The 72,089-nt window shown below is 38.4% G+C and overlaps 1 protein-coding gene across 1 annotated transcript; it reads left to right on the top strand.

The window, feature by feature from the left end:
* The first annotated feature begins 17,723 nt into the window (after positions 1–17,723).
* On the top strand, positions 17,724–60,845 carry AHR (aryl hydrocarbon receptor). Its single transcript, XM_066353765.1, has 11 exons — positions 17,724–18,395; positions 28,570–28,757; positions 45,213–45,316; positions 45,619–45,708; positions 47,728–47,851; positions 48,693–48,823; positions 50,483–50,685; positions 51,381–51,490; positions 52,094–52,235; positions 53,796–55,026; positions 58,328–60,845. The coding sequence occupies exons 1-11, from the start codon at positions 18,331–18,333 to the stop codon at positions 58,469–58,471; spliced, it is 2,532 nt and encodes an 843-aa protein (XP_066209862.1). The 5' UTR covers positions 17,724–18,330; the 3' UTR covers positions 58,472–60,845.
* Positions 60,846–72,089: the final 11,244 nt, after the last annotated feature.

Here is a 72,089-nt window from a genome sequence, read left to right as displayed (position 1 = left end):
GTGTTTTTCATCCACTAGAAGAAAGGCAGGGAGTAAGGCATTGGGTCCTCAAGCACATTTGAACTAGTCACAGAGATCTGCCTTCTAAGTCTTATTAAATATGTAGCCTTCCCATTCGATTGTACTGCTTCTTGATACAGATAAAAAGGACAGAATGTAGCCTTTGTGTTTTAACAGGTGTTTAAATAATAACAGCTTTAAGAGAGGAAAGTTGGAGGTGAGGCAAGAACCACTATTTTGGTTTTTAGTGCTAAGAGCAGTAGCATCACAGTAGGTATAGAATGAGGAGCGATGTTAAAATCAACGCCTACATTCTACCATTCTTGTTCATTTTCTCTTAATTTTTTTTCTTATTCTTTTATTTGGAATGTCTACATATTACCTAAATGTCTGCTCCTCTTGTGAATCTTGAACCTTTTATATTCAAGCAAATGTTAAGGTTCTCAACAACAACAAAAGTTGAACTGAATATTCATTAAGGCTGGAAAGATATTTTTACTATTCTATTTTTTACCTTTCAAATCAGTCCCTATTGCAAAATTACAGGTCTTTTTAAAGAGAATAGGAAAGTTCCAGGGTTAGCTGTCACACAGATGAATTTCCACGTTGGCGTTTATTTGATCTAACACCATGTCGGCACCCTTGAGAGATCGAGCTTTGCGACATGACATTGCCAGTTTCCTGAGAACACACTTCACTATGGACTCAGTGATTGCCAATTGTTGTCACGTTGATAAAGGCAGCTACTGTATTTAGCAACTGTTCCAGTAAATCATTCTCCAGCTGTCTGGGAGTCACAATCCATAGTCTTAAATAGATATATCTGTCATCAGTTTTATTAGCTGCAGGTTATATGTGTCATCTGTTGGTTTTGGGTGCAGTAAGTGGTACAGGCAAATGCTTTTCTCAAAATATATTTCCTAAGAGACACACAATTATTGATTTGTTCTTGTTCCACCAGTGCAGAATTTACAAATCATTCTGTATTTGAACTCTAAAATCCATCACGTTATTTTCGTTTTGGCTCCCAGAGTCCAGCCGAGACTATTAGAGGTGTGTAGAGTCTGTGAGCCAGGCGTCATTCCATAGTTGCCCCTGAGTATGTGCTCTGTGGAAGGCTGTTACAGAGGATGAAAAAGCTCTGTTGGGGAAACTGTAACGGAGAGTTTATTTCCATCAAAACTGAAAGAACACATGATTGATTGATTAATGTCTATACAATTAACTTCATGGATTTGAGACTATCTTCACTTCTAAGCACAGATATGCTCATTTGAAATAGTTACAGAAAACAAAGGGAAGAGAAGATATGCTATGTCGACATCCCAGGCCGGAAGCATAGAAGACACAAACCTTAGCTCTGAGCTTCCTAGTTCACAAGGGAAAAAGAGAAATACGCTGATTACTTCACTGACATTGTCTGAAAATTAGTACTCTCTAAGTAGCCAGGGTCTGAGCCTCTTTTATGTCTGAGTCAACCAGAGGAATTTCTATCTTTATCTGTTTTTCATATTGGAATAAGGCACAGACTTTAGATTGATCTTTCTGTATGACTTATTTTTTTAAATTTGATAAATGACTCATCTAATTTGAGGAATTATATAATTCAAAAGGAGAATTTTTTTCTTGGTTCAGGATTCTGTAGTATCGAGTGTGAGGTCACTGGCTTGAGTGTGGAATCATAGACATGACCCCAAGGTTGCTGGTTTGAGCCCAGTGGTTGCTGGCTTGAAGCCCAAGATCACTGGCTTGAGCCCAAGGTCACTCGCTCTGCTGTAGCCCCCCCCCCCCCCAAGTCAAGGCACATATGAGAAAGCAATCAATGAACAACTAAGGTGCCGCAACAAATAACTGATGCTTCTTATCTCTCTCTTTTCCTGCCTGTCTGTCCTTATCTGTCCCTCTCTCTTTCTCTCTCTCTGTCCCTCCCCCCCCAAAAAAAGAATTTTTCCCAGATCAAAAGCAGAATGAGCAAGACATCATTGTAATCTAACTGGTGGTTTTACTATGGAAAAAAATGAATCCAGAGAAAACAAATGTGGTCATTCAAGGACACAGAGTTGCAAATTTGCTAGTTTGTCTTATGTTTTTCAGAACTGAGGAGTGAGTGTATAGAGAGAGAGGTATTGGTAATAGTTAACAACTCTGGGGACACAGAGCTCTAAGGTGCATTGCTGGTTGATTTCAGACTATCTACATGACATAACTGAACACAGATTGGAGAGAGGTGCACATCAACGCTCACAGGTTCGTCCAAGCCAGTTCTGGTTCACCCTCAGGGAAGAAAACACCAAAGTGTGAAGACCTGAGCAGTTCAGCAATGAAAATGGTGTCCTCATTATGTGGGGGAGGGCGCGCCTCCAGGGAGGTCATTGTTTCCAAAACATGTTCTTCGCGACACCACGGTCTAAGAACACCACTTGGTAGCCACACTGGACAGCACTAGACTTAATTCAGCCAGAACAGTGCCATTTTTATCTCTTACACTTTGACCACAGCTTTATTTTTGGTCCATGTTTTAGGCACCTTCCTAGAATGTAGTGCTCACTGTGCAATTTTTAAAAAAACAATTCGCTTATACTGCTGACTTTTTAAATAGGAAAAATATTCCTTGAATAGAGGATGCAGTTATACAATTTGTATAGATGACTTATTCTTGAAGATCGGAAAAATGTGAAGCAATAACAAATGTTTTGTTACTCCAAAGTCAGAAACAAAACAGTGATCTGTTGTAGAGAATGCAGAGTAATGTAAGTCTTTTCTGGGTGGGATACAGAGATTAAGGTTGTAAAACCTGGAAAACATTTTTTAATTAGAAAGAAACATATGCATTTTAGGGAGATTTTTTTCTACATAAACTATTATCTCTAAATAGGACTTTATCACAAACTTGAGAAATAGAAAACATTAATTTCTGAACATTCTGTGAGCTACTCATATTAACAGTGATGGGAAACACGCATTTGAAAACAATATAGTTACAGTACACTTTGTTGAATATCTACTCTCACTATTTGACGATTGTACTCGGAGGAAATCTATGAAATATCGGATCATAACATTGTCAACAATGCAAGAGACTTTTTCTTGCCCAATTTAAGGATGCCAGATAATTCGTCTGAACTTGGTTCTATGGATAAATATATTCATCCTAATGCTAAACAATTATTGTTCTTGATTTCAAATTCTGCATCACCAACAAAGACCCTAAGTTCTTAATAGTCACCATAGACACAGTCTAAGCTTATATATATATATAATATATAACATTATTTATATATAATATATATTATTTATATATTATGTATATTATTTATATATATAACATATATATTATTTATATATAATATATATATATTCCAGTATGACTTTTTTTCCTTATCTTTTTCTCTAAGTTTCATATTTTTATTCTTTATTATTTCCCCACTTCTTAAATCAGGGGTTTTAGGGTAAGTTTATATTGTCCATGAACCCCTAAAACTGCATACAACACATTCTATACATGTGCACATTCTCCTTGGAAAGGGATGGCATTTTTATAATTTCACAAAGGTTGTGTGTTGCAAAACAATGAAAAACTCCAATAAAAGTTGCTTTTCCCCTAACCCTGGCCAGGTGGCTCAGTTGGACAAAGGAATGATTCACACCTTGGTAGGATAAAGTGAGGTTTCATCACGCTACTCAGAAAATTGTTTAATTTGAAACTTATGAATTGATTATATTCCATTTAATATTTCTGGACCTTGATCGACCATGGTAACAGAAACCACGGGGAATGAAGTTGTGGATAAGTGAGGCCAGGACTGTTGTCCTTAAAGTTCAGAGTTGGAAGCAGGTCTCCATATAAACTATGAAAGCACAGAATCATCCCCTACTTAAAAAACACCCTGTGATTTTCAATGACCTGTAGAATCAGGTCCAAATTTGTTAGCCTAGTTTAGCCTCAACCAAACTTTTCATCCTCAGTTGCTGGTACAGCTTCCATCTACACTCCAGTACTTAGTCATTCCCTGATAGCAGCCAGACTTCTTGCCTCAAGGAGGGACCCACTCGGTGATGCAATTCATGTCCCAGCGTCACCCACAGGACCAGGCTGAAGGCAGGCTCGGGCTGCAGCCACACTCCTGCTCACATCCCTTGAGACTGCTCACGGCCTCTGTCAAAGCTCTTAGGAATGTGACCTCAGACAGAAGGAGAAATAGTGTTCCCCATGCGAATATTTTAGGAATAATAATTATTTATGAAATATTATTTAAAAATATGTTGTTCCAGCCCTGGCCAGTTGGCTCAGTGGTAGAGCGTTGGCCTGGCGTGCAAGGGGTCCCGGGTTCGATTCCCAGCCAGGGCACACAGGAGAAGTGCCCATCTGCTTCTCCACCCCTCCCCTCTCCTTCCTCTCTGTCTCTCTCTTCCCCTCCCGCAGCCGAGGCTCCATTGGAGCAAGGATGGCCCGGGCGCTGGGGATGGCTCCTTGGCCTCTGCCCCAGGCGCTAGAGTGGCTCTGGTCGCAACAGAGCGACCCCCCCCCAGAGAGCATCGCCCCCTGGTGGGCAGAGCGTCGCCCCCTGGTGGGCGTGCCGGGTGGATCCTGGTGGGGCGCATGCGGGAGTCTGTCTGACTGTCTCTCCCCGTTTCCAGCTTCGAAAAAATACAAAAAAATAAAATAAAATAAATTAAAAATATATATATATATATATTGTTCCCAGCATATTCTTTTGGTTTGAAGTAATTTTGTTAGATTGTAAGATATGATCTAGAATCATAGGAAATCTGAATCAGAACTAGATCGGCAGTGGGAAATTTTAAGTATTGATAATTAAGTTAACTTCTCCTATACTGTATCTCTAAACTGACCTGCTCAAGCCATGTTGGCTGGGATGATGCCTCCCTTTCAGGGGTCAGCCTGTCACTTCAGAGGCCCTGAGATTTGATTAGGCATTCTTCTTATGTGCTTTCAGACTGCCTTGTACTTACGTCATGGACATTCCTGTTTAGGTCCCTCACCCTGCAGATCCTGTAAGTTTTCTTTATTTTAAATGTTTTTTAATTATATTTAAATTTTTTTAGAGAGAGGAAAGAGAGAGGGGGAAAGGGGGTAGGGAGGAATGGGAAGCATCAACTCATAGTAGTTGCTTCCTCTGTGTGCCTTGACCGGGCAAGCGCAGGGCTTTGAACCAGCACCCTCAGCATTCCAGGTCAATACTTTATCCATGTGCCACCACAGGTCAGGCTCCCTGTAAATTTTCTGAATGTGAGGCAGGGACCGTATCTCATTCTTTATGCTATCCTTACTACTCAGTATTTATTTGTTGCATGAATACATTCTGTATGCCTATCAAATGAATATTATACTGTGCCATTACTGGAATGATCTGGCTTCAGCATATAAACTAAATTACGTAGTTCACCTTGAATTACAAGGAATATACCAAACTTGTTATTGATGTCTGAAAAAGACACAATGGCTGTGAAAACTTGAATGACCGAACCAGCAATTAAACATAATATGAATGTAATTTATAGAATGTTTAATTTCAGCAATAAATGTTCAGGTTATTTTGAATTAAATATATTTTATATAAATTCAACTCAATTACACACATATTAATTAAGCACTTAATATTTCACCAGCACCTTCTTCAATTACATGGGAAATATGGCTTATTAATTTTAAAAAATCACAAATAAGACAAGATAATACATAAGTTCATGTGAAGCACATGGCAAAGCAAGAACTTTATGAGATTGCTGGGTGCAGTCTGAGTAAGTGGAGATTTGGGTTCTCAACTAAATGTGAAAACCCAGCTCCCCTCCTGATGAAGAGAGAAGCATGAATTAGACATATTCAAGAAATCATAAGAAAATTGGTCTCATTGGAGGGGAGAGCATGTGCTAAGGAACGGGGAAGATACAATTAGATAGGAAAGTAAATTAGCTAATGGGATGGCTATTTAATCTTTTTTTATTTTTAAGTAGGCAAGAAGCAATGACAGGTTCTTGAGAAGGGAAGTGGCAGGTGTATTCAGAACAAAATGCTTTTATAACAAAACTCGTGGTAGCATTTCATACGGAAAGGGGAAATTCCATGTAAATCTGAAAATTAGGAACTATTGCATTAAGGTTGGAATTGGACTATAAAGAAATGATAAATAAGCTTTTGGCCACAGGGCACTAGAAAATTTGATAAGAGTTTATTCTGTTCAATATTTAAAATTATATAAGTAATAGAAATTAAGTATAATTCTTTTGTCTGACTTCTCCTCCTGGAAAGTGTTTATCATAATTGAGGTTCAAATGAATTTTCAAGTCCTAAGGGACCAAAACTAAGGAAAAAAGCCAGTGGAACGAGTTCTTTTAGGAGAAGCAGAACCGGACTTATTACAAGTATAAAGGGCACAGAAGAGACACAAACAGGAATGGAGACAAGCAGGAATCAGGCTGAAACCAGTGTTACAGCTGCATCCGGAAATAACCGATCTTAGGAGCCCTGGTGCCCTCTCGGTGGTGGGGCGTGTGGGCTGCTTTACTGGCAACAAGTCTTGTAGCTCCACAGATCTAACAAAAAATGTTTGTGAAAAATACAAAAGATGATTTAAAAGGCTTACTTTATTTCTTTAGACAGTATCAAGTCAAAGAACACAGAGCAAAATTTGTCCAAACCTGCTCAAAATCTTGACAGACGTGGAGTTCTGTTTGTTTGTCCATTTCTACTTAATCAAATTAGCCATAGTGCTTCCAATGATTGCCATCATAAAAAATGTAACAATAACATGAGAATATAAAATTAAAGTGAAAGCTTTATTTTAATTGTAAGAAAGGCATCATTCTAACTCAGTAACATTCTTGGGAACTAGAGATGTGATGTCTAAATAACTATTGAATAAGCAGTCGCTTCTTCTGGGTTATCTGCTCAACAGAACCAATACATCCTTCACAAAATGTGTTTAGTTCAATATTATCTGAACAAAATGGACGACAGAAAAATACCACGGGGTAAATGTAACAGCTGCTTGTGGTATTAGGAATATGCATCTTTCAAAAAAAGAAAAAACAATCTTAGATGGCGCTGTTTGGTCCTTCTCAGTGACCCTGTGCGGTAGGAATAAAACTTGCACATGTGTGTGTCACCTAGGGTTGAGTACAGGAAACAGAAAAAGCACCAGGTACTTAAGTAGACAGAAACTTAATACAGGGAATTAAAAGCTTACAAAATAATTGGAAAGGCTAGAGATTGAGCCTCCAGGGTGGGCACCCAGGAATGTTTCCAGAACACTGCAGGCACGACCTACTGGGGAACTTCTGCTTCAGTCAGAAAAGTGAAGGATCCAAAAGTCACTACTACAGAATTAATTGAAGTAAAAAACACACCACCGTTGCTACAAGGGATCAGAAAACCACCACTGCTACCTTTGCAATAGCCTCTTGAAACCCTTGAACTTGGATGCTGGAACCTATCACACAAGAATCATATCTTCAGTCTCACTTATTAGCAGAAAACAATGCAAGCCCCAGGAAGATGACCTCCACTTGACTTCCAAATCTCAACAAGTGCCACCTAATTGGCTGAAGCTGATTTACATCTGCAACTTAACTAGCACAGAACTCTGGGAAATGCAGTTCTTAGCTTGCCAGCCTCTGCAGTGCAGAAATGCACACTCTACAGCAGTGGTCCCCAATCTTTTTCAGGTCACAGACGAGTTTAATGTCAGAAAATACTTTCACGGACCGGCCTTTAGGGTGGGACGGATAAATGTATCACGTGACCGAGACAAGCATCAAGAGTGAGTCTTAGACAGATGTGACAGAGGGAATCTGGTCATTTTTAAAAAATAAACCATTGTTCAGACTTAAATATAAATAAAATGAAAATAATGGAAGTTATTTATTCTTTCTCTGTGGACCAGTACCAAATGGCCCATGGACCGGTACCAGTCCGCGGTCCGGGGGTTGGGGACCACTGCTCTACAGAGAAGAATGGTTGCCCATTGGCCACATCCACCGTATTGCCATTCAGAGACTAGAAATTTCTTATTCAAAGTCACAGAACTAGCGAGTGCTAGAGCAATAAACCTGAATTCTAAGATTTTTGGCTCCTTGCCCAGTCCTCTTTCCACTACATCAGTCTACAGCACTGATTACTCTCTGAAGACATTTGCAAAGGAGACATATTTTCAAATCTTGTGCTAATTATATTTTTCACTGAGCCATTAATACAGGCATCTGTGAATATTGTTACCTTTTAGTCTTATGTCAAATCTAGTTCTTCTCCCAAACTCACACTTAATCTTATTTTACAGTACTTACAGTTAAACCAACACTGCAAGGGTTTAATACCTTTGAGTATTTTTCTCAGCAGGCTTGCTGCTTAATCCATTTAATGTCAGAACAACACAAAACTTCTTATTAAAATGGGGAAAAGGACATTATTAGAGACTGGATTAATGGCTTGCTTCTGCTGGATAAAACCTGCCAATATGGCAGTGATTGTACCTTATCTTTAATTTGTGCTTTCTGTTAACCATATACAGAAAAACATTAAAAAATGAAAGAGTGGGAATGTCAAATTCTCTTGAATTTTAATCATACGTAAAAGAAAAATAGAAGAATGAAAATTCTCTTATTAAATATCTAATATGTTTCAATATTAAAAATATAGACTATGCAAATAAAATATTTGGATAAATGGAAGTAAGTTAATGCATCAGTAATCTCATTAATATCAATTACATAAATCATAACTGATTCAAAATGCTTCTTAAAGATTCGTTTGTGAACACATTGTTATACGCTTATTCAATGATCTAAGTACAGAAATTCCTTATCTGTACATTAAGAAAATATATAACTTACTGAATATGTTTCTGTTTAGACTTATCAACAATACTATGTTACAATTAAAGAAGTTTTCCATATACAATCTAAAGCACTCCAGCATTAATCAGATTGACTTTTTTTTTTTTTTTTGGTGGTGATGGTGATGACTATCTCAAGATCACATAAAAAAGTTGGCATAAATCTGTGTGCTTATCAAATTTTAGTTTAAATAAGTATGGAAAATAAAGTACCTAACAAATGCTTAAAAACTCCGATTTCTGAACAGTTTAGGTAGAATTATTTACATTATAAAATAATTTGTTTTTTTAAATGCCAATGTATCCCCAAATAATTGTTTCATTTGTATGCTCTTTTCAGAAACATATTTACTTTATCAACTCTTTATTCGGAGATGCGGATAACCAGAATGGATTCAATCCAAAGGAGGGACTGAAAGAAGGTAAGAAGGTTTTCGAAAACTGGGAATAAACGGACTTCTAACCCGTTCGCCGCAGGACTCCTCGACTTTGTAAAGGCAGATGGGATGTCAATCTGTGTTCAGGCAGGAAGGCAGCTCAATGAAAGTTGAAAGTTTTACAGGGGAAATTCTTCTACCCTGCCTTGGGAGGGAAGGGTGGAGAACAGGACACTCCACCCTCGGCAACATCCCCTTGATTAATTATGTAACCAGATCTCTTTTATCATTATCACCTTACCAATCAGGTAATGGCAGATTTTCCCAGTGCTTGGAATGGAGTTTAATCAAGGAGTGTCATGAGACCCTTACCTATTACACTAGTTTTGCTGAGCATTAATGTGAACAGATTTAACGTGGGGTGCAGGCTGATGTGTTTTTTTTTTCCCCAAAGAGTTTTTAAAAGCTACTATTTTAGCATGTATGCCTTACACATATAAATCCTCATAAATGTTGCATTGTAAAGTCTTATACAAGTCAAGGCATAAAGGCAAAAAAGGGAATAAAGAAGATATTTCAAATTTATAGGAAAAGAATAAGGGAAAAATATTTGTAAGGTATTAGAAAATATTTGTAAGGCATTTTAGTATACGCACCTGACTGGTGAATACAACAAAATGAATAACTTGTTAGCATAAACCAGCTAAATTCTTGCAATGCACAACTATCTGCAGAACCCACAGATGCTGCAAAGTGGGAGTTCAGGCCTCTAAATTCTCAACCTGGAAGAGTGCAGAACTTTTATTTGAGTTCTTTTACTTATCTTCCATCTGTTTCCTGGAATCTCAAAAGTTAGAGCAAGTTCTAAAGCTTTATCTTATGTATGAGCTGGGGGATTGATTTATCAGTTCTAGCCTCACCTCTCACTGAAACAGTTATCGGGCTTCAGATAATCAGGTTGTCTTTAAATTTTAAACTTGAGGGCACATGGCTTTTTGTTCCCATTTACTTTTTCCATTTTGGAGGGGAGAATTTTTCAACATAAGAAAAAGTTGAAAGAATAATACAATAAATACCTAGAAACCCTTCATAATTGTGTATGTATATATAAATATACATGTGTGTATGAGCATGTGTGTGTGTGTGTGTGTGTGTGTGTGTGTATTATTTTTTATTTTTTTACTAGACCATTCTTAAGTAAGTTGTCAACACCAGGATATTTCACACATAAATGTAGCAGCATGCATTTCATGAGAGTAAAGATTTTTTCTCTTATATGAATACAATATAATTATCATACCTAAAAACCCTGACACCCAGTCCAAAAACTATATCAACTAGATCAAAATCTCTGAAGGCATCAGTAGTTTTTAAAGCTCCCAGGTGATTACAGTGCACAACAAAAGTTGATGACCACTGTCTACAGATTGATTAGTTTCAAGTGAAACATTTTCAAGAACATTGTTTTTATTTCTTAATATACATAAGAATATGCTAGCCTTTTAAAGTTGAACAGATCTAAACTACAGATTTTAAATCAGTGTCACAATAATTTACATTTTCTTAAGTTTTTCTTATGACATTAATATAATTTTATTTTTAAATATTTCTTTTATATTTGACCTTTGTCAGTTTCTTCTATATCATGACTTAAAATATGTATTGTTAAGTAGATGCCAAATATATATGTGTGTGTATATATATACATATATGTGTGTATATATATATGTGTGTGTGTGTGTGTATATATATATATATATATATATATATGTAGCTAAATGGCTTTTAACAAAAATTTTATACATGTTATTTGATAAAATGTTTAATAAATCATTTTATCTTACCATGTGAAACATAAAGGTTTTTCACAACATTTCCCATAATCAAATTTCACATTTATAAGGATAAAAGGTCCAGCAAGCAAAAATCAAAATCTAAGCCTAATATATTTTAATATTTGGATAGATTATGTTCTCTGTGTTAAACATTTTTTGTTTTTTATAACAAAGCATTATCTCTGAGTAAATAAAAATAATTTTGACTAATAATTGTTCCTACATTTTATCGTAGTTTCCTTCTCAGTGTTAAAATTAGCATTAGCCTAAAAAAGTATTTCCAAAATTCTATAACACCTATTAATTACCTTCAGACTATAAAACATAGTTATAGAATAGCCAAGCAAGGAAAGAAGTCATTAAGCATTTAGAAACAGCCTTTAGATATTTTTGTCTGTTTTTTAGGATTAGCATCAAAGCAAGTGATGTGTAAACTGATTATTTTAAAGAAATAAATCAAGCCAATCAGTGTGAGATATAGTCAATATTTCTGACTGAAATAGAAGGCACAAGAACTGAATTCTAGGCTATGATGAACAGGCACTTTATCTCTCTGGGGTCATCTTGTTAAATGAAGGATTATCTATGTCCAACATACCCAAACTTTCCAGTTCACAGTACTCTTAGTGTGTCAGTAATTTTTCATGGTGCCGCATGCTGAAAGGAACACCTAACAATTCCAGGTATTAACTAGTTATGTCCAAACTTATTATGTATGTCTGTTCTAACCACTTAGTAGCTGTTTATTAAAATAATACTCATACATTTTAAAAATAAATTTTTATTTCATTCTTATTAGGATGTGCACGTCTGGTGGCATTTTATAACTTTGCAGACCCGGGAATTGGATTGGAAACCACTACCCTCAACTCCTGTTCCATGGCCATTGTGTTATATATCAGCACCTTACAAAACCTCAGCCTCACAGAGGTATGATGTCATCAAAAGGAATGAGGAGGACTTGACGTTGAGGTTCTAAACTTCCTGGAGCTAATGATTTTCGTTAGGTCCAGCTGATGTCATTGGGTTGGCCTTGAGAATTTTAAATATCCCATGATGATGCCCCTTTGTTGTGCTGCTCTTGAGGTATCTCAGTACACAGTCTGGGAGGCAAAGGGTATGCTCTCTAAAACATTTGCTATAACTGTAAGGTGTGATCTAAGCTGTAAAAGGGAAATGTGAATGAAATAGATCATTTTGGGGTGTGGGGTAAGGAGTTGTGGGATTGAAGAGGAGAGAGAAAAACTGTGACAAATATTCTATCTGCACAGAATGCCTTTACCTCCTTGCTTCACCTACAAAATGCCTAATCATTCAGCTCAAGCTTGTTCGGGGCCACCTCCCCTCATAGAGTCAAATTCACCTGTTACACATTCTCAGAGGACTCGTGTTTTAGCACTTATCACAGTGGCAACTGTATATTTTTTTGTTCAGCAACTTGATTGTGTCTCCCATTGGAATGTAAGCTCTAAGAGGGCGGGGAGATGTCTGATACTACCACTGTTCCCACAGTGCTGGTATATTATAGGCACTAAAACACCTTCGGGAATGAAATGAAGGAATGCATAGACTGTGACAGAATAGGTTAGAATTCATTTTGATTTATTTTTCTTTATTCTGGAGCAGCTCCTGTTTATAATAGCATTTCTGAAATTTTTCTTTTTCTCATAATATTTTATTTTCTATCTATTGATTTTAGAGAGAGAGAACAACATCAATTTATTGTTCCACTTGTTTATGCATTCATTGGTTGTTTCTTGTATGTGCCCTGACCCAGGGATCGAACCTGCAACCTTAGTGTATTGCAAGGGTCAGGAACCTTCTTGGCTGAGAGAGCCATGAACGCCACATATTTTAAAATGTAATTCCATGAGAGCCATACAACGACCCATGTACGTTACGCATTATCCAATAAAAATTTGGTGTTGTCCCAGAGGACAGCTGTGATTGGCTCCAGCCACCCGCAACCATGAACATGAGCGGTAGGAAATGAATGGATTGTAATATATGAGAATGTTTATATTTTTAACATTATTATTATTATTTTTTTTTTTGCATTTTTCCAAAGCTGGAAACAGGGAGGTAGTCAGACAGACTTCCTCATGCGCCCAACCGGGATCCACCCAGCATGCCCACCAGGGGGTGATGCTCTGCCCCATCTGGGGCGTCGCTCTGTTGCAACCAGAGCCATTCTAGCGCCTGAGGCAGAGGCCACAGAGCCATCCTCAGCGCCCGGGCCATCTTTGCTCCAATGGAGCCTTGGCTGCGGGAGGGGAAGAGAGAGACAGAGAGGAAGGAGAGGGGGAGGGGTGGAGAAGCAGATGGGCGCTTCTCCTGTGTGCCCTGGCTGGGAATTGAACCCGGGACTCCTGCACGCCAGGCCGATGCTCTACCACTGAGCCAACGGACCAGGGCATATTATTATTTTTTTAATTAAAGATTTGTCTGTGAGCCAGATGCAGGCATCAAAAGAGCCCCATTTGGCTTGCGAGCCATAGGTCCCCGACCCCTGGTATCGGAACAGTGCTCTAACTGAACTACCTGGCCAGGGCCTTTTCCTCATAATATCTAGCAGAGGGAAAGAACGCACAGGCAGACAGCTGCATCTGAAGCTTCAAAAAGTAATCTCACCACAACAATAAAAAAGGATAACATTGCTTTGGATCATAAGGCAGTCAATATTCATTAACCCTTATAGGTGAATAAATAGTTATAAGAATGAACCATGTTACTACACAAAAATTGCTAACAGAAAATTTACAAAAAGCCTTAGCCGTGACCACAAATCACACTGTGAGAGCCATGCTCTGTAATGGTGATATTGGGAGTAGAAAGTGATACAAAGTGGCAACTCATTTCTTTTTAATGGCATTATCATACAAAGACTAATTTATTGATGTACTAAGCAAAAATATTAAGGGAAGTGCACAGCGTCCCTATTCAAATAAAATGAATTCTAAATAATTTATTGCTATTCTATTTTTATCTTTACAAAGATCCATTACTTATCTAAGACTGGACTATAACAAGGCGGGGTAAGCTTTCTGGGTAATGAAAATAACCCTAAAGTCAAACAGAAAATAAAGTATGGGAGTAAGACAGAATAAGATAGAAAGTGATTATATACATTTATATATCTCTTTTCTGAAAAGGAAATTTAAGCTACAAAATAAGTAATGTTTTGAAATGAACTTTTCACTTTTAATGTTCCTATGCCGGAAGGAAAATTTACACTTTGTACCTTTTAGGTAGAATGGATGTGATTACAGAGATGAAGAAATAAAAGAGAAGGTAAGATAGATTTCAATGGTTGACGCCGTGCCTCTGGATTTGCTCATCCATGAACAGTGAACTCCTCTGTACGCATGGCCTTCTTTGGGAAATTGCTCCATCTTTTCCTTAAACTAAAAGCTAGCTCTCTCTGAAGCTATCATTTCCCTAACATTTGGGAAGTCCTCCTAAATGGTGCCCAATTATTTTCGAATTATTTTCTCTCATCACACATCCAGGATATAGGGTTCTGTCCACCTAGTTCCTTGTTGTCCCTTCCCGGATCACTGTTACTTTACAGTCTTGTAAAGTTAATATAAAACAAAAGTGTCAGCCACAAAACACAACTGTTTCTTTGCAGCTCATGCTGCAGTATTCTCATCACATCTCCATCCTTCTGATCCTAAACCGCCAGCCTGCTGGGTTTCCCCCACTACCCTGCTTTTTCCGGCTTCTGTAGGTTGCTGCTCCTCACACATTATGAACATTTGAATTACCTAGGAGCTCTTGTTAAAAATTAGACTCTGACTCAGTAAGGAATCACAGAGATTCTTAGAACTCCCATAAGAAGCTGAGACCACTTCGAAGAGTAAAGCAGTAGTTGAGCTATGTCTGCTATTATGTAATCTACTATAATCCTAATCTCCTGTTTGTTCATTGGGCCCTACCCCTTCCTGTTTTTAATATCTACGGTTCCTTTACTGCTCTCTGTCTTTCTTACATATCTAATCTCAATCTTTCTTCTGTCTCAAACTGCTTGAGTATCACCCGTTAAAAATAATTTTTTTTTAATCCCAATTTAACTCTTTCTGCCCCCTATCTACCATCCTAGGTCTCTCTCTTTCATAGCCAAAGTTTAAAAAAAAAAAATCGCATTTGACAATGTCATTTCATCTTCACTTTAATCTGAATTGCAGGTCCATTCGCCCACCAACGCAGTGTTCGCAAAAGTCATCAATGACCCTCTGCTGAGAAGTCAATAAAGGCATTTTCAGTTTTCATCTTATTTGAACCTTTCAACACATTCAATACTGTTAACCATTCAAGAAATTTCTCTACCTCGTCCCCTATGACACAATAGTCCCCTTATTCTCCTCTTACCATTCTAGCAACTCTTTTTCAGTCTTTTTTTGGGGACCATCATCTCCTATCCAGCTATTAGATATTACAAATTAAAGTTCTTTGGGACTCAGTCCTCTTTTTCCAGTATACATATATATTTACTCCCTATAACCTCCATGCTCTAACTAATGCAAATGACTCCTTAATCTGACTCCAATTTATACATCTTCTTTGAGTTACAAACCTATATATCCTATAATCTATTTGACATCTTCTCTTAAAAATCTCAAAACTACCTCAAACCTAAGAGATTCAAAGTTAAGTTAATAATTTCCCACCAACACATGCCATGCTCACATACCCAGATACATAGTCCAGAAAACTATTGTTTTTGCTATATCCTCTTTCCTTACTCTCACATAGTCACTCCATCTTGCGAGACCTCCCAAATATCTTTGGAATATATTCAATATTCTTCATCTCCCCAATCACCTCCACTGTAGTATCCATAATTGCTACCTCTTGACCAGGCTACTGCAACTGGTTTCCTAAGTATTACTTTCTCCTCCTCCATTTTTCATCTGTTCTACACCCAGATATGGTGTTATTTTTGCAACAGATTTGATCATTTGTACCCTTCTCCCCTGATCATACTGACCTTGCTTTAGTTCTTCATATCTGCCAGGCTTCTTCCCCATAAAGGGACATCACTTGTACTGTTTCATTGGCTTGGAATGCTCTTCCCCTCCCTTCTTCTCGCTAGCCCTGCTTTATCATTCAGACCTCAGCTCAGCCTTCATTTTGGTGGGAAAGCTGCCCTTCACCTTAAAGAGTAAGTCAAATTTATCAACTAGAAAATCATATATATACAATCATGAACTTCTCCATTACAGTATTCACCAGGAACATGCTCAATTTTTGTTTTTGTTCACTATTGTCTCCCCAGTACTAGCACAACCTCTGGCACATTGGAGTTACTATCCAAAAACACCTCTAGATTTAATTAATGTGTAGAGGGGATGATATCAGTTGAGGAATCCTGAATGGTATGGCATTTAGCTGGGCATCTTCTCTCTGATGTTACTGAAGAATAAGGCAGATGGAAATGAATTATCAATATTGCAAAGAGCAAAATTTAACAGTATTTGCTGAAATATTTAGATATAAATTGAAGATAATTCACAGGTTGATATGGAGAATATCAGAACCAATAACAAAGTTTCAGTTAAAGAAAATGATGTTTAAATTTATGGATGCACTGAATTTGAGATAACAAACTTACCAGGTGGAAATGACCTAAAGACATTTTGAAATTTAAGAACGGATATGGTGTGAGATGTCATCCAGATATCTTAACCTGATGCCCTCCTGCTCCGGTCAGGCAAACATATTCCTGTGTTCACTGCCTTGGTTAAAAGCATAGAAAGAGTCAGAAATCTGAGATCTATTTAAGGTTGCCCCCCCCCTTCCTTATTCTTATTGCCTCATTCTTTTCAATCATCTGTATTTTTGTCTTCTCTTCATCTCACTGCCACTTCCGTGCACTGACACCCGAATTATTTCAACAGCTCCCTAACTGGGCTCCCTGCAGCCAGCCTTCATTTCCTGGAAGCCAGTTTGCACTTGGTTCCCAGAGCGCCTTTTCCAAGACACCAGAATGCTGCTTTCATACTAAATATCTTCAAAAGGCTTTCGTTGCCTACAGAATAAAATCTAGATTTTTTTTTTATCATGACTTAAGGATCCTAAAATTCCTAAACGTCACTTCCAGTTCCTCTGTCCAGCCAGGTGTCTCCCGTTTCCCCTTTCTTCCTTCTTTTCTTGTAACCTAATTGAAATCGGACCATAGAATAGCAATACTTATTACGGTTGACGAAAAGATATTATCTCATATAGAGACCAAAAAAAGAAAAGCTAAGGAAACTCCCAGTTTTTTAAATTCCAATTCAGATGTGTCCTGCGGAAGCCTTCCCCTCTAGGAAAATTTAGAGACCCACGGGTGATCCACCAGCTCACTGTAATTAATTTTCAGCCAAAAGTTGACAGTGAGTCACTGTCTCTTATATAGAAGAGACTATTTGGTGAAGTTAGACTATTTGGCACGTTTATCCTTTAGATAATCCAGCTAGAGTTTGGCTACATATAATTTGTCACACCTTTCAGGGCTGGAACTATGGCCACATAGCCAACCCTTGACCTCAAGAAGATGGCTACTGCGGAGCGTCATTACGTCTGTCGTCATCACACGCTGAGAAGGTGGGGCCCTCAAGGGAGCTGATAAAGGGCGGGGTCAAAAGGGCGGGGCGGGGCCATAGGGGAGGGGCGGGGCCGGAGAGGGCTGGGGGTGCTTCTGCAATTCAGCTGGTTCGAGCAGTGGTGCGAAGAGGTGCTGGGGGGTCCACTGGACGTTCGGTCCGGAAGCGCGTCCTGGACCACCAGCTCAGACCAGGGGCAGCTGCGGAGCCCAGCGGAAGTCGTGGCATCGGGAGTGGCGCCCAGAGCCCGAGCTCCAGGGGCGGGAAGCGCACGGGACTGGGGAAACCCCTGGAGCAGCGCGGCTCTGGCTCCCTGAACCCGGGGGCTGCAGCGACAGTCACGGGCGCGGCACCGCCTGAGCCACCCAGGTCGGGCTTCCCACTCGGCGGCTCAGACTCCTCCTCCGCCCGGGACGTCTCACCTGCGGACGGAGCGCGCGCCGGTGTGGACGGCACCTGCGCCGCCTCGCTCCGCGGGCTCCACCCGGTGCCGCCCCCCGCCCCGCCGTCCCCCTCCTGCGCCGGGCCCGGGCAGCGCACCTGGACGCCCGGGCCGAGGGCGCCGAAGCTCGGAGGACGCGCGTGGAGCGAGCGCCGTCCCAGCCGCCGCTGCCACCCGGAGACCGGGCGGTCGGTGTCGGCGCCCGCGCCCGGGGAGGAGTCGCCGGGGCTGGGCACCATGAACGGCAGCAGCGCCAACATCACCTACGCCAGCCGCAAGCGGCGGAAGCCCGTGCAGAAAACGTGAGTGTCCGAGCGCGTCTTCGGGCGGGGGTGGGGCGCTCGGGCACGCGGGCTCGGGAGGCGCCCCCACCGCACCCCCAAATCCCTGCGGGCTGGGGATTAGGGCCATTCCCGACACCGTGGAACGAGAGTTGGGGCAGGGGCGAGACACCCAGGCCTTGGATTTGTCCATTTTTAAGTATTGCATTTTAAAAACGCCCCCCAGCCCGCCGTCGCCAGCGCACACGCACCTTCTCACACTCCCACCCACTTGCACTGTTTTCTCTTCTGTGGCCCTAATTTGTTGACAGCTCTGGTGCCTGTGGGGCTGGTGGATTAGTTAACATAAACCCGTCTTGAAATCCCCATCCACTTATAATATCGTCTTAGGTTAGGTTCGAGGACGGTCATAATTCTCATTCCTGTTAGGGCGAGGTGTTTCAAAGAGCTAAACGCGCGCCACCTGCAAGAAAGGGGCTGTGTGCCTCTGAAGGCATTTCTTTGGTCTGGTGCAGCTGGCTTTCTGTCGCGCTCTTATTCACTTATTTGGAAGTATTAATATTGTAGTCTTCAACATGGCCATGTCGATACATTTGTATAGAGATGGTAGCGGGCATGAGTGAGTGTAGTGGGCTAGGTACAATGGAGGAATTGTTTTTGGAACTACGTTTTTGGGGAATATATCACTTTTGCAGTGATTTTTTTGGGTCTGTAAAGTAACAAATCTGAAATTGGAAATTAGTGAAACATGTTTTCATTCATGGTACCTTTCTCTAATTCCCTTCCCCCCACCCCCACGACAAAGTTTTGTCAATTCTAATAGAGTGATTAAAAACATATTTTTTTGTTTGTTTTGGTGGAATATTTTGTGTGAGATCACAATTTAAAAAAATTTTTTTTCAGAAAAACAAGCCCGTGCTTGAGACAGATTTACTTTTGTGAGTTGGCTGTAATGGTGTGTTTATTCTTGTTATCTCTGAGTTACTTTGTTTCACATTTTTCAAAGTTTCATAACGATTTTGAGAACACAATAAAGGTTTATTCAGAGCCAGTCAAAAGTATGCATTCTGTTTAAATCTTAATTTAGATCACAAACAATAAAAAATAAGTTTATGATTTATATTTAAAACCACTAACCGGTTTTAAAGTTTCATTCTTCTGGAGTTTTAATTTCCTTTTAGAATTTTAATCTGAAGGTTATACTTCTTCAGATCTAGACTTGGCATTAACAGAGAGGATATTCATCTATATATATAACTGACTGATTAAAATTTAGAAGTCTTATCCTGCAGTATGACTGACATTAGCAATACTGCCAAGTCAGCAGTTTTCTGTCTTGGCAGTTCTGCGACATTAATTTACAAGCTTGCATTTTGAGGAGTGATTTCTTATATAAAAATCTATCTGTCTAGTTATACTTTGTTTTTGATGGGTAAAATTGAGAGGCAACCCAAATGCCGATTTTCTATTTTTATTGTACCCTTAGGATACTTTATAATACAGGTATCATGGGTATTATAAGTTATAAAACAGGTATCATGGCTTTTATATGTAGAGTCATAAAAGTTGAAGATCTCTCTAATGTATTTTGAAGTTACTGAGTTTCTATCATGTGTTATATAAGAACCTAGATGACTTTTAAAAAGAATCAAATGCCTTATATTTGTATTCATTATAAGCTTAATGTTTTGGCCTTTTAGATAATATTTTATTAAAGATCTTCCTTTTAAATAGATTACATTTTCCTTTTTATTTATGTAAGATGTACCTTTTATTTTACCTTAATATACTTCCTAAGGCTTTAATATATTTGCATTTAATAATCTCTTCTAATACAGTTTTGCTAAAGCATTTCCACATTACACTTTTGTTTAGTTAGTATAAGTATATATTTCTCAGATCTTCATTGAGCTTCAAGTTAATATAAATGCCTTAAAATGTCACTTCATTGCTCATAAGAAAAGCCTAGTGCTGGCATTTACAGAATCATGGGAAATTGTCTATAAATTATTTTTACCGGAATGAAAAAAAAAATGGTTAGCTTTATTATGTAGTAAACAAAAATTCATTTAAAGAATGTGGCCATTAAACCTAATATTAATTTTTATATGGAATTTTTTAGTTAAATTAGTTTGCAGCTAATGAGTTCTAAAATATGCCAGCATTGTCAGAAAAACAAATCTTGTTTGAGCTGAAAATGCTATTGAGACTTAACTTTGATCTGTTACATGAAAGCCGTTTCACTTAAAAGGAAAATATATATGTTGCAGCACAAGTATAGGCCTATTGATAAGATGCCTGTTTAAATACAAAGTTCCATAAAATTTGAAATCAAGTACGTGACAATTTTAACCAGACGCTCTTCCAGTCAGCCTTCAGTTGAATTAAACAAGCTAAACTCCCTCTAGTGGCAAGTCTCACATTCTCACATTGCAAAGTATCTTTATTTGTAGGAAATACATCTTAAGTATGTTCATTTTAATCCCATTGAAGTATGTTGTACATAGTAGATGCTCAGTAAAAGTTCCCATTCTTTTCTGAGTGATGAAAGTTAGGAAGTGAAAGGCTCCCAAGCAGCCTTACATCTGATTCATGTCCCTTCCCACCTTCAGGAAGGCATTTTCATGATAAGTTTAGGCACAGATTCTACTATAATGCTGTCCTTAAAATGTTGTTCCCTACTTATCAACCCCACTCAAAACAAAACAAAACAATATGTTTTTGCTTAAATCTGGGTTTTGTTTTATTTTCTTTAGACATGATAGCGTTTTTGTGAGTTTGTTTAGTTATGTGGTCTCTTGGAAATAGTTGGAGTAGATCACTGAAGTAAGTAGAATAGAATCTGTTTTCCCCTAGTGATAATAGTTTGGGATATATTTTTGTATTTTTGAAGCTTTATCAATGAAGAAAACGTTTTAGTAGTATTTTACTGCTTGTATTTCTAGTACTCACTGTTGGCAGGTAATAGGTGCTGAGTGAGTAACTTCTAGTTTTCTTGTTTTTGTAGATCTGGGCAAATTCTTGACCAAGAGAGCAGGAGAGTCAACATCTACAACTAAAATGCCACTCTCATGGCTAAACTTAGCAGAACAAAAGCATTTTATAAACTGTAAAGACTGCTAAAGATATAAAAGAAACAGAAACATAAATTCTATTATTAAATAATTTTAGCTTACATGTCCCCACAATAGTCAGTTCTCCTGTGGAACAGTAAGAGGCAGTAGATGATTATGTTCTCAATTCTGGGTATGTCTGAAATGTGCTACTTCATTGGTGAATAAACTTACGTAGTACATGCTTGTTGATATAAATAATTAAGGCAATTACTTAGAAACAAATATCATGTAAATCTTTAACAACAGTACTTTTTACTGACACACTTCGGTGAAATTTTTTTCTATCTAGTGGTTTAATACAAGAAAAAACTATCAGTACTTACTATGGTAGAAATGTGTACTGTGCTTTGTAAACATCATTTTTCCCCAGCTGTATAGAAGTACTATGAAAAGGTAGCATTTCAGTTGAGTAGACAGGGGCCTAAGGTTCAGATGCAGAATTGTCTGGTAGGAAATGCAAAAGCTCAGTTTGAGTACTGGATCCCAAAACTAATGTTCTTACCAACTTGACAGTACTAACGGATAATAAGTTCAGTGCCTGTGGTACACCCATAGCCTGTTCTCAAATAGTTAACTTTCTGAAATGTTACTTACTATTTCCCATCTGTGATTTCCATACTTAAATCCATATTTGCATTGATACCCTGTCCTCTAAGAGGTTTTTCCTCCTGTCTTACTGATTTGTTTCCTCCTTTAAAACACTGCTTTTTCCACCTGCATAATACTCCATTCTCTTAGTGTTCCATAACTTACTATTTTTCTTTTTTGGGGAGGAGGTATTCTGTTTCTTCCAACCCTTAACTAGTTTTTCAGAGAATACCTTTGAAATGTGTGAATTTGTATATAAATTCTTAGTTATTTCCTTAGAAAACATCCCTATACCTTGAATTTTGGGGTACAAAGTTATGTACACTTTTAAGGTTGAGCCAAACATTATGCTCTAAGACATAGTGTTCAATTGCTGTGCAAAATGTTTTCATTCGCATTGGTAGTCCATGCCTTTTTGCTTAAAAATATTAATTTTGACGATTACTTTCACAGACGAAAAATGGTGAGGTGGGTAATTTAACTTATGGTTGAGATTGTGTGTGTATGTAGTAGTGTGGGATTTGAAGATTTTTCTACTTGAGATGATTGTACATGTTGATTTGTTCTGTCTTATATTTTTAATTATTTTCACTTTGCTCCTTTCTTGGTTTTGATGGATAGTTTTTTAAAAATCCTGTTAAATACATGGATATTAAAATTTTAACACTATGTCTTCAGTTGAACATAGTAGGTGTGATCTGTTCATGTTTATTTTGATAGTTATTAGTGCTATTTTATGTCTTTCACCTTTCTTCATCCTCCCAATATGTTATCACGATTTTAGATTAATTTCACTTTCTATGTTTCATAATTTTTTTAACTGTAAGCATCGTTACCCTTCAGCTAAATGTTATACTATGATTATACTTCCCTTCCTGTCTGTGTTGTCATTTTTTTCTACATATTTCCATATTTATATTTATTTGCATCTGGGTTTAGCTCTCAGCTTTAGTGGAAACAGATTTTGTGTTTCTATCTTATTTTCCTTGTTTGGCATGATTTTCGAGAAGAGGAGTTCCTAGTAGAAGCTATGTGCTCTGACATCATGACATCAGAAGTGACTTACCTGTTTTAAGACCTGATTTAGAGGCCACATCTCCATGAAACATTCCCTCATCATTCTATCTGAACTTTTCCTTTCCTGAACTCTTGAGCATTCTTTTATAGCACCTATATCATTGGGCAATACATTATGTTTGATTTTGTCTTGTTATAGAATGTCTCTCCTCCTAGTACAAAAGATAAGCTCCTTAAAGATAGGCCTATCTTTTGTGTTTGTAGCTAGCAGAACTTTCTAGTATCATGCATATAGTAAGTAGTGGAGAATTATTCACTCATTTAGTAATTGACCATTATGTAAGACTTTTCTGCTAATGTTTAGTGATTTGGGTATAGTAAGTACATTTTATGTGTGTTTAATGAGAAAAACAGAAAAGTATACTACTGGAAGAGGAAAGAGGGAAAAATTTGTAATTTTTTTTTTTCAGGATTATGAAAGAAACAGTGATTTCTAGGGCATAGTTCATGTTCCATATTTTCACTGTTGAAGTCTGTGCTACAGTCTCTATGCTGTGTGTGTGTCATTGCCTCTCCTTAGGTAAAAAGAGAGGAAAGGGCTTACCCATCACAAGTGTAGAGCCAGCAGCAGGACAGTGGCCATAGAATTCTAACTCATTATGAGTGACATCTAGCCAGGAGTCTCAGAAGTTATTGTAAAAAAAATACATATATATGTACATTTACAATATGTATATATATATATATATATTTGCTTCATATAAAGAGGCAAAATAGCCAGTTGTATTCAGCCTAACAATGAAATTTAATTTATTTGTGCCACAGATCACCATTGCAATATTGTATAAAGCATGTAATTTATGACTGTAAACATTCAGTATTGATCTTCAGAGATACATAATTCTGCACTGGAACCATGGGGAGGAAATGAAGAATGGATAGGGTTAAAAGTTGGGCTTACGGGGGTGTGGTTGGTATGGTGGAGAGATTTACTCAGAAGTACTTCAATTTTTCTAGCTTGGATGGGGAGTAACATCATAGTGGATCAGAGCAAGGGGCATCTAAGTTCTGGACATGACGAATGAGAGGGCATCCAGGTACAGGCCTGGAAATACAGATTAACAAGCTGTTGGGAAGTGGCCTGAGCAGAGGGAGTGGATGAAGTCACGCAGAGGAAGAAGCCGATAGAGCACAGTCGATGCTGTGACAGGTGGTCTCTTATTAGACGATGCCACTTTGTTCTCACAGGATAACTGAAACTAGATCTGTGCGTGTCATTTGTGATTTTATGATAAGTGTCAGAAAACAAATTACAGTAACTTAAACTGGGTTGCTAAAATTCTAAACTTTGTTTTTAACACTGGGCACAAGTGATGAGCCGAACAGTCAGTTTAGACTGGGATGTGAAAAATTAAGGCTTTGAAGATAACACTGGAACTGGCATCGGACGCGCCACTGGGCCTGTCACCACCAGCACTCACAGCACGCAGGGCTTCTAAAACAGAAGCGTGGCGTGCCGTCAGCTGGAGGCTCTGATTTCACAACAACTTTGGTTACAGGTTGGGACAAGAAGTTTGAACTTAAGGTTTAAAAAAATAATTTTTTTTCCTTTCCATGATCAACATCTGACAGTCTTTTTCAGCAGACTCTGAACTCCACATGTCCCCAATCCAGTTTTACTGGGACATTGACTTGTGTTTCAGATATAGCCTTCTATTTATATAGATCCTTGGCAGAATATTTTGGCATACATTTAAAGACAAAAGTAAAAAGTATTAGTATAACCAAGTCAGGTGTAACTGTTGTAAGGTTTCTATTTTGAGTTATTCTGTACATCTTCCATATGAATGGTTAAGTATGAAATACTTTCACAAAATAGTTTTCATATTTCTCATGAAATCAGTGAAAAAGTGAGTCAGAGCTGGTACTTTAACTTTAATAACATTGGATTTGAAATGCCAAGTCCAGTGGGTGCTTCAATCCTGAACTTAATTCCTCTGTGCATGTAACACTGTTGTGTAATCTCCAAAATAGACAGACCACCCTGTTTCTCTTCCTTTCCTGTCTTACAATTCCTCCTGTCATCTTTGCCTGCACCTCTTCCTCATCCTTACGCCTAAATGGTGGTGTTTCTGAGGTTGGAGCTCAAGTCTCTTTTCTCTTTGTTTGATCTACCTTGCATTGGAAAATACAGTTGTTATCCTAAGCTACAAACTTTAATCTCCTTTACTCAACGTTTTCCTCTCCCTTGCTTCCTTTACCTAGTCGGTCCGCAAGTGAGTTTAACTGAGTGAACAGCTGAGTTCTGCCTATGTACCCAGCTTTGTGATAGGCGCAGAGTATTGTGTTTAAACATCTCAAGCTAGTCTATACTTACTGTCCCTGCTATTACTGCCTTTGGTCAGGCTCTTTTCCAGACAGTTCTGATCAACAAACATTAATTAAAAGTCCACTCTGAGTCAAGTACTAGGCTGAGCAGTAGGGATACAGCAATGATTAAATTATCATAGTAATAAGAGCAACAAACAACTCGATGAAACACAGGTTACATAACGCTTGACTGAGGACATTTGAATTTACGGTGAATATTTTGTCATGTGCCTGATAACACGTTCGAGCTCTGGACATGTTAGCATTGGGTAAAGAAGCAGTCTGATCTCGTGCAGGGTTAACGCTGCAGAGAGCCGGCAGGGGAGGGGCCGCGGTGCCACCTGACGGAACACCTTGCAGCCTTCCTTGTACTGTTGCTGTTTCCCTCTGTGTCGTGTCAGCTTGTCTTGCTTCAGTGTTTATTTTACCCTCTTCTCCCCAGTGTTTTATAATCTTTACTGGAAAGCTACCAAGAGTGCAGGGCTAGATTTCATTTTTAATTCATGGGAAATGTTGTCTGCCCAGAATATTCCTTAATGGAATGGTTGTGGAGGACATTTGCATAACATGCATAAGCAATACGGAAGGAATCCACTGTGAGTAGGCCAGGGCGGACTTGACCAAAGTGATCCAATGGAGCCCGGCATTGAGGGCGCAAGCACGGGGAGCGGTGTGTGGGGAGGTGCTGAAGTGTGTGTTGGTCACTGCAAGTCATTTCTTAGCTCTGGAATAGAATGGACAAGGAAGGCTCTGGCTGGAAACAGTGAGGCCGGAGGGATAGTTAGGGACCATAGAAAGATCAAGAAGCGTTTTCTGTGTGAGGCTGAGGAACTACGGAAGGTCTGGCATCACAGCGGTAACCTGGCTTTATACATTAGAAAAAAACACCAGCCTCAGTGACATCTGTCTTCTCCACGACCACAGCTTAGTGAAAACACAGGGCTGGTCAAATCCCAGCTAAAAACTTAATATGACTCCCAAGACATCAAGGTCCAGTTTTGTGCCGTTTCTGAGAGGAAAGTCGCTGCTCCCTCTACCTTGAACATCTTGTCGTCAGACCCCCCGGCTAGCCCACTCCTTTGTTGTAGTCCTGTCTGTGCTGAAACGTCATGTCAGACGGAGGTTCTCTGGCTGTCAAAATCAGCACCCGTCACTCCTAGTTCCTGGCCTTGCTTTGTTTTTCTTAACACTAACCGGCCTGAAAAGGGGTGTGTGTGCCCATCCTCCCGCTGGAATGTAAGCTTCACGGGAACAGGAGCTTGAGTGTGTCTTGTTCTCTGATAGGCGTTCTGTGCTTGGCACGTGGTGTGTGGTCAGTATTTGTTGAAAGAAGGTGGTCCCAACCAGCTTCTCCCTTCTCCTCTCTCTTGAACCCTGTGCCTCACACTTCAGACAGGTACTTCTCACAGTTCATTATTCCTCAGTCATGTCTCCTCCTGAAATCCTAGTCCTCTTTCAAGGTTCATCTCATAATATACTGCATTTTCTGTAGAAGGCTTTTTTCAAGTAGTTGCTCCTGGTACTTAGCTCTTACCAACACTTTTCAGATATGCAGAAGAGAGTGTTGTCCTGGACTGCGTTATAAAGTTGAAATTTAGTTGATTAATTAGAGAAATGGCAGTAATTAGGAGTGATTTGAATTTGATTATAAATGCAGTATGATTAAGGAAAAATAGCTAGAACAATGGTCAACAATTTCTATTAATTACACAATTATACAGTCTGGAGATAGTTTTACTGATTTATCTTGTGTGTATCCATTTTACCAGTTTATTAATGTTTTTGTTGAAATAACATGAAACCACGATAGAAAATAGTAGAAATAGGCAAATTCTAAATAAATCATGTTAGGGACAGTGTAAAAAGTTAAAATTTCATATTTACTCTTTATTGTTTTGCATGAAATATATTACGTCTCCACATATAACATTGAAAATTATCCAGCAGTGTTTTGCTTGCATCATATTACTAGCACTATATACTCAAGAAAAATTCTGCTTATTAAAGACACTGTCACTGAAATTGTTAAAAATGTCTTTGTTTTCTCAATAAAACAGGGGAAAAAAGTCTTTGTTTTATAAGAACATTTCAGATGATTATTTTTCTGTCAAATGGAAAGGTGCAGAGGTGTGATCTAAAAATTACTTTGTTTGGGTTTTGAATTGCTTCTTTATTTCCATTTCAGCATGAGCGTCTGATGATCTATAAATTCATTTCACATAGTGAATTTCTGCTATGAATTCCTGGCTAAGGCCTTTGTGTGAAGTAGTCCAACTTCTCATTTCAAAACTCAAGTTCTACTCCTAACCATACCTTTTTTTCTCTCAGATGAAAATCATGCTAAATGTTGTGATTTCATTGAGTATTCTAATTGAGCCACAAACTGTGAGTGCTGATAAAGTAAAATTACTGACCAGTCACAAAAGCAGAATTTGCCAGTTATCCATTAATATTTGTCATTTAACAATATAAATATCTAAAGTTCAGTGTTTTCTTGTTTTAGTATTGGAGGACCTCATTAGATGGTGGGACCATCTGGAGATACCAAAAGGCTTTTAGAAGTTGTCACTAACAAGATGAAATTGTTACATACAGGAAGCTGGGATGTTGAATAGAAGTTTTTAATTTAGGGGTGCTCTTGTTTATCTACAACATAAATGATGTCAAATGCTTCTGGTGGAAGATTGTAAAGGAAGCATGATTTTACATAATTTATTATAATTATACGTATCTTTTTTTAAAATTCCTTTTCATAACAATGGTTGTGTTTGAAGGGGAAAAAATCCTAGAAGATTTGTTTGTTGGAAATCACTATGTCTCAAATGTATGAATTGTATGAATTATGTAAGACACACTCAGCATTTTCATATGGTGGGTTCATAAACTTTTGATAAAAAACTTTATGAAGACTTTTATCTATTCCCTTGGGGGTTGCTTAACCAGGATATATATTAAAGGAGCATTTTGAAAGGATTTCTGTAAACTTAAAGTAGATTTCAGATGTTTGTTTTGTGAGGGAAATATTTGAGGAGATGCTATAAGGCCATAGAAATTTTTGCTTTTCATATTTTAGAGAGTTTTATGGCATTGTGTGTGTTTTCCAGCATCAAGCCAATCCCAGCTGAAGGAATCAAGTCAAATCCTTCCAAGCGACATCGAGACCGACTCAATACAGAGTTGGACCGTTTGGCGAGCCTGCTGCCTTTCCCCCAAGATGTTATTAATAAGTTGGACAAACTCTCCGTTCTTAGGCTCAGTGTCAGTTACCTCAGAGCCAAAAGCTTCTTTGATGGTAAGACAAAAGGGTTTAATTTTTCTATAATCGCTTATAAAATGCTTACGTTGAATTTGGCTGTTTCTACTTCTGTGTTGAAAACTAGAAATTAGCCATATGTGAAAATTTTTTGTTTATTGCTATATAGTAAAACTTAAGTAGCAAAGCCAAATTTCTAATATTTCCCAAAGTCAGTTTTCCTGATTTATTCATTAAACAGATGCTGCCACTTAATGATAATGTGGTGTCATTCTTTGAAAAATTACATATTTGGAACTTATGCTCATATTAAGTGTGTCAGTTTCCAGTTCTACTTCTTTTTCCAATTCATGTTTTTTTAAGTCTCTCTCCCTTTTCTTTTTTTAAGGGAAAGAATAAAACACACATTGACTACTCTGGATTTCCTTCAGTATGGTTTCATAGATATGTCATTTCATTTATCCTTTCACAATTATGTATACTTCTGCATTATATTAGTTGTTTGTCTAGGAAAATGCAATTAAAATTTTTCTTTTCCTCCCAGAAAGACATTTCATTCTAGGAGTCAGCAGAGTTGACTTTCAGTCTCCATGTGCTGCTGACAGACTGTTTGACTAAGCAATCCAGTTAGCACCCCAGGGCCTCAGTTTACTCAGCTGGGAAGTCAGGGGTTTGCACAGGTGATGTTTGTTACCTTTAAATCATACGGTATTTCCTTGTCATGAAGCCTCTTAAATGGCAGTCTTTGTTTCAAAACGTGTCAAGTGTCTTATTTAAAATCATTTCTTGACTTCTTTATCTGTTGATATGTCAAAAATAGACTTTTTGGCCCTGGCCAGTTTGCTCAGTGGTAGAGCGTCGGCCTGGCGTGCAGGAGTCCCGGGTTTGATTCCCGGCCAGGGCACACAGGAGAAGTGCCCATCTGCTTCTCCACCCCTCCCCCTCTCCTTCCTCTCTCTTTCTCTCTCTTCCCCTCCCGCAGCCAAGGCTCCATTGGAGCAAAGTTTGCCTGGGCGCTGAGGATGGCTCTGTGGCCTCTGCCTCAGGCGCTAGAATGGCTTTGGTTGCAACAGAGCGATGCCCCAGATGGGCAGAGCATTGCCCCCTGGTGGGCATGCCGGGTGGATCCCAGTCGGGCACATGCGGGAGTCTGTCTGCCTCCCCGTTTCCAACTTCAGAAAAATACAAAAAAAAAAAAAAAAATAGACTTTTTTCAGGAAATGTTCAGTCTTTTAAATATGTTATTTTACAAACAGGAGTAAAGAACTCATGATAAAATCTTAGTGGCCTATATTGGCGCTTCTCAGACTTCCATGTGCTTACATATCATGCAGGGGTCTTGTTGAGATGAGGATTTTGCGCAGTACGTGTAGGCGTGGCCAGAGATTTTGCATTTCTAACATGCTCTCAGATGCTGCTGCCGCCCCCACCCCAGACACGTTTACAGATACTCGGATCTGTAATTTGGGTTTAGGAGATTTCAAAACAGTTCTTCCCCTTCAGGTTTATATTTAGGTGTTTAGTCTGAGCATCTTTTTCTTTTTTGTTTGTTCACTTGCTCCTGTTCTTTATTTTGGATAGAAGCTGTGCGGTTTAATAGTTGTGATCTGGGCAGTGAACACTGATTTGAGGGTAATAATTTTTTAAGGGTTCATAATAGGCACTGACATCTGATCTGATCTGTATAAAAGTCTCTGAATTTTCAGTTTTCATCAGCATCAGACACTTTATCTGGTAGATGAGTTATGTGATATCCATTGGTACGTGGGTGGGTGTGGGTGTGGGTGTGTTCATCAGCTAGATGGTCATTCTGTGACACAGCCGGAACTAGAACCCAGGCTTCCGGCTTTCCCTAAGTGTTCTTCCTGTGTCTCAGTTACTTCTCCTTTCTAGGAACCATTTATATAGCAAAAGCCTGGAAATTTTTTTCCCTAGATCCATGGTTCTCAAAGTATTGTCTGCAGAAAAGCAGCATGAGCGTCCTCTGGGAACGAGGAGAAATGCCTGATCCTGGGTCCCACCTAGACCCGGGCATCATAAGCTCTGTGGTGGGACAAGATGTGCATGTTGAAGTTTAGGCGCCCCTGCGGCTGACTGGGACCTGAGGCCACTCCGGCTTCCTGAAATGCTGTCCTGGTCCTCAGCATTTCTCCACTTGCTGTGCTTACTGCTTAACCTGGTCGTTGGGTTCCATGACACGTGAGGTGTGGTCTCTGCCCTTGGAGTGAGAATTCACAGTCTAGAAGGCAGGGAGGCATTATTCCTTGACTCTGGTAAAGATGTATTGATGTGAGGCATTTTGCCTTTTCATTTCCTGCTGCTCTATAATGAGAAACAAAACTGTGTTAAAAGGAGGAAAAAATGTATAGGTTGTTCCCTGTGTAGAATTAGTAGAGCAGAACTGAAGCTGCTCAGTGAGTGTGTAGCCAGTGTGTCATTTAAGTCCTGGCACAACTCCTGCTTTCTAGGCTGCGTAAGTGTGCGTACGCAAATACGTGCATAGACATACATTAGTGTATACATTTAGAGCATGTAGTGTTTTTAAGATTAGACACGTGTGTCCTGTTCAGTAGCTGAAGTAAAGGAGATGCCAAATAATGTCATAGTTTAGCTGGCTCATTACAGAGTTGTTACTTGTCACAAAGTATTTTCTTGGCTCTTCATTGACGAGTTTGTTTGTGTTTTATTCTGGCTTGGTGTGTTTGACAGGAGGCTCTTATTCCCCTATTGGCATCATTCCTTTATCAATTATATTATCTTGAATTTTAAGTCTTTGACACTATTGGCTTCTACATTGCCAGTGTGCATCAGAACGTCCTGGGGAGCCGGTGACAGTGCACATTCTAGGGCGTGCCCCGTATAAGCTGATTCTGTGGAGAACTCAGGATTCTGTATCTGTGATAAGCAGCCAAGATGAGTCTGACGCAGTGATTTAACCTGGCCTTCATTATACCCTGAGTTACTTTTTAAAAACATTGTTTACTTTGCCTTCAGAATGACAAATCCAAATGTACAAAATTTTAGACTATAAATGTATAAATGTGTGCGCTTGGTTTTTAGTGGTATGTGTACACGCTAAGCAGTTTCTTAGGTTGTTCAAATAGAAGAAGAAAGTTAGTTGGAAGGCGAGGGAGATAATCAGTAAAAATGATCCCACAGTCTTGTGCAGACCATGAATGGTTGAGGATGGCAATGCAATCTTTTCAGTAAACCCAGAGAGCAAAGCTTTCCAGATAATCTTTATGACCTGAAGAAATGCTAAATGCAGACGAGGAGACTTGGAGCATGCGGACAGAGATTAGGATTTCAGTGTGCTAAAACCACCATTAGGGAAGCAGTGTAACGCGAAGTGAGGGGAAGCTTTAAGTGAATAACAGGATGCAAACAGGGGGTGTGTGAATTCCTGCGGAAAGAACAATATAAACGAGTAATCATACAATCTTGTCAGAAAGGAAACTCAAGTTTTACTGTAACAATAGATATTTTTCCAAGAAAATACATCTATTTATTGCAAGTTTAAATAATCCAACTTGGATGGATCTTCTTAAACTTCGGAGCCATGATTATCCTGCTTCAGCAATACATAAAAGTTTCTTAAGCACAACACTAATATTTTTCCATATTTAATTAATTGAAACATTCTAAAATGTAACTTCGAAGTGCTTGACTTAGCCATTTTTTCAGTAATGTTAAGGTTCGAAGCAGTTTGAAACTGTTACATAAAATTATTTTATAATATTTGGCAATGCAAGATTGTTTTATTCTAAACAGTGTGCAGGTTTAGAATTCACAAAGAAGAAACGATTAAACTTTTCTGCCTCCTAATATGTAGCTCAAGGTCTAGTGTTTCATAAACTGACATACAGTATAATAAATTCTTTAAAAAGGTACACATTAAATATTTGTAATGCAACATTTAGGGAGCATTTTTAAGGGAGGTAAACTGCTAATTAAATCTACTTAATAAATGTTAATTATTAGTTTAGGTTTCAAGTAAAGAAACAATTGAAGGAAACTGAATATTTAATCCTTGAAAGTTGTTGAACTATATATATTCCAGACACTAAAGCTCAGAAAATTGTATTTCAGTTTGTGCTCTTTGTTTAGGCTACACATGAAGTAATCATTATAAAAATTTTTACAATACAGTGCTTCATTTTTGGGGGGTGCACTTAAACATACCATCTATTGCCTGCCTATCTCACTAGAATGGATGTTCCTTGAGAATATTATTGTGTTTACTGCTATGTCCTAAACACTTAAAACTATGCCTGCCCAATAGTATGCATTCAATAAATATTTATTCATTATAGAGAGGGGAGAGAGAGTGAGAGAGAGAGAGAGAGAGAGAGAGAGAAGGGGGGAGGAGCAGGAAGCATCAACTCCTATATGTGCCTTGACCAGGCAAGCCCAGGGTTTTGAACTGGCAACCTCAGCGTTTCCAGGTTGACGCTTTATCCACTGCGCCACCACAGGTCAGGCCACATTCAATAAATATTAACTTCATTAACTTATGTCTGAAAAACAATGTAAACTTCATATTAAATATTTTAGATGATGTGTTTAGAAATTTACCTCTGGAACTTGGTTTAAGATGTTAATATTTTCCTCGTTCCAGGTTATCTTTCTGTTAATAGCCAATTTGCCATTCTTGGTCCCATCCATTATTTTATTCTCTTTCTGTAAATATCCAGATGCAAGCAGTAATTTGTTTTATTGAATTGTTGCAGTCAGCAGTTGTTCACATGGTCTCTGATTGGCTGGGCCTGACAGTGAAACGTGGAGGAATATTGAAGACTCAAACAGCAAACCTCTGTATGTCTGTTTTAGAACTGACGAGTGTCACCGTGTTCCTTTCCGGTGCTCTCGGCACCGCCCGTTGCGTCCCTTAGCCACGCTCTGCTCCTTGGCCATCGCTTTATATGTATCATCTCGTTCCTGGGCCACTGCTCCTTTTCTTCTTTGCTGGACGTTCCTTTGTGCTGCCCAGCAGTTGGGCAGGCTTGCACCTCTTCCTGTTCCTCCCCCTTTGTAGATTTGAGAGATGAGCAATATTGGATAAGCTGATAGTTTTTGTATGGTTGTTTGTTTGTTTTTCCGTTTCTGCACAATGGACACATTTAGACATATTTTAGGATTAATACCCAAACCAGAAATGATGGAATAATCAAAATACTAGAAGCTGTTACAGTTCTATTCAGTTTCCTCAGTTGCACTGCTCTCCTGTGTTACCTTCAATTCTTCTCTGCTTATTTTTATTTTCCAAAGACTTCTCTACATTATTGTCCCTTTGAAGTATTGCGAGAGAGCCTTTTTTGTTTTTAGCAAATAACAGAAAATCCAAAATTGCTGTTTTCTGATGTTGGCAATTAAACATGGTCAAGTGCAGTTTTTCACCTCTCCAGATCAATGCAATCAAACCAGCAGGGAGCCGGAGGCCAGCTGAGTGATCAAGTGGAGCTCTGACCTGACAAGTCAGGGCTGTACTCGTGTCCTTGAAATACAAACTGGAAGAGGTCCTAACATCCTTAACATCATGCCAGACCTTCTCACCAAATTACAGAATGTTAAGATGACAATATCCTTTTTTTAATTAAAAAAAAAATGGAACATAAACGGAAGAAACAAATCACAAAATGAGTATTAAACTCAAATACCCTGTTACCTCTAAGATGAAAACATTTACTAAGTTTAAATCACTTAATGACCATGATCAATAATAGTTTATTGCGGGAGAGTAGAAATTGGATTCTTAATAACCCAGTGCTTGAAATTGGTTGATCTTGGCACTCACCAGAGTTCTGGGTTTGATTCCTGGTCAGGGCACACAGGAGAAGCAGCCATCTGCTTCTCTCCCCCTTCTCATTCTCTAACCCACCCACAAGCAGTGGCTTGATTGGTTTGAGTGTGGCCCTGGGTGCTGAGGATGATTCAGTTCATCCGAGCTTATCAGCCCTCAGGTGCTAAAAATAGCTCCATACTCAAGCATCAGCCCCAGACGGGGTTGCCACGTGGATCCCAGTCAGAGCACATGGAGAAATCTGTCTCACTATCTCCCCTTCTCTCACTTAAAAAAAGAAGAAATTGGTTGCTCTTAAGAGAAGGATTGTTTCCTCTTATATTTTGCCTCTCAGGGCCAGGATCAAACAGTGGGCACTGGGCTTGTTGACCAATCTGAATAGGTATGGTAGTGTCTTTTTCTTAAGACTAATTTCAGCATATAAAAATTTGAATTAGATTTCATTACCACCTTTTAAAATACTCATCATCATGTAAGTATTATTTTTAAATTATTCTTCTCTTTGACAGCAACCCGCAGAATTAAAAAATTTGGGAATGACTAATCCATGTTCTCTGCTGAGGCACAAATATCTAATGAGGTAAATAGGCAGAAACGTTTTCTTTCTATGAGTCAGGAGTAGTAGTCAGTGGTATGTATTATTTGGTAATTCAGTAAAATATTTATAGTTACTATTGCCTCATTTAAAATATAATCATTAGCCTGATCTGTGGTGGCACAGTGGATAAAGCGTCAACGTGGAAATGCTGAGGTCGCCCGTTCGAAACCCTGGGCTTGCCTGCTCAAGGCACATATGGGAGTTGATGCTTCCAGCTCCTCCCCCCTTCTCTCTCTCTGTCTCTCCTCTCTCTCTGTCTCTGTCTCTCCCTCTCCTCTCTAAAATGAACAAATAATAAAAACAAACAAACAAAAAAAAGTGAACTTGCAAGAAAATCTTTAAAAAATAAAATAAATAAAATAAAAGATCATTAACTGAAAGTTTTTACATCATCCACGCTAAGTCATGGGTTATTCTGTATGACTTTTTAAATATTGAGATGTATAAATTTCCTTTGTGGAAAGTTTTCCTTTACACAAGTAACAAAAATCTGTTGTGTAAATTACAGTAAGCCTGACGAAATTAAGTTTGGTGATCTGAGTTTCTATTCCCAAAGTTCTGCATTTGCAAATGTCATAGCGAACAGTTTTCTGGTTTTATTTTTAAAACCAGGTAATGTGTGTGTGGGGGGGGGGATCTGAGTCTTGATTCATTATACATGCTTAAAATAATCACCATTTCATAAAGTGTAGTATTATTTGCATACTGGAATATTTTAAATCTCATGAAGTCTAAAAATGCAATGTGAGGAGAAGATGACAAATTAATAACATTATGTAATGAACTAATATTTATTCAACCTCACTGTTTACCATGGATCTTTGTTGACTTGACTTTAAATTAAAAATTATATGTACTCTTCTTAGTCTTCCTTTACAGTTCATTTCAAGTTCATTAGGTTTTTAAAAGAGAGCTATTGTGTTTACTCATCTTTGGTTTGTGCATTTCTCTGAATTTTAATCCTGCTCTGGTATCTATGTAACAGAACATTATCTTGAAAAACAAATATACAGCCTGTATAAATACCAAGAATGAGCTTGGGCAAGCGGTAAAACATGAAAGAAGAAAAAAATCTTTCAAAAAAGTTGTTATTTTATAAAGTTTAATGGGTCTGCATCAGTCACTGTACAAAGTTATTACCATGTTACTGACTGTATTCCCTGTGCTGTGCATTACATTTCCATAACTTACTATTTTGTAACTGGACGTTTGGGTCTCTTATTCTCCTTATTGAAGAAATGTTCAAAGTGGGTTTGTCTGCCAGAAAGATCAGCAGGGCTTGTATCAAATAATGTTCAGTTTCATTGACCCACGGTATTAGTCCTCTGAGACTCTAATCCAGCTTTATATTTTTTCCCCAGAATTCACACTTTAAAACATGAAACTACAACATTCATGACACCTTCCATAACTAAAATTATAAAATTTAGAGATTCTTGAATTTTAATTGAGGAACTTTATAATCAAATGCAAATTGAATCATGGATGAATAAAAAGAATAGTGAGTGTTCTTATTGAGTCAAATTGAAATGATATTCAAATCTTGGCTGATGGAAGAGCCAAGATTAAATGGAATTCCACAAGTAAAAAATAAAAAAAATAAAAAGTAAATGGAATTCCATTGATTAAATGGAATTAATAAGCTGACCTTTTTTGGATCAGGAATTTCATCACATATCCTAACTTACAGTGTGAAATATATTAGATTCTATGAATAAATCTATGATTTTATATAAAACATTATCATCATGGAGTGTTTTTGTTAGCTTTGACAAGTTTTTTTTTAAAGTGACAGATACTTTTCAGTGATTCAAACTGTAATTCAAACTCATTACATCCTTTATTATATATATGTTTTGCTTTTTCCTATCTTTTAAATGGACTGCTTTAATGTGTTTTCTCTTTGCTCATTGCCGAGTGTTATGTGACTCAAGGATCTTTACTCGCTTGGCCGGGAAGGGATCCAGTTGGTCATAAATTTACCCCGTAGCTTTCTTTTCTTGGGGGTAATAGTAAAGCCGGCCAACTTTCAGCAATTTTTATTTTTCCCCCAAATACAGGTTTTATATGTCTACAATTAAATCATCTGATTATTTTGCGATGCATTGTGACCTGGTTAATAGAAAATTGCATCTTCATGTTACAGTGCTTTACAAACCGTGTTCACACAGTATAAAATTAATCACTTTAAGGTCTGTAACGAAACATTATGAGTGATCATTTTTATTTACTGATCATTTTACATGTTATTTTGAAATCCTGATTTTCTAGCCCTTTGACTTTTTGATCAACCAGTTTTAATCAGTAGCTCAAATTTGTTTATTTGTTCATAGCTGAGATTTAGAGTTGAGTCATTATAATATAGTTGGAATAATATCGTGAACCATGGAAACAAGTAGAATTCCCCAGGGGAAACTAGCATATAGAATAAGAAGAAAAGTGCCACATGTGAGATGTTTTAAGGCTGGGTAGAGGTGGAAGAAAGCAAATTTGTGTGTGTGCGGAGTATGAAACCATAGGAAGGGTACAGTGAATTCGCTTGAAGTACCTTCATCGGATGTTTCAAGAAGGCCCAAAAGAAAATTGCACATGAAGGTGTAAATGAAAAAGAAATTAAAGTCCATTCAGAAAAATAATACTAGAGAAGGTCATTTGTGTTCCTTGGTTGTCCACAGAAGTCATAAAACCATTTGGGTATCAGCAGTGGCTGATTGAAAGGGAGGTTAGCAATCAAATTGGGTCAGCTTTACCCAAAATTGTCTGTATTGAATTTTTTTCCGTTTCTTCTAGCCTTAAGTTTGCCCAAACGATGTGGGGGTGCATTTTAGGGTCTGTTTTACTGAATATTTCAGTGTCCACTATATTCTTGACAGTATCTGTTTCAGGTACCTAGTCTGCGTGTTACAGTCAGCAATCCCTCTCTCTGTGTCAGCATGGTTAAGGGGATTGTGTCATGTGACCAAGCACCGGCCGGCAGGGAACAGGGAGGCGAGTTCAGTTAACTAAGCTTGTGACCTCACTGTTCCATGTCATGTTCATCGTCTTGGCATGGACATAAGAATGCTTGCCTGCCTGATGTTTTAAGTTCATAGTGGATTTGTCCTAAAAATAAGAGATTTGTGTAGGACATTTTACAGTTAAAATTGTTACATAAATGACAATGATTTCCTGCAGAATACTGATACAGTAGTTTACTTTTGCTGGTGGAGAACTTTGTTATTGAATATACGTGGAGGCTTTATGGACCTGGTATTAATGTCATCTGAGAATCCCTTTGTTGAGTTAATGCTGTGTTTTGATTTACAGATAGAAATTTGCTAATAAACTCTTTTCAGCCTTTTAATAGAAATAATTGATTCTCCCACATCCTTTTAAGAAGTGGCACGCACTCTATAGAAGCTTTGTTCAGGGAGAAGCGACATTGTTTGCTTTGGTGAGGGTACAAATGGTGGATACAGTGTTCTTGCTACTACTGGCTGTCTTTGTATACACAGAGAATTTTCTGTGACTGCCCTGTGTTTCCAGCTTTATATATGTGCTCTTCTCATCTTTATAAAATTGGGATTAGAGTTATTTCCTGGAGACATTCATATTAATAAGTACACTCTTGGTCATTTTAGAAAATATGAGGGGTGGGAACCAAAACATTTCTAAGTTATTTCCTAAATCCTGATGTTTTAAGTCACTAGTTCTCAAAATGTGGCACCGGTCCTCGGCATCTTTTGGGAATTTGTCAGCAACACAAACCGTGAGGCCCCATCCTAGACCTACTGGATCAGAAATTTTAGGGGGTAGATCCAGCATTGTTTTCCTAGCCTTCCATGTGATTCTCATTGTCCGTAAAAGTTTGAGAATCACTGTTCTCATTGATTAAATTCTACCTAGAATACAACTTGAATTCCACTCTTGTATGTGTGGAAAGCTGAATGCAACTCATTTCCCACTGAAAAGGTCAATTAACTGCTCTTGTTGGTTTCGTTAATCCAGAGACCCTCATGCATAGTTATAGTAGAATTGAATATAAGTAAATGTGAAACTGAAAAACTGTGAACATCTCTGGAAGTCAGTTTCCACTTAATTGAAAGTAGGAATAGGGGTAAATTTCTGGACTTTTTCAGCTGCAGAATTTTTTTTTTTCAGATTTGCCAAGAAAGACAGCACTCACCAGTTATGCAGCCTCCGTTCATTCATAAGATATAAACTTTATTCTTATTTAAACAAACTGAATTTACCTAGTCTGCCTTAGTGACGTTTTTCTGCCTAGGAATTTCTAATCTGTAAATATCATCAGACAGGACTGAAATGTGTAGACCTAATCTTTGTCTCCTAGAAACTTAAGAGTACATATCAGTTTTATTTTCAGTTTGTTTCTTCTTTTCCTCAAAAGGAAAGAAGGAAAATTTCAAGTATTGAAAAGAAATATCTTTTACCCCAGAGTATTAGAAGGGACTCTCTAAGATATACTCAATATATGGTTTTGAAAATTACTTAGAAATACTCATTTATGCCAGACTGAACTAAACTCATTTCCTTATAGTTAAGAAATATTGCATTACTTAACCCTATCTCATTTATAAAAGTTCATGTAGTTGGCCTGACCAGGCAGTGGCGCAGTGGGTAGAGCATCAGACTGGGATGCAGAGGACCCAGGTTCAGATTCGAGACCCCGAGGTCGCCAGCTTGAGTGCAGGCTCATCTGGTTTGAGCAAAGCTCACCACTTGGACCCAATGTCACTGGCTCGAGCAAGGGGTTACTCGATCTGCTGTAGCCCCACAGTCGAGACACACATGAGAAAGCAATCAATGAATAACTAAGGTGTCGCAAGAAAAAACTGATGATTGATGCTTCTCATCTCTGTTTCTGTCTGTCCCTATCCCTCTCTCTGACTTCTGTCTCTAAAAAAAAAAAGTTCATGTAGTTGGTTGAATTTTATAGTAAGTGATAGCTTTGCTCTCTGTTATGCTTATGTCAGTGTAGAGATAGAATTTAACTTTTCCTTCCAGAAGTGATAAAAAAGATAAATATTTTTAAATAAATTGAATTTATATCAACAATTAGAGATTTAAAAGGTTTAAACTTTTCCCTCACAAGATTATCATGTCATCATTCTGTTTAAATGCAAACTGTAGTAACAAAATACAAAATATAGGTTACCATATGCCAGTATTTCTTACTCATGAATTTCTGCCTTTAACAATTCAGAGCATGTTTTTCGAATAGGAAATATTTGGCTTGCAGGGAGAGATGGAAATCTGAGCTTAGAAGTATAATGAAGCAAAAAGGTGTTATATTAGGAAACACAGGTTAAATGCCTATAGGAATAAGACATGAATCAGTCTGTAATGTGGTAATTCTATAATGCTATAGTATATTTACACTTAAATTCTGTCATCAGTTAAGTTTTTAGTTGTGTCATTGCTTCATCAATCTCTCAATGAAGATGAAGTATTTTGACAGTTTATTATCTTGATATTCCACTGAATGTTCAGTGTCACCTCTATACTTTGGAAGGTGCGGTATGCCCACAGATAGGTTTGTAGGAAATGTCTGATCAGTGCAGCAAATGGTCCCCTCGGTAGCAGAATCAGCTGGTGACTACTTTTTAAGAGTTTACATTTTGTTTCTATTCACTGTCAGGTATTTAATTTTAGCGGTGCCATGTTAAAAGTGTCCTATGCATCTGATCAGGCATGTAATTTTTACAGCAGTTTCTTGTTTTGAGTTACTTTCAGATTTTTGTTGTGGGCCTCACAACGGTCCTACTGTGTACTCACTAATGTCCCTGTCTAGAGGTGAGAAAATGCTCAGTTACTCCTGGTGTGCACTTAGCGTCAGCTTTTCGTGGTGGACAGAGGTATGTGTGCTCAGCATAGAGCCTGTTAGCCCCTGGACTGTCAGTTACAGATGCTAGGGAGTATTACCCAGGTCCTCTACCTGTTATTCTAGGCCTCACAAGAATTTGTCTCCAGAGGCAAATTCAAAGATATTTTGAATTGTCCTCATTCAAAGATAAGAAAACTAAATGTCAAAAGTTGTTAGCTTAGGGGGAGACGTCTGGTAGGTAGTTAATAATGGCACGCACACTTAGGGTCAGGCTACCTGGGTTTTGTTATTTTGTTTTCGGGTGGTTTTTTTTTTTTTTTTTTTGTATTTTTCCGAAGCTGGAAACAGGGAGGCAGTCAGACTCCCGCATGCGCCCGACCAGGATCCACCCGGCGTGCCCACCAGGGGGCAATGCTCTGCCCATCTTGGGGCGTCGCTCTGCCGCAATCAGAGCCATTCTAGCGCCTGAGGCAGAGGCCACAGAGCCATCCTCAGCGCCCGGGCCAACTTTGCTCCAATGGAGCCTCGGCTGTGGGAGGGGAAGAGAGAGAGAGAGAGAGGAAGGAGAGGGGGAAGGGTGGAGAAGCAGATGGGCGCCTCTCCTGTGTGCCCTGGCCAGGAATTGAACCCGGGACTTCTGCACGCCAGGCTGATGCTCTACCACTGAGCCAATCGGCCAGGGCCTACCTGGGTTTTTTTGTTTTTTGGGTTTTTTTTTTATTTATTCATTTTAGAGAAGAGAGACAGAGAGAGAGAGAAGGGGGGAGGAGCAGGAAGCATCAACTCCCACATGTCCCTACCTGGGTTTTTAATCTCTGCTCTGCCCCTTCAAGCGCTTTGAGCTTGGGGAAGGTTCTTAACCTCCCTAAATCCATTTCCTAATATAGTGAAAGGCCAAGAATGTCCAGTCTCGTAGGTCTGTTATGAAGATTAAATAAGATATAATACATGGGAGCTGCTTGGCATACAGTGTGTGCTCAGCAGGCATTCATATGATTACTAGAAAATTACTGAAGGTCCCTCAGGGACTAGGAAGAAGTGCCCGTAACAACACACAGGGTCACTTCCTTACTCCTCTGTTGCTTTCTAATCAAGGCAAGAAATGTATGGGGGAAAGTGAGTAGTAGTAATATAGTTTCTAGTAATTTTAAGAAGGGAGAGGTAGTAGATATGATATCAAGAAAGATCAAACTTTGAGGCAGGTAAAAATTACTTAATTTGGGTTGAGAGGCCAGGACATAAAGTTCCTTAAAAAGTCACATTAGTATTTTTATAGATTAGAATGGGGAGGGAATTCAACCTTCCTGGACTCAGTTTTGCACAATAGTTACTTAAATCCTTTCATGATTATTAACCTGAAACATGAGAGCAATAGAAATATTTTGGGAAGAGCCCTCCAGTGATCCTTCCCCAAAATGTACTTGTCACTTTTCCTACTTAAGCAGTAGTTATGCATATTAAAGATTATCCTTCAAGCATTTAGAATTGTAGGAATTGTTTAGAGTTTATTCTTCTTATTTTTCTCTCTTTCAAGTTCCTGTAATACTTTCATTAAGTCTCACTTTGATACTTAGTATTTTTTACTTTCTTTTCTAGTTCTTAATTTCCATAGCTTAGATTCCTTGCTTAAAGGAAGTCTGTCTAATGTCTAATTACGTTGGCTAATATCTCTGCTACAAGGCCAGAAACAAATTGTAAATTACTCTGAGATGAATGGTCTCTTTCATTTCTTATCTTCTCAGTGGCCCAATAACTCTAGTTGGAACTAACATCATCAATTCCACTGATTAAAAATTAATTTTAAAAGATTTCTAATAAGATAATTTAGACAGTTTGACATTGTTAATATCTGTTTTCAAGCTTATTCATTTAATAATGTAAGGGTTTTGGGGTTTCATTTTAATAGCAAATCTTACTAATATTTGATATGACTCTTCTGATGCGTATTGGAGAATTTGGGGAAAATAGTGGAGCATAGTTAATCCTGACAATGTGAGATTTTAATACAGTCAAGCACGGTTGGCCATTAGAAAGCAAGCAGTGGCCCTGGCCTGTTGGCTCAGTGGTAGAGCGTTGGCCTGGTGTGCGGAAGTCCCGGATTTGATTCCCGGCCAGGACACACAGGAGAAGCGCCCATCTGCTTCTCCACCCCTCCCCCTCTCCTTCCTCTCTGTCTCTCTCTTCCCCTCCCGCAGCTGAGGCTCCATTGGAGCAAAGATGGCCCGGGCGCTGGGGATGGCTCCTTGGCCTCTGCCCCAGGCGCTAGAGCGGCTCTGGTCGCGACAGAGCGACACCCGGAGGGACAGAGCATCGCCCCCTGGTGGGCAGAGCGTCGCCCCCTGGTGGGCGTGCCGGGTGGATCCCGGTCGGGCACATGAGGGAGTCTGTCTGACTGCCTCCCCGTTTCTAGCTTCAGGAAAAAAAAAGCAAGCAAACAGCAACAGAACTTACAGAATAGAAAGGGGAAAAGGCTTTCTCTCTGCTCGTTTTCAGTAAGAAAAGATTAAACATTTCCTTTGCTCTTGATTAACTGCTAGATCAATTAATTTACCTCAAAATTAATTTTTGGCCTAAGGAAATCTGTTCTCTGGCCTTTTGAAATTCTTATATTCAGAGGCCAGACTTTTGGCCTCTTCCTTCAGAGATGTGTTTCAAGTTCTGCAAAAGCAAGAACTTGGCATGAGATTCCAGTTTGACACATGCCCTTGATGATTTACCAGCATATATACTTCAGACAAAGAGGTTTTATGTGAAGCTTTGCTCAGACTGAGAGAAAATCTGGTTATTAGTAATTCTCCAAAAGAGAGTAGAAAAATGGAAAGATGTTGTGACTGTATGTATCTAAAAAGTTATACTTCATAACTAGTCGATCCATAAGCTTTGGGCACTATGGCTAATCATTAAAGCTTCTATTTGTTGAATTGTTGAGCTGCCCTATGCCGGGAACTGCACTATATTCTCATTATTCTTCACAACAGTCCTGCGGGATGGTTTTGTGTGTGTCTGTTTTATTCAATTAGCATTTCACATATTAGGAGACAGGCTGCAAGAGCTCACACATTAAGTGGCAGAGCTAAAATTTGAACTTAATTCTGTCAAATATCAACTTTCATGTGCTTTTAAATAAGATAATATTTGAGAGTGCTTGGGAGAATTCTAACTAAGTGAATGGTAATTATTCTTTCTGCTCGCTGTGTTGCCTCCAGACTACAAATACACAAAGACACACACATGCACATACACACAGGATGAGAGAGAGATGGGAGGGGGAGAGCATTATTGCCACCTCCAACAGGGAGCACCCAGACTGCCATGAGTCTTTCTTTCCTAAATACTATCCACTAGCAGTTAGAAGACGGTAATGAAGGAGAAGCCACTTTACATATGTATGATACCTAGGATTAAACAAGGTTCATGTGCGGCTATTTTTTTGTGGATAACTTCAACACACTAATGGGACAAAAATAGAGAATTGAGTAAATAGAAAAACATACATGTTCTTGTATAGAATGATTTACCATCATAAATATGATCATTCTTCCTGAGTTTTATTTAACATGTACCTAAAAATAGTGTTACTAGACAAGAGGAGGAAATATATTTCTTAATGTGACGTATGGTGGATTCTTTCTCCTCATCATCACTAGTTCATTGATGTTTAGATAAATATAGAGGTATTAAAATCATTTTTTTAGGTTGTGTTCAGATGAACCTAATTCTCATACGTCAATAGGAATGAGAGGAGTATTTATAGCAGCACCATGCAATTCTTTGAAACTCCTGTTACATGCCAAAAATCATATAGTGAACTCTTCAAAAATTATTTTTAACTCTCTTGTCTGAGTTGGAAATGCCCAGTGACAAAGGAAGGTCTACTGTCGTTACACTGCCAGTCCACACCAGTATTTCTTACTATCTGTTTGGTGTATAGAGGTTTTCCATCATTGCCCCTGTAAACCACTTGTTTTTAACCCTCTGAGTAGTACAGATGTTCATGTATGTCCTCGTGCCTCCCGACCATCCAGAGGACGATCGATTTATTTTAAAAATGTGTAAGGCAACATTGAAAAAAGGCAAATGTATGTTCTTCTTGTGTCTATAAATTGGTTATCAAACAAACATGATTTTAAGTTAATAAAACTGTAACTGGAACTAATTTCATATTTTGGAAAAAAAACCTCACTCCCAGGGGTCAGCGAGCATGAAAGAAACTCACTACTCAAAGAGTTAAAACTACTTACTTTGTCATTATTTTCCCTTTTTTTTCCATAGTTGCATTAAAATCACCCCCAGCTGTCAGAAATGGAGTCCAGGATAACTGTAGCTCAAAATTCGGGGAAAGCCTGAGCTTTCATGAAGGAGAATTCTTACTACAGGTAAATTATAGTTCCTTAATTCAGAGGGAAATTGTGCATGGAGAATTCACTGATCGGTCGTTCAGTTCTTTCCAGTTTATGTAGAGTTAGGACCCAACCAGTGTTGCATGCTCCTTTCAACTGAGCGGCAGTGGTGTGTAACACTCCACTCCGTGAGGGTGTGGTATGTCTGTGTTTGTGAGCTGTAACCATGTTAGCCGTATTAAAGAGCAGGGTTTTTTAGCAGTAAAAGTAACAGCCTTCGTTGAAGTCAGTGTTTATGAGTGACGGTATTGTTACTGATTCTACTTCTTTCCTTGTAGGCTCTGAACGGCTTTGTGCTGGTTGTCACTACAGACGCTTTGGTCTTCTATGTGTCTTCAACTATACAAGATTACCTGGGATTTCAGCAGGTGAGTATTTGTTTGTCATCATTAAAAAAATTTTAATTAACTTCTTTTTTATGTATATTATACTTTAAGGATACAATTGATAACATATATATAAAATATCAATCAAAATATATGCTATAGAATAAAAATTATATTTTCAGCCAATATATTTTATGCTAGTAATACTTTACTACAATATAACTTTCTTTAACATTTGAGATTTATGGGTACTGTGTTTTTTCTTTCATCTCTTAAGGAACTCAGAAAGGAAATGTTCAGGGAAGGGGCAGAGAGGGTTTGATTGGGGGCAGGCAAGAGGACATTTGCCATATGATTAGTATGGATACTAGGGGACATGTGACAACTGTGAAACGAATGAAGCGATCTATAAAGATACAAGCAAAATACCATGGTTTATACCTTTAATTTTGATCTGGGGGACTATGGAAGCTTCCTGAAGGAAATTGTATTGAAACCAATTTAAAGAACGTGTAGGATTCAGATGATGGACAGTTGTGGAGGGAACACAGGGAGGGAAAGACAGAAGTACTTACTATAAGCAGTGGACCGGAAGTGCTTCCAGGAGGTGAACATGTCTGGTTTGCTGAATGAATAGTAAGTGCAGCGAGTGGTAAGGTGTTTGGTATATTTGAGGGGAAAGAAGACGTGATCTGAGCACAGTTGGGAGGTATACATGTATCAGTAGTTCCTAAATTCTGACCTGCATAAGACTCATCTGAGGTACTGAATACAATTTCATGAAATCTTCAGGCCCTAACCCCAGGCATTCTGATTCAGTAGGTGGGGCCCATGAATTTTCATTTCTAACAAACTCACAGGTGATGTCAAGGCTGCTGGCTTGAGGAGCACTGTTTACACTTAGATAAATGGAAGATTAATCTAGGAAATGCATACATTGGAAGCCACTAAAGGGTTTGTGTATGCTCCGATCTGTGCAATGGCTGGCATAGAGATGGCTTACTGCCAGAAGATAAACTTCTTTGGGAGATTTCTCTAAATAGTTAAGTGGTGGAATCTGGTTCCTACCACAAATGCTGAAGTTATTCCTGAAGATTATTTTGCTGACCCAGAGTCAGAATTGCTTTCAAGCTTATTTTTAAAAATGTCCTTGGTAAGGCCTGTTTGAAACTTAATTACCTAGTTAACTTAATTATTTTATATGATTCATAACAGTCAAGAAATGAGAGATTAGCTATTTCCCTCTCTTTTTTCTTATCAATCCAATAACCTAGATATTCTTTAAGGAAACACTTGGGCTGACATGGGTGGTGGTTCAGGCAGCATTTAACTGCAAATTGTTACTCCTTAGTGGGTAAGGATGTTGATATACCTAGGGGGTCACCATCAACCATTACTTTCAATTGCTTAGAATGGAATACAATAGAATATACACAATGTTATCACACAAAGTGTTTTGTGAATGTATTTCCGTGAGTGTATATGTACACACGTGATGGCTGGAAAACATATTCAGTACCAGGAGTTGCAGTAAAAAAAACAAATGTTGGTTTAAGAGTTCAGGGCTCAGCACTGTAGTAAATGCTGAGAGAAAAGATATGAGAGAAGGATACTGACCTGGCAAAGCATATCCCTTACTCTTATTCTTATGGAGTAATTCAATCTAAAGTGAACTGTTAGAGAACAGTGAAGAAAATGATACATAATCAATCTATGAAGCTTAGAAAGGTCAAAGACCAACTGGATGTTCCAGTAAGGTTTCATGAAAAAAGTAGGACTTAAAAGATCAAAAAGGGATAAAGGAAATAAGCAGAATATGTTGCAGTTTTGGAGTGGAGAGGTGACTGACTTGACTAAAACCATTCATATGGCAAGTAACTTTCAGCTTACCAATTACAGTGCAAGCTTTTCCTGTTAGCGGGGGGACTTTGCAATCCATTTGATCTACTCGTCACCACTAACAAGCACTCACTAATCTAGCTAGGTTCTGAACTTCATTTAGAAAGTTTTATTTATTTTTTAAATCCGTGCTTTTATTTCCTTGTCTATACTTTCTCTTAGTCTGATGTCATACACCAGAGTGTGTATGAACTTATCCACACTGAAGACCGAGCTGAATTTCAGCGCCAGCTGCACTGGGCATTGGACCCTTCCCAGTGTACGGACCCTGGACAGAGAATCGAAGGTAATTGTGTTTACCAAAGGGTCGCTTTGGGGTTTGAACAGAATTCTGTGAAAGGAGGCAGAGGACCTATAGGGGCGTAGAACTTCTTCGTGAAGGTAGGTCGTGAAAAGCTGTGTCGAGAGCTGTAGGTGAGCAAAGGAATTTACTTTTACTAAAAAAAAATTGATTTGGTTTTATTTGTATAATGATTTTATTTGATATTTTAAAAATGAATAAGGAATATTGTGACAGCCATTGATGAATTTTAAGCAAGAAAAGTATTGCCACCTGACCTGTGGTGGCACAGTGAATAAGGGGTTGATCTGGAACGCTGAGGTTGCCAGTTCGAAACCCTGGGCTTGCCTGGTCAGGGTATATATGGGAGTTGATGCTTTCTGCTCCTCCCCCCTTCTCTCTTTCTCTTAAAAAAAAAGTGTTGCCATACTTAGTATATCTTGTATGATTACTCTATTGTGAAAGATTGATACTGGAGTGTGCAAATTGTTCTGTGTTTAAAAGGCACAACATAAAAAAGCAACCTAGCATATCCAATTTTAAAAAGAACTTCTCATAGTAAACAATGTTTTTCAGAGGTTCTGGAAGTTGTTGCGAGTGATAGCTCAATAGAAATAAAAACAAGAGTAGAGAGATAGATTAAAACTGAGTAGGTAAAGCTCTGTGAGGTAAAAGTGATATTCATTGTTTTAGTTCCTTTTCATTAGTTCCTCTTCTGAAAAATGCTTATTACCTCTTTATATTTTGAATACAGACTAATTCAGAAATTAACACGAATTTCAGCTATTCAGACACTTAATTTTACAGCAAAATGGAAAGTGAGCTTGTGTTGCTGTTGTTTCCGCAGAAGCTAGTGGCCTGGCCCCACCCGCAGTCTATTATAACCCGGACCAGCTTCCTCCAGAGAACTCTTCTTTCATGGAGCGGTGCTTCATCTGCCGCCTGAGGTGTCTGCTGGATAACTCGTCCGGTTTCCTGGTAAGACGCGAAGTCTGACGATCCAGGCCTTTTCTGTTAACTTACAGAAATAAAATAGGTTAAGTGAAACCAATATTTTTTGGTTATATTTGAATTTGGTGTTAAAAATCTACATCTAATACTTTGGTCAAGAAAAGTAACGTTTAAAATATTATTACTACATAACTTTTAGTATTTCCTATAATCCCATGACCCTATTATCATTTAGGTTGCAGCCACAAAGGTTGAGGAAAATACATAGAATTTTGTATTTTAACTATTTTTAGGATTTTTCGGCATATAGAAAACTATGTAGCTCTAGTTTCATAGTAGAATGCTTGCTCTTGGATGCAGTGCTTGTTAGAGAAACGATCCTGGCCTTTTCCACATGGCTAGAATAACTCCACATGGAAAAATGGTTGTATATTCGGGATTGCAGAAGCATTGTGTGGTAGGAGGTGCTGTTGTGTGGTCTGCCGTCCTGGTCGGTAACCACGGAGCAGTTGGTCTGGATGGAGGACAGATAGTCCCTCCCCTCCTTTCTACCCTTAAGATAGCACACTCCAGAAGAAAAGGTGCTCAGATAAGTTTGGAAGACAAGTAGTTCTCAAATTCAAATGGCTCTTCTTACGGCAGGACTTTTCAGAGCCCCTGTGAAAGCAATTATTGGACTATTCGTTCTTGGAAGACGCAGCCCCATTCATAGGAGAGCTCTTCATAAGATCGCAGTATTGGCCTCCTAGGCTCCCCCTCATTTATGAAGAGGCCTGAAAATCTTCATCAAAGCTTGCCCTGTTTTTTATTTAGAAAACAAAGAGAAGCATAGCTGTCCCAAAGTATACCTTTCTCCCCTCTCACCCTCTCTACGCTCCACCAGCACAGGAGACATACAAGGCCTGTTGTTTAAACATTAGCAAACAATGACTTTGTATATTTCTGAAGATAATTTTGCTGACCTACTTTTAGAATTGCTTTGAGTTAGTTTTTTTATTACTGGTGATCAGTTAGTATATATTTTCGGAGATGGAGCCCGAGTATAATTGGGTCTTTTCTTCCTTGTGCTGTTATACTGATTCTAGAATTACCCCATGGCATGTTTATTACGTTTAAATAACAATTGATCATGCTTATGCTTCAATTGTCTTTATCTCCTCTGTCTTCTACAATTATTATCTTAATTCTTATAGAGCTCTGTCTTCTACAATTACCTTAATTCTAATAGAGCTCTGCATTCTTTGTGATTTCGTGATGAATCATTTTAATGTTTTTTGTTTTAATGAAATTATATTTTATCTCTGTATGAAAGATTACCATGAGCTGTGGAATATAGCTAATGTACGTTTGAAAATTAACGTGCACCTGATGACTTTGTTTCTGTTCATTTAGTCGGGAAGTGCATATTGAGTGCAAGGAGCTCTGAATGGGGCACTTGCAGGCTTAGAAAGTGGCCATTAAAAAGCCAGGAGTGTCACTCACCTGTCCCTGTGGGACAGCACCTCTGCCATGTTCTGGGTCCTTTCAATGGGCTTCCTGCGGAGAAAGGAAGGAAAGCGAGGAGCCGTTGTCGGCCTCAGGAACCTTTATGGAAGCGTCAGGAACCTTGGTCGTGGGCATGGCTGAGCTTTTTTAAAAGGGACAATTTCAAACTTAATTTTAATGAACTGTTTTTGGCTTTTTAAGGCAATGAATTTCCAAGGGAGGTTAAAGTACCTTCACGGCCAGAACAAGAAGGGGAAGGACGGGTCCGCGCTGCCGCCGCAGCTGGCGCTGTTTGCGATAGCGACTCCTCTCCAGCCGCCCTCCATCCTGGAAATCCGCACCAAAAACTTCATCTTTCGGACAAAACACAAACTCGACTTCACACCTACTGGTTGTGACGCCAAGTAAGTAAACCTGTTTCAGTTTTATTTTATCAAATGTATATATTGTACAGTGCTGTAACTCTCTCAATATGTAGAACAGTGATAATACTTGTATATTATAATAGCCATTTCAGTATAGCCTTCCTTTTAAAATAATTTATCAGGCTCACAAATCATTATTTTATAATAGTTGCCCCATTTCTATAGTATAAAGGTGATGTGCTTATATTAACATGACTCCTGGGTTTTTTAGATTTAAATTTTACAAACTTTGCTTTTTAGCTCTAGAAGTTTAGCAAATTTCAGAGAGTTAATAGAGTAAGATATTGAGCATTCATATATCAAAACAAATCGTTGATTTTCTAATGCAGAAATGCAGAGGGGTTTGAAAAACCCTGCCCCTTAAAAATAGAGGATAAACACTTTAGATTTTCATTAAAGATTTTGTTTTTATAATCCACTGTTAGATTTATTATTAGCCATACCAACACTTTCATGGTCTTTATTCAGAATTAGAAAATGGTCTAAAACTGAAATTTGCGGCCATAAGCAAAAAAGAGCAGTTACATAGAGTTGGCTATTTTTTTCTACCTGCTAATGGAAAATGCTGAATGTCAAGTAAAACCGACTGGCAGAAAATAGCGTATTAACTATTGAATTTGTTGGTTACTCCCTTTATGTAAAATTTTAATTTTATTCTTTTTTATTTTTAACAGAGGAAAAATTGTTTTAGGCTATACTGAAGCCGAGCTGTGCATGAGAGGATCAGGGTATCAGTTTATTCATGCTGCGGACATGCTTTATTGTGCTGAGTACCACGTCCGGAGTAAGTTGGTCCTTGTGAACATGTCCGTGGAAATGGGCCGCTACCCTAGTGCATGCGCACATCATTACGTAATGTCGTGTGTTTTGGGAAACTGGCTAATCTTGTACTCAGTATCACACCATCGTGATCAACCTGTGTTACACTCTTGACTCATTGGTAACTGCAGCACAGGAATATACACTAGTTGAATTACTATGGAAATTGCCATATTGTATCATGTTTTCTTCAGGAGTTTTTTGATGGCATTCATTTATAAATTTACATCAATATATTTTACTCTTTAAAATTATATAATTAAATATTAAGCTGTAGGAAATGTCACTTGTTTAAAACAATTATCTTTTTCCCCAAAAAAAACTATATTCTTAATAATTTCATGTGTTACTGTACTTGTCTGTTACTTAATCTTTAAATTTGCAATGAGTAAGTTTAGTCTGAAATAGGAAAAATAATTCCAAAAAACTATTTCTATGCATTTTAATGTACTATTAGATATTTATCATCTTTGGTGATAAATGAACTATGTTAGGGGGATTTGGTTTCAGAGATTTTTCTTTAATACATTCCTTTTGGGTTCAACAATTTTTTTATTTTTTATTTTAGTGATTAAGACCGGAGAGAGTGGCATGGTAGTGTTCAGGCTTCTTACCAAAGACAACCGGTGGGCCTGGGTCCAGTCTAACGCACGCTTGGTTTATAAAAACGGAAGACCAGATTACATCATTGCAACGCAGAGACCTCTAACGTAAGCACAGAGGCTTAGAATGTTTGCTTTTATTTTAATAACACTTTGGTTTAAGATGCTTATACTTGAAAACTTATTTTTAAGTTCAAAGAGAATTTACTTGGAGAAGATAGAATTAACAACTGTAAGAGGAAAATAATCAAAATTTCAGGGTTTTTCTTGGGTACATGCAGGAAAGATGACATGCTAATGTCATCTTTAAAAATATACCAATAAAAATGCTTTGCTTAGCATATGTCTTCTGAGCAAACAGTGATACTTTCTTATATATTCTGAAAATGAATATTTTGTCAACTATTTGCATTATAAATTTCCTCTAGAGAATTGATTTTTATATGTGTGTGGCTTGAGGTAAGGGTCAAGATTAGTTTTGTCCCCCTTCTATCTATTAAAGCCTTATAATTATGAAGCAATACCTTTAGCCATAACTTACAGTGCCATAATTTTTTTTGTATTTTTGGTTGTAGGAAATTTTGGCAGGGGGAATTATCTATGGTGAGTGTTTTAATGGGTTAGGGTACATTTTTAGATGAAAATGGAAGCTTGTCTACTATTTTACCAACTTTAAAAAATTGGGTATGTAAATCCAATTGACCAGTAACATTTATTGAAAAAGCCGTATTTTCTCCCGTGCACTGTGTTTTGATCAGATCATGTGTCTGGTTCCCTTTCTAGACTCTATGTTCCGTTGGTCTTGGTGTCTATTTTTGCACTAACAGCACATTGTTTTACTCTATAGTAAGCTGTGATATCTGACTGTATGCCCTCTATTTTGTTTGCCTAGAATTTTTGTTGTTCTCCATCAAGATTGCCTTGACTGTTCCTGACCTCCTTTTTATTTTCACATACATACATTTTAGAAATCAGTTGTTAATTTCCACAAGAAAATCTAATGATTTCACTAAAACTATAGTTCATTTTGGGAGCATTAACATCTTTAATAGTTAATATTTCAGTTCGTGAACATGGTGAATGTTTATATGTGTTGTGTACATGGCTATGTAATTAATAACCTTTGTATTTATCTCAGTAATGGGTTATATTTTCCTTGCATGAGTCATATATTTTTTTATTTTATTCCAAGATATTATGTTTGGCAATGCTGTTTTATATGGTGTGTGTACATATACATATACAAAATAAGTTTACAGTTGTATATGAAAGTTTATTCCTATATTATGATTGTATTTCCATATGAACAACTGTAAAACTACTTTTGCCCCACCCTGTATAATTTTCATATTTTGCTTAATAGCTTCTGGGTTTTGCATTTTATTTAGACATACCTCTTCCACTCAGATTCTTATATAAATTATTAACAGTCTATTTTTACATTTGGATCTCTATTCCACATAGAATTTTTTTTTTTCCAGAATGGCAGGTAAGGGCATAACCTGAGCATAGAATTAATGACTCTACTGGATTTGGACAAATTTGAAATCATTTAAATTTTTCTAAAAAACAATTTTATGGCATCCGTTATCAGAAATATTTGTCAAAATAAAGTTTGTGTTCCGTGATGTCAACGATAATGTCTTTTGCTTGCTGTTGTGATTTTAGCGATGAAGAAGGAACAGAGCATCTAAGAAAACGGAATATGAACTTGCCTTTTATGTTTACCACCGGAGAAGCTGTGTTGTACGAGATCAGCAGCCTCATCCCCTCCATGATGGATCCCTTACCCGAACGGACTAAAAATGGTGCTTGTGGGAGAGAGTCTGCTATCAAATCAGCTCTAAGTCAGGATTCTTCCCACGCCAGTTCCCTCTGGAATGCCCTTATGCAACAAGATGAGTCCCTTTATCTCTGTCCTGCTTCAACTAGTGCACCTTCAGAAAGAAATTATTTTAACAAACCTGTGGACGAATGCAGTAACTGGCAAGACGGTGCTGGACCAATGGGGAGTGATACCCTGAAACATGAGCAGATTGGTCCGTCTCAGGAAGTGAACCCAGCACTCTCGGAAGGTCATGTGGGGCTCTTCCCGGAGAATAAAAATAGTGACCTGTACAGCATTATACAGCACCTGGGCATTGATTTTGAAGATATTAAACACATGCAGCAGAATGAGGAGTTTTTCAGAACTGACCTTCCTGGCGAGGATGACTTCAGAGATGTTGACTTAACAGATGAAATCCTGACGTTCGTCCAAGATTCTTTAAATAAGTCCACGTTGGTGGGCCCGGGCTACCAGCAGCGACCGTCGGCGGCGCTGAGCTCAGGCTGTATGGTCCAGGAGCCGCAGCCGGAGCCGCAGCCGCCCCCTCGGAAGCCCGTAGCCGTGGAGCAGCAGCAGTTGTGCCAGAAACTGAAGCACATGCAAGTCAACAGCACGTTTGCCAGTTGGAACCCTAGCCGGTCCGTGCCTTTTAGTTATCCTCAGCAAGACCTACAGCAGCATAGTGTCTTTTCAGACTTCCCTGGGACCAATCAAGAGTTTCCCTACAAATCCGCGATGGACAGGATGCCTTACACACAGAACTTCATTCCCTGTCATCAGCCTGTGTCACCGGAACAGCCCAAGGAGACACAGTTAGACTTCCCCATGGGCAATTTTGAACCATCCCCATACCCTACTGCTGCTTCTAATTTAGAAGATTTTGTCACCTGTTTACAAGTTCCTGAAAACCCAAAGCATGGACTCTATCCGCAGTCGAGCCTAGTAAGCCCGCAGACGTTTTATGCCGGGGCTGTGTCGATGTACCCGTGTCAGCCGGAATCCCCGCAGAGCTATGCGGCTCAGATGCAGTACAATGCCACAATGCCGGGGCCACAGGCATTTCTAACCAAGGTGAGCATTTTATCAAACTCAGTAAATCCTGTCAGCCATGACTGACGTAATGTCATCTATGGTGTTCATATTAGAGAGCATGTCTAATTATGCCTGTGACAACTAACTTTTATAAGCCAGTAATGCTCCAGTCTGTTACGAACACAAGTAAATCATATTTGCCTGAATTGTAAAGGACAAAGAAATCAAGGGCTAAAGTGACGTGAATCAAGGTCCTTAGAGTTACCAGGTAAAAATTAAACGCGTATTGTTTAGACTAGAGATTTCGGTTTATATCTTTCTTGACTCTTTAAAATTACATGCCTTTTAAAAATTCAAACTTCAGAAATATGTTTGAACTTTTAAAGAGAATGTTCTCAAATTTTTTTATCATTATTTAATTTTTATTTAGACAGTTGAATTGAACAGGTGACACTGGTCAACTAGAGTACATAGATTTTGGACACAACATCTCCACATCATTGGAAAAGTCAATTACGTTGTATACCCATCACCCAAAGTTAAATCATTCTCCGTCACCTTATGTTTGTCTCTCTTTTTGTCCCCCACCCCCGTAACCACTACACTCCTATTTATCAGTGTTTTAATATGTAGTTGAAATGGGGTTAAAAGCAATGTGGGTGTGCTTTCTTCGTATGCGTTTGCATTGTCTTTTCTAGAAATCCCTCCTGTCTTATCTGCCACGCCCTCCTTTTGTCCTTTAAGGTGAAATGTTTTTTCTGACATTCTTAAAAAAGGGTAACTTGGGCCCTGGCCGGTTGGCTCAGTGGTAGAGCGTCGGCCTGGCGTGCAGGAGTCCCGGGTATGATTCCCGGCCAGGGCACACAGGAGAAGCACCCATCTGCTTCCCCACCCCTCCCCCCTCTCCTTCCTCTCTGTCTCTCTCTTCCCCTCCTGCAGCCAAGGCTCCATTGGAGCAAGGCTGGCCCCGGCGCTGAGGATGGCTCTATGGCCTCTGCCTCAGGCGCTAGAATGGCTCTGATTGCAGCAGAGCGGCGCCCCAGATGGGCAGAGCATCGCCCCCTGGTGGGTATGCCGGGTGGATCCCGGTCGGGTGCATGCAGGAGTTTGTCTGACTGCCTCCTCGTTTCCAACTTCAGAAAAATACAAAAAAAAAAAAAAAAGAAAAAGGATAACTTGGCTGCCTTTTTGTCACAGGACTTGAGGTCGATACTGAATATTTGTTTTAATCTGTCATTAGAAACCCTTCTAACAGCAAGCACACTCTAAATAAAATAGTCACTTAAAAAAAAGCTAACGTGATCGTATCTGCTCTCTTTGGCCACCCAGGAACATAGCATGTTTGCATTTATGCTTTTCCATTAGAAAATGGTTTGTTTTAAAGAAAATCCTGATGAAAATTAAGTTCATAGGTCTCCTAGGTCCTGTGTATTAAGTGATTTCAGTATTATTTGAATCTTTACCCCTGTTCTTTCATACATTTGATTTAGTCTGATTGTATTTGAGCTTCCTAGTAGAAAGGGCAGTGAGGTGTTTTTCTCTTATTCTCATTCCTGATGTTATGATTGCATTAAAATTTAATATTCAGTTACCTTCTCTTTCACAACATGGCTTTGAAGTTGAGCATGGGTAGATAGAACTTATGTAGTGTTACATTTTGAGCAGGGCTTGCATTAGCCAGCGAGTTCTTTACAGTGATCCCTTCACTATTTTGGTTTACTTCTTTATGAATAGTAAGAATTGTACAGCTAGCTCTCTCTCTGCCACTCTGCGGCTAGTCCCAGATGAGATATGCTGTAAGTGTAAAATGTATACCAGTTTTAGAGACCCAATTTAAAAAAAAAACAAAAAACATTTTTATTGATTTTATGGTGAAGTGAAATATATTAACTATATTAAGTAAAATATATTAAAATTATATACACGGTTCATATATTTCTTTTAGAACAGCGCTGGTCTGCGAAACCACTAATCACCCTGATGTATGAACCTAGTGTATGGACTGGTGGTTGAAAACCACTGCTCTGGACACTATATTTAAAGAGAATTGCTGGCGTACATTATGACTGATGAGAGTAATTCAAGACCCTGCATTCTCTGGGCTAATAATATTACCTTCCATTTGACAGAGTTGCCATTCATTGAAGGTCTAGATCAGCGGTTCTCAACCTGTAGGTCGCGACCCCAGCGGGGTCACCTAAAGCCATCGGAAAATACATAATGCATATCAGGTATTTACATTCCGAATCATAACTGTAGCAAAATTACAGTTATGAAGTAGCCACCAAAATTATTTTTTGGTTTGGGGTCACCGCAACATGAGGAACTGTATTGCGGGGTCACGGCATTAGAAAGGTTGAGAACCGCTGGTCTAGAGTATATGTGGTTTTTACTGTATATGTTTTTGGAGGATCCTTGAAGTTAACATTTTGATAACTGAAGTCTAATGTACACATGGTTTAGAAAGGTATATTTTATTTGAAGGGTTGAAGGAATTAAGGGTATGATTTTAATCTGTTAGAAATGTTTCCACAGCTCTCAATGTATACTGTAAAGGCTCTATCATCTCTAAAACCCTCCAGTGAAAGCCAGTAGCAATTATAGAAACCAGACTAATTTTATTTTAATAACTTGATTCTGTAATTAGGACAGCAGTTACAGTGGTACTTATTAAAAATATAGTATAAGTAAGAAATTGGTTTAGGAAGTCAGACCCATAGAATAATATATTAGGAGTAGTAGGAAACCTCTAGCAAATCAGAGCTAGCCTTTTTTGGAAAAGTCTTAATTCACCTGCAGTTCCAAGGTAGTAATCCCAAATGTAGTCAATTCCCTGGTCCTCAGAAGTTGAGAGGAAATTGGGTCAAAGCAGACTTATTACAGAGAATACACAGGGTCAGGCAAAAGTAGGCTTACAGTTCGTGTGGAAAATGATACAGAAATAAACTGTTTTTGCGTGCTCACGAATGTAAAGCTGCTCTTGCCCCAGCCTGCATAACCGTGATTCACAGGTGCTCTTTGGCTCACCAATTCCTATCCAAACTGAAGGCAACTCACTGATGGAATACTCTCCTGATATGTGGAATGTTGACTCTGAAGTTCTGTTACTCACCTATACCATCTGTTGGAGAAACCAAAAGGTTATAAATGCCACTAATATATATATATGTGCTCAGTATGTCTTCATTGAATAATTTAAAATTTAGCAGCAATAAATTTCAAGTTTAACATGTAGGGTGAGGATTTTAAAAATACCTTTTAACATAACTTTAATGGTTGAAGATGCTTTAAAGATCCATTCTAATAAATGGTGTTGCTGTTGTTTTTGTTTTGTTTTCAGTTTCAGAATGGAGTTTTAAATGAAATCTACCCAGCGGAATCAAATACTATAAATAACACTCCGACTCCCACTCATCTGCAGTCCCTTCATCATCCGTCAGAATCCAGACCTTTTCCTGATTTGACATCCAGTCAATTCCTGTAATTTCAAGCCCAGTTTTTTGTTTGTTTTTAACCTGGATTTTGGTTTAAAGGAGTTTGTAAAAGATTACAATTACTAAAACTGTCAGTGTTGGACAGCAGCACGTTCACCTGGAGGCACGGATGCATATTGTTTCCGCTGTTAATATCCTACCAAACCACCCGTTCATGTTTTCAGCCCCTTTTTGAGAAACATGATGGCGACACATACTACAGTCATTCCGACAGAAATTGCACTGCCACAGCCGGGTGAGATAGCATCTACATTTTGCACTGTGAGCACCGCAGACTGGACAAGATTTATTCAGGGGAACTTTACGTAAGGAAATTTTCTTCAGAATAAAGAAATGCTTAGAGTCTTCAACCTCTGGATCCTTAATTCTTCAAGTACAAAGTCACCAAACTAAACTATTCCTCCTGTTTTTAGGTTCTGCATTATTCTCAGATGTTAAATGGTTTGGTGTTTCTTATAGAAAGATAATCTCAATACGATCTTTTTCGTTGTTAATGTAAGTGCCTCACAGTTTTTTCTACCTATAACACTGTAGGATGTATATTTTATATCAAATACATTTTTCTTTTTTAAATTAATAACATTCTACACAAATATTTGAATTTCTTAAATTCAACCTTTTTTATTAATCCAAGCATGTTTTAACTGCACTACTCACCTACCTTCTTCAGGTCAAGAGCAAATAATGATTGAAAAGATACTTATTATATAATCTAGTTGCTCTCAGACTTTAAATGTTGCTATGTGCCTTAAGTTCAAAACATTTGAAAGTAAAGTAACTTTTAAATTACTTCTTAATTATAAATATTAACACAGTAGCACTAAAATTTCAACAGTGTTTTCAGAAGAAAGAGATATCATAACTTATCTTTACTAAGATCTCCAGGATGGTAATTGAATGTCCCAGAGTGAAATATCTGTTAGAGGCAACGAGTATTACTTTGCAATGAAGAGAAGGAGCTTTGTCTCTGGGTCAGTCATTCAATTCAAGCAGAGCACCCATTTCAATATGTATCAATTTTTTTAGATTTGTAATCTTTTACAATAATGTTGACTTTATAAATTTCACTTTTTAGTACAGTGGAAACTATTTGTTTTTCTCATATTTGAGGAATGTTAAAATATAGCAACATTTGGTGCAAAGTTCTGTTATGAGTGTAATGAATGGTGCATCATATGCTTTACAATGAACAAAAATTATTTGTAAAATATAGAATTTTTCATTTAAAAATATTCCATATTTTATATGCATATAAATAATTTGCATTTTACACATTTTATCAGTCTGAAATAATAGTGAATACAATTGTTTTGAAGTTGGTATTAGGAAAAAATACCACCCTGCTGTTTATTAATTTCAAACATTAGGTTGTTTGTATGAGAGAACGACCTTTATTATCAGTAAGGCAAATTAATCACCCCACTAACTACTGTCCTCGGGTGATTTAAAAGAAGTGCCACCATCTGCCATTCTTTCATTTAACTGTGACATCTGAAGGGCATAAGACATTTTTCGCATATAAAAACATGATGGAATCCCAAACTGAGATGTAGTATTAGAGTACATTTTTTCTTTAAGTAAGATAATGTACATAAAAGTGGCTTCAGACAGTATGTACATCAGTTCTATGCATTTTCAGTAAAGATTTCAAAATTGTAGAATCACTGTGTTGAAAACAACCAATTGGTCAAAAACATTTCATACTTTGTTTCCAGCATGAGGTATCACTAAAGATTTAGACCAGTGGTCTAGATTAATAATCCATTTTTGCATTTAAACCTTTCATTAAGAGTTCCTCTGAACCATTTTTGTTAGCCTTTCATACATGTCACTGGATGAATTGTTTAATGGATAATAGGCTTTTTATGTTGTGACTCTGATGACAATCAATGATACACTTACAAAATTAAAAGTTAAGGCAATATTATATATTTTATCTCTATAAAATAACTAAAGCCAGGAATAAAATCCCATTAGACCTAACACACCGTGTCTGCTTTTCTAAGCGCCAAAACACAGCAAGCAAGCTTTGTGAACCGCTGTGCTCAGGGATTGGTTTCCGACGGTGAGCACTTCTCAGGACCTGGGGGTGTGTCATCTGAACTTGGCCTAGACCAGGTTGTTCTCACAGTACCTGAAAATGTACCAGTGTTCTGACATACTGGGATGCTTTTAATCATTACTGTGCACAGTGTTTTTCAGTATTACTAAATTTTAGGTAAATATTTTCATGGCTTTCTTTTTTCTTCACGATGTCATTGCTTTACATATGCCATACATATATTTGTTAAAAATATGATTTATAACATCCTTACTATTATCAAACAAAATTGTATATAATATATAATAAAACAAGTATTAATATGTTTTCATGCAAATTCTTTCTCGTTCATATAAAAGGCATTAGTATGTATATTATTATAATATAACTGATAAAGGCAGTCTAAGAAATTTATGAATTGCTGAGTTAACATATCCTTAAATATTACAGAGTTCTGCCCCTGGATATACTGGCTTTATAGGAATACTAAAAAACACACTTCCAGTAACTTCATAGATTTAAAATGAGTCTGAAATGGACGATTTAACCCTAACCCATGTTTGTTTTATTCTGTCCTTAGATTAGAAAATATTGTCTACCACCTACACTTTCTAACATATAAATAGAACATTAAGCCTTTGGTATTGAATTCATAACTGCTAAACACCGTGAATTCTTCACCATGAATTCTGCAATTAAGATTGTCTGAAGAAACATTCCCGAGAAAAACAATGTTTTTATTCTAACCCTTTACAATCATTAGATGTTTTTCTCAACAACCTAATATAAACATAGTAAATTAGCATCGTACTTCTGAACATTTTATAAAAACTAATACTGAGTCTTTTGTCAGGTCAAAATCCCAATTCTGTTTCTGATCCCTGCTTTCACTCCAAGGGCTCCTGTCAGCTTGCCCCTTCCCTCACACGGCACAGACCCGGAGACGTGGTCCAGCTCCCTACAGGGCGAGGATTCCTCTATGTAAGTCTTCTCCCAGTGTGGGCAGGTGACCCTGCTTCCCGTTTACTAATAAAAACTATCAGATAAAAATCTATAGCAGCCTAGGTGTGTCTATACCTTCGCCTCAACAACAGCAGTGTCCTGGTTCTGTTAGGCTCACCTCCAGCACATGAGGCGGCAAGGTTCCCCTGACTCCAAGATTCACACCCTTCTCCATTCCTCTTGTCCAGGGTCTTTTTTCTCTCCCTCTCTATAGCCTTAGAAAAAATTACTCCCTCCTGCATCCCTTTTCTTACTAAATTACTTCTTCACCTTCTTTCTCTAAAACAATTTTCAGTCACCCAAAATCTAGTTTTGTTTCCTACCCTTCTATAGATAATTTTATTGAAGTTTACTTAACTTCTTACCAGAGGCTGATTCTCTGGTCGGTCCTGCAACCAAATTGATTGCGCCCTCCGTGAACTTCTTTTTCCCTTGAGCGTCCGTCCGGTCTGCGGTATTAGTTGTCCTACAACCTCTCACTTTTCTTTGCCGGCAACTCCTCTCATCCCCAGCCGCCTCCCACCCAGCAAAGCTCGTCCCTTCTGCACCAGCTACCTTTACAATGAGTCCCCTCAAATGTTTTTTATCTTGCCTCTTTAAAAAAGGTGAGATAAAAAGATAACCATGGCTGATGTTTATGGAGCCTTCTTTTCCTTTGAAAGCATAGCAGAGCTAAGCACACAGACTCAGGAGACTGACTGCTGGCTTCAACACGTAGAGGATACGAATGATTGTGAAGGTTTCTACTCTTTCTGAGCTTGAGTTTCCTTTATTACAAAATAAGGATAATAGTATAAATACCTGCCTCACTGGGTTTTGGGGAGTGGTCAGTAGATAAGTAACATAAAAATAGTATCCAGTGGCCAAAACTGAAACAATTTGTGCAACAAAATAATGATAGCATTTGGATTACAACCCAAATGGTAAAACACCCATGAGTTTATCCTGATATAAAATGATTGAAAAATAGAGAAGGGACAAATCTTCCTTATGGAAGAATCACAAATACTTATAGCTATGAGGCCTTCCAAAAGATGGAGCTTAATAACCCCTTGAGAGTGGACTAGACTCAGCAATTTTTTTCCAAAGATTGGAACACAGAAAGGGAAAAAATAAGAGTACATTGTAGAAATCTGGCAAGTGCTACTTAACCAAGTGATGGAGGGTAAGTAACAGCACCACGTAATCACAGTAGCATGTCTTCCTTCATATGCGGTGACAAGCACACTTCAGCCCTGTGTGCACTTGCAAAAACACATAACCCCAGTCTAATCATGAGGAAGGGTCAGACAAACCCAAACTGAGGGACATCCCACAGAATTCCTGAGAGTCTTCTCTAGAGTCTAGTCTATGAAAAACAGAGACCGAGATATTGTCACAGATCAAAGGAGACTAAGGAAACATGCTGACTAAATATCAATATAATATGATATCCTGGGTTGTGTTCTATAAAGGGAATTGGGGGAAAACTGCAGACATCTGAATCAAGTTTAATTTAATTACTAGTATTGTACCAATGTTAAGCTTCTAGTTTTGACTGGTATACCAGGGTAACGTGACCAACTTACAGGAACCTGGATGAAGACAGTAAATGCTCTATACCTTGAAAAATTTTATGTAAACCTAAAATTATTTTAAAATAGTTTATTTAAAAATATTTTATATACTTTGCTCATGGATTGCAAAGATGAATATTATTAAAATATCCTTCCTAAAGTAATATAAAGAGTCAATGCAACCCTTAGAGAAAAGGCATTTTTAGAATTAGAACAACTAATTCTGTAATTTATATGGCATCACAAAAGACCCCAAATAGTCAAAGCAGTCTTGAGAAAGAACAAAGGGGGAAGTATGCTACACCGGAAAGCTACACTAATTAAAAGTGTATGGTACCGCCATGAAAACAAATACACACAATGGAATAGAGAACCCAGCAGTAAATCCCTAGTTGTATGGTCACTTAACTTACGACAAAGGAGGAAAAAATATAAAATGGAGTAAGACAATTTATTTCAATAAGTAGTGTTGGCAAAACTGGACAGATATATGCAAAAAAATGAAATTGGACCACTTCCTTATACCATGTACAAAAATAAGTGCAAAATGGGTTAAAGACTTAAATGTTAGACCTGAAACTATAAAACTCCCAGAAGAAAACAGACAATAGACTATGACATTGTTCTTATAAATAAATAAATAGGACCAAGTTTTTGCACAGGGAAGGAAACCATTAACAAAATAAGAACCTACTGAATGAGAGAAGATATTCACAAATGATACAGTCAACAAGGGGTTAACTTCCAAAATATATTTTAAAAAACTCATATAACACCCCCCAAAAAAAAATCCAGTTGAGAAATGGACATTTTCAACTGACCTGAATAGACATTTTTCCCAAGAGGACATACAGATGGCCAACAGACATGAAAAGATGCTCAACGTCAGTAATCATCAGGAAAATGCAAATTATAGCACAACGAGATCCTACCTCCCACCTGTCAGAATGGCTGTCAGCAATAAATCAACAAGCAAGGGCTGGCAAGCCTGCAGAGGAAAGGGAACCCTCGTACGCTATTGGTGGGATTGTGAATTAGTATAGCCACTACAGAACACAGTATAAAGATTCCTCAAAAAATTAAAAAATGGAACTGCCATATGATCCAGCAATCCCACCTCTGGGTTTTTATCTAGAGGAAACAAAAACACTAATTCAGAAAGATAAACGCAGCCCTGTGTTCATTGCAACATTACTAGTAATAATAGACTGGGCATGAAAACAACCTAGATGTCCATCAGCAGATGAATGGATGAAGATATCTATATACACAATGGAATATTATTCAGCAATAAAGAGTGAAATTTGGCCATTTAAAACATGGATGGACCTAGAAGGTATTATGCTAAATGAAATAAGTCAGAGAAAGACAAATACTGTTATGATTACACTTCTATATGGAATCTAGGAAAACAGAACAAATGAATAAACAAAATGGAAACAGACCAATAGATATAAAGAAGGCAATGATTACTACAGGGGAGAGGGTGAGGAGACAGGATAAAAAAATGATAAAGATTATTTTCAAAATAAGAATAGTTTGTTGATTGTCACATAGCAATAAATATCTGCCATTACTATTTCCCTGATACCTAGCCACCTCTTTTCAGTTGGAGGTTAATCTGAGCACTGACACTAATCTCCCTTTTGTTTACTGTTGATTTAATGAGTATCTTGGCTCTTAGTCTGCAATGGTACTTTCCTCTTTGATGTCCTGACATCATCCTTTTCAATGACTTTGTTTCCATAGCTCCCACACATAAAGTATAATAACCTATTTTCCATGCCAGCTAAGTACGGCCACACCTCAGACTGAGTCCTGGAAACTGCCTTACTTCCGCGGTGAAACTTCCTTTTCTGATCACAGCGTCTTCTCTCCACTTGCCCACTCCCCTTCTTCATGCAACTGAGCCCTTCACCATCATGGTGATTCCAGGCCCCGAGTACACATTGTTCCTTTTCAGCCCATTAGTCTAGGTTGCAGCAGTATTTTTGCTTGTATTCTGGAATTCCCCACGCCCTTATTGACAACAATCACTCTAATCCACTGCCCTGGCCAAACGCTTTCTGATAAGCAGTCTTGCTAGGAAAAGTGGCAGAAATGAAATAAAGAGGTTTTCCATGAGCTTTCTCCGTGTGTGCGGCAGACACCTACCTACACCAGTGTCTCCATCTCTTCCTTCCTAGCGAGAGAACCCTAACTTTCGTCTGGTTGGTCTGAGGATCGAAGGACTCCATTTTCCAGCCTCTTTGGTGGAGTAGGTGTAACTTATACGTTTTGGCCAAATATATGAAAGCAAACTTTGTCTAATACTCCCAGAAGTTTACTTAAAAAGGCAAAGCAACTCAAGCTTTTTTGTTCCTCCCGCTTTCTATGTTTCCTCTCTTCTCAGCCAGGGCATGTGGATGTGATGATGGATAAAGATCTAGCAACTTCCTTGAATCCTGACGACAGAAGCCATAAACTAGGATGCTGAAACCAATATATAGGATGGCCCAGGCTTCCTTAGGACTTGGAGCCACCAAACACACCTTTACCTGTCTATGTCTGGCCCTCTTTTATAATCTATCAGATACTAGACTTCTGCCTCCGTCAGCCTGTCTCTATCCCAGCACCTCCCCGGTAGCGGCCTTATCTTCGCACTCTGCAGTGACGTTATCTCCAACTCACTGCAAATAGGCTAGGGTTGCTCAGAACGGGGCCAGAGTGTAGACTCAGGAAAAGATCTGTCTCTTCTGGCAAAGTGCTGAATAATTTATTTCACTTACAGTGGTACCTTCAGATACGAATTTAATTCATTCTGTAACCGAGCTCGTAAGTCACTCAACTCATATATCAAACAAATTTCACCCATTTAAAATAACTGAAATAGATTTAATCCATTCCAGCCCTGTGAAACATCCCCAAACCATGCTAAATTATGAAAAAAATGTTTTTAGTTAAGAAACACACATGTATACTTTACCAATGCATAACAAAATATATGAAATAAAAGAAAACAAGTGTTATTTAGTACTGTATTCTTACCTTGGAGACAGACGGGTGCGGCTAACGGAGGTGAATGGCGGAGGAGGAGGGAGGGAGGAAGGGATGCAGGCACTGTAGACAGGTAAACTAAAACTGCACTTTCTTAACACTAAATGTAAACTAAAATTGCATTTTCTATACTTTAAACAAAACTAAAACTGCACTTTCTTAAAATGAAACCACAAAAACATAATCAAGACTCGTATCTCAGAATTTCGCTCGGATCTCAAACAGAAATACAGACCAAGTCGCAGCTCGTATCTTAAAAATTTGTATGTTGGTCTGTTCGTATCTCAAGGTACCACTGTACCTAGTTGTTCTGCCCGGAAACACAGGGTTCAGGTTTCTACAGAGAATCAACTGTTCCCCTGCCTTTATTTCAGCAAAATTATTTGTGCTTTTCAACCTTACCATCTCTACTTCATTTGTTACTTCAGCAAAATTATTTGTGCTTTTCAACCTTACCATCTCTACTTCATTTGTTACTTCTCTCTGGAGACAGAATAAAGGCCCTGCAAGCATGCTCATATTCTGATCCCGATTAGATGGCAAGAGAGTCTTCACCTTGAGATTGGCAATTTATCCTTAATTATGTCAACAGATTTCATGTAATCAGAAAATTCCTTGTAAGAGGAAGGCAAGGGGGTGTGGGTCAGAAAAGGGGATGTGATTACGGAAGCAGAGGTCATACACAGAGAAAGAAAAGGAGAGGGTGATTGGTTGGAATATGTCCTGCTGCTGGCTTTGAGGATGGGGCCACTGGCCAAGGGATGCAGGCAGCCTCTAGAAGCCGGAAGCACAGGTTCTGCCCTGGAGCCTTCAGAAGGAACACAGCCCTGCTTCCACCTTGATTCTAGCACTCCTGACCTCCAATGCTGTAAGATAGTAAATATGTATTTTTTAAGCCTTGAAGTTTGCTGTAATTTGTTACAGCAGCCATAAGAAACTAATACAATGGTTATAGATTTAAAGAAGACAGGGGAGGCATTTGGGAAGAAAACAGTGACTCCATTATAACCATTTCCAAAGAATAGAAAAGCTGTTCTCTGTACCTCTCCTGGGCAATTCTGTGAGGGAGGCCCAGGAAGGTCAGGTGGTAGTCCCTGTCCCCCTCTTCCCTCTCAGCCACATCTGGGCCTGCAGGAGAGGGTACACCTTATGAGATGACAGCGGTGCCTGACGGGCCACAGTCTTACCGTGGCATCACAAAGAAACATGAGGAACCCAGCCAGCTACACTTCCATTACAGCTGTGGCTTCTCCAGATGTTCAGGTTATGGCAGAAACCAGGAAATACACTGCTTGCAGCCTCACAGGTGCTTCGGAAGAAAGGTTGTGATAAATGTTTCTGGTCTTCGTAAATAACCCTAAAGTAAAGAACTGATTCCTAGAAGAAAAAGGACTTACTACAGCACATTAGGCATTACCCACCCAGTGTCTGTAATACATCTTTAAGCGTTGGTTCTGCACTTTAAATTAAAGCTATTCTGAGGATGCTTTGTGCAGCTAAACATCTAAATGCATGCGCAGGAAAGAAAATAGTTCGTTTTTTAACTATACTATGATGTAACTACCAAGTAGGGTCTAAGAATAGACTCTTATTAAAAAAGAGTAAGTGACCCAAAACTGTCAGAAAAGCTTGTTTTCTGAACATAGTGCAGCGTACATTTGTTCATTGCTTTCTGTACACAGCCATTCACATCTGTGACTGGAACTGATTCTGACTACTACATTTTTATCTTTTATTTTATTTTTATTTTTTTTATTATTTTTCTTAAGCTGGAAATGGGGAGAGACAGACTCCCACATGTGCCCGACCGGGATCCACCCGGCATGCCCACCAGAGGGCGACGCTCTGCCGCTACCAGAGCCACTCTAGCGCCTGGGGTAGAGGCCAAGGAGCCATCCCCAGCGCCCGGGCCATCTTTGCTCCAATGGAGCCTTGGCTGCGGGAGGGGAAGAGAGAGACAGAGAGGAAGGAGGGGGTGGGGGTGGAGAAGCAAATGGGCGCTTCTCCTATGTGCCCTGGCCGGGAATCGAACCCGGGTCCCCCGCACGCCAGGCCGACGCTCTACTGCTGAGCCAACCGGCCAGGGCCCTGACTACTACATTTTTAGGGGAGTTTTTATGGAAAAGGAAGACTCCAAGAACATTGTTCCACACCACAGAGCTAGGAACTGGTAGCATCAAAGATTGCACTCAAGTCACCTGACTTCCAAGTTCAAACATGTTTTCGTATTTCAGAATGGGCTTCAGTAGGCTACAGCAAGAGCTGAACCATTGGTTTTATGGCATGCATCAAGCAGTTACAATTTCCCTTGAAGTTCAGATGCTGAACTGTGGGTTAAACTTCAGCTAATAAGGCAGGATTACTATTGAGGAATGTATTGAGGAATCACTATAGAGGAATTATTATTCTTTCAGAAAAGGAAATTGAGACTAGAATGTGAAATAATTAATTCTTGTTCTACCTAAAGTGCTAGTAAGTTAATATAACCAGATCTAAGACTATTAGACCAGATTTGGCCATTTAACCAATTTTTTTAGGAGGTTTCTCTTCCTTGACCCAAGTGAGATATGAAGTTAATGTCTGTAATGGACCATTCATAATGAGCTAGGATATTCAAGATGGCTCTTTGCTCTTGACAGAATTTCATTTTCCCTGGAAAATTCATGTGTTCTTCCACACAAAGGCCATTACATAATTTATTCTTACATTGGTGTATGTATCAAAGAAATATCCTTAACTGCAAATTACTCATTTAAAAAGTTATGAAGCTACTGAGTTTAAAACAAAAATATGACAACACTTAGATCAGGGGTCCCCAAACTACGGCCCGTGGGCAGCATGCGGCCCCCTGAGGCCATTTATCCAGCCCCCGCCGCACTTCCGGAAGGGGCACCTCTTTCATTGGTGGTCAGTGAGAGGAGCACATTGACCATCTCATTAGCCAAAAGCAGGCCCATAGTTCCCATTGAAATACTGGTCAGTTTGTTGATTGAAATTTACTTGTTCTTTATTTTAAATATTGTATTTGTTCCCGTTTTGTTTTTTTACTTTAAAATAAGATATGTGCAGTGTGCATAGGGATTTGTTCATAGTTTTTTTATAGTCCAGCCCTCCAACGGTCTGAGGGACAGTGAACTGGCCCCCTGTGTAAAAAATTTGGGGACCCGACTTAGATAATAGATTCTCATGTTGTACTTGATTTCACCAACTACAACATTTAAAAATTCATTTAAAAATCAAGTGACTGGGAGAAAGAGGTGAAGGTATTAAAATGTACAGATTGGTAATTTACAAAGTAGTCATGGGGGTGAAAAGTACAGCTTAAGGAATATAGTCAATAATATTGCGATAATTACCATATTTTCCCATGTATCAAATTCACCCTTTTTTGAAAAATTTGGGGTCTAAAATCTGGGTGCATCTTACCCAGTGGTTATAGATTTTTTTACTTGTATTTTTCACTTTCTCATGCTTGTCCTTTTTTCAAATTTCAGGCCCCCAAATTAAGATGCGTCTTATACATGGGGAAATACAGTATGTATGGCGCTATTTGGGATCTGGAAATGTCAAGGGGACACCATGCAAAGTATATATTGTCTAACTGCTAAGCTGTACTCCCAAATCCAATACAAAATAATATTGAAAGTAAACTGTAATTGAAAAATAAAAATAAAACGCAAGTTACCAAACAAATTTTATAGTCTAGAAAGAAACTTTGACTCATGATTATCTTCCATGTTCTAGACCAGTGGTAGTCAACCTGGTCCCTACCGCCCACTAGTGGGTGTTCCAGCTTTCATGGTGGGTGGTAGTGGAGCAACCAAATTATAAATAAAAAGATAAATTTAACTATAGTAAGTTGTTTTATAAAGATTCATTCTGCCAAACTTAGCAAAAATCCAACATCAAGTACTTGGTAAGTCATTATTATTATATGCTTTAATTTGCTGTAACTCTGTTTTATAAATTTTATAAAGTAAAATTACTTCCCTACTTTATAAATTACCATTACTCTGGAACTGGTGGGCAGTTAGAAAATTTTACTACTAACAGAGATACAAAAGTGGGCTGTAGGTATAAAAAGGTTGACTACCTCTGTTTAGACGTTCAATTTGTACATTTTCTATTCATTTTTTATTTTATTTAATTTTTTTGTATTTTTCTGAAGTGAGAAGTAGGGGGAGGCAGACAGACTCCCTCATACACCTGACAGGGATCTACTGAGCATGCCCACCAGGGGGCGATGCTCAGCCCATCTGGGGCGTTGCTCCACTGCAACTGGAGCCATTCTAGTGCCTGAGGTGGAGGCAATGGAGCCATCTCAGCAGTGCCAAGGCCAACTTTGCTCCAATGGGGCCTTGGCTACAGGAAGGGAACAGAGAGAGAGACAGAGACAGAGAGAGAGAGAGACAGAGAGAGAGAGAGAGAGAGAGAGAGAGAGAAGAGGGGGGAGGGTGGAGAAGCAGATGGGCACTTCTCCTGTGTGCCCTGGCCAGGAATCAAACCCAGGACTTCCACACGCTGGGCCAATGCTCTACCATTGAACCAACCGGCCAGGGCCAATATGTACATTTTTACTCGCCTTTTGTGATTTTGAGAAAGCGGTACTTCCCTTTTATACTTGTTCGAAGTAGATATACTAGAATTGGATTCTGGCTGCAAGAGCTTTGAGTTAGTATCTACTGTTTGTTTCCTAGAACATTCTTCACAATGACATTTTTTAAGGTGATTTTAATCTTCCTAGTATGGTAAGCCAATGTTTTCAGAAACTACATGTTTTTCAATGTGTGTTTTATAGACTATTAGTCACACATGATGTTAACATGTGGATCGAATGATCAAGTAAGTTTCGGAAATACTAGGGAAAGAAAAGTAAATCAGATTCCTTTAGCACAGACCTCTAAGGTGTTACTGTGCATCATCCTGTTCCAATAATTGCAATTGATATGCGATATTTCCCAAACTTCTTTGACCCTGAAAACATTTTCAGAGCTTACCAAGTGATGTTAGTGTTCTGAGGAAAATACTTTGAGAACCTGATCTATGGTAAAAGATCCCAGATTCTTCTCTTAGATTGTTTCTGTGGCTCACAGTCCTTATTTTATAGCTACAATTTGGAATACCTGTGATACTCCCATTCACACTGTACTTATCTGCCCCTTCTCTGCCTACGCACAGTTTCCTCAAAGCTAGCCTTTCAGTATGTGGGAGAGTTTGTTATCTTCCCAGCAAAGTTCTCACTGTATGGTCTCTTCTCTGTACCACCTATAAATAGATGCTAAATTTTGCTTTTAATCAAGTATTACCAACAAAATATTCTTTTCAGTTTAACAATATATATATAATTTTAAATCATGCAGTATTTTAAATCATTTGCAAAATATTCTTTTCAGTTTAACAATATATATATAATTTTAAATCATTTGCATGAAGAGTTTTACCAAGTTTTGTTTTGGTGATTTTGATTATAATTTTTTGAAGGATATTAGGCAAAGCTGTCTTATGAGATATATTATGGCATTAAAGATGGTATTTAAGTCCCTGAGAAAAGATTAATACACTTCTTTTAGTGTTAGAACTAGAAAAACAGCATGGGTTAGCCTCACACCAGAAAGCTTGAACCCAAATCAGGGCACAACAAGAGCAATGATTTATGTCCTTACAGCCTACATATTGTGTTATATTTTCACCTCTCCCTTACTTGCATTAACCTTTTACTCTAAATTGTATTTTCTATACTGTTGTTTTGCATTTATATTCCTGTTTATGTTATACTGTTTTATTTTATGTGTTCTTGTTTGAATCAAATTCATTTTTCCTTTTGGAATGATTTGAAAACAAAAAATGTAAAAAGAGGGAAAAAAATAATTCTGATTCCAACCCAGATCACTAAAAGCTGTTGGGGACCCTGAAAAGAAAGTTTCATTTGATGTGAACCCCAAATCGGAATTTGTGTGCTGAGATGGAATCCTC

The sequence above is a fragment of the Saccopteryx leptura genome, chromosome 12 (assembly GCF_036850995.1).
Source record: "Saccopteryx leptura isolate mSacLep1 chromosome 12, mSacLep1_pri_phased_curated, whole genome shotgun sequence".
NCBI classification, from domain to species: domain Eukaryota; kingdom Metazoa; phylum Chordata; class Mammalia; order Chiroptera; family Emballonuridae; genus Saccopteryx; species Saccopteryx leptura.
Note: the sequence above shows the minus strand (reverse complement) of the source record. Positions and strands in the feature narration are given on the sequence as shown.

Coding starts and splice junctions, on each gene's coding strand:
- AHR (XM_066353765.1), top strand. CDS start 18,331: ATGAACGGCAGCAGCGCCAACATCACCTACGCCAGCCGCAAGCGGCGG. Junction 48,824..50,482: donor ATAACTCGTCCGGTTTCCTG/GTAAGACGCGAA, acceptor TGGCTTTTTAAG/GCAATGAATTTCCAAGGGAG. Junction 52,236..53,795: donor GCAACGCAGAGACCTCTAAC/GTAAGCACAGAG, acceptor TTGTGATTTTAG/CGATGAAGAAGGAACAGAGC.